Source organism: Lolium rigidum, chromosome 1, assembly GCF_022539505.1.
Source record: "Lolium rigidum isolate FL_2022 chromosome 1, APGP_CSIRO_Lrig_0.1, whole genome shotgun sequence".
NCBI lineage: Eukaryota > Viridiplantae > Streptophyta > Magnoliopsida > Poales > Poaceae > Lolium > Lolium rigidum.
This window is the reverse complement of record NC_061508.1, coordinates 48316296-48378674: the sequence shown is the minus strand read 5'-3', so window position 1 is coordinate 48378674 and position 62379 is coordinate 48316296. Positions and strand designations below refer to the sequence as shown.

The 62379-nt window shown below is 45.4% G+C and overlaps 2 protein-coding genes across 2 annotated transcripts; one reads left to right on the top strand and one right to left on the bottom strand.

Moving 5' to 3' along the window:
- Window positions 1-5611: 5611 nt before the first annotated feature.
- Window positions 5612-7032, bottom strand: LOC124707586 (peroxidase 5-like). The gene is made up of 2 exons (XM_047239252.1): window positions 6799-7032; window positions 5612-6724 (listed from the first exon to the last, which is right to left on the bottom strand). Exons 1-2 carry the CDS (start codon window positions 7030-7032, stop codon window positions 5837-5839), a joined length of 1122 nt encoding a protein of 373 aa, XP_047095208.1. The 3' UTR covers window positions 5612-5836.
- Window positions 7033-22280: 15248 nt separating this feature from the next.
- LOC124672618 (cytosolic sulfotransferase 5-like) lies at window positions 22281-23496 on the top strand. Its single transcript, XM_047208822.1, has one exon. It carries the CDS (start codon window positions 22300-22302, stop codon window positions 23377-23379), a length of 1080 nt encoding a protein of 359 aa, XP_047064778.1. The 5' UTR covers window positions 22281-22299; the 3' UTR covers window positions 23380-23496.
- Window positions 23497-62379: the final 38883 nt, after the last annotated feature.

The following is a 62379-nucleotide window of genomic DNA, read 5'->3' as shown; positions in this document are numbered from 1 at the left end:
TTGGTGCCAACCGGGCAGCTTTCCCGTCCACACTTCTTTTGGTGTGAGGCCCGGTATAAGGTCTTAGCCAAGTTATACTCCTCCGCTACCTCGCACACCCACCATTTGTTGCAATCCCCGATCCTGGGTCCTCGCCGGTGCATTTATACCAATTGTGGATAGCCCCCGACCACGACGACAATTCAGGGCTAACTACCATAAATTCCTTCGCTGGTAGATGCAACCCATCATAGACCGCATTACCGTGGGGACTTTAACGAGTTCCCCACGGTTCCAAACTCATAGTGGCAACTAAACACGAGGGTTGCGCTCGCTTGTCCTTAACTGGATCAAGTGTCTACGGTATGCGCATCCATTGATGTACGAGAGGTGGAAGTACAACTGACTATTCCGTCCCACTCCAGATCTTATGGTTAACACGAGTTTTACGGCACAAGAATCACTGGACGATATTTGTTGATTAATCCTAGATGGATATAAACCCTTGCAATGGAACCTCCACCATGTCAACACATTCCATGGTCCCATTGCCAACCACATAGTCATATTCATAGTTATGAAAATAGTGATTTTTCTTTTCATGCAAGGGTGGTAAGTATAGTACTTTGCAAGTAATTTGGTAAAAATACTCAAGTGAAATGAGCAAGCGATGAACTTGCCTGAAGACTGCAAAGTGTTGCAGTTCGATGGTGTGGACTGAACCTTGTCCTCTGTTGCTGAAACATAGCATCATTGTCCGATAAAGGCAATGGTTAAAGAAGCAATTATGTATGATTCAACTTTTAGGGTTTGTTCCCCCCTTCCCGATGCTTTATTATTTCATGTAAGAGGTGTTTACTAAGAATAATTTAGGGATACTCTGTTTAAGGTAAGATACTACCTTGGAATGTTGCCAAGGTGTTTTTAAAGTCCAAATGCATTTATGGACTTATTTTTATCATTAAAAATATAAGGTTTGATTTTTAATGATTAAAATATTAATTTCTTGCATTTAAATATGACTCATCTTTAATTGTCTCAAAAAATCCTGTTCATATTTTATTATGATAGAGAATTTTATTCTGAGTGGTTTGCATATTTTTATTTATTTTTTAGAGTTCTCATCCATTTTCTATTCTTATTCAAAGTTTCTGGTTTTTGCAAAATTTTGAAATGACCATCTTGCCCTTGGGCCCACCTGGGAGTGGAGCCCAACGGGTTGGGTTAGACCCACTTGCGGTCGCTCACTCCTCTACCTCTTCCCCGCATCGCCTCGAACCCTAACCCTACGCGCTCTGGCGACATTCTGTCGCTGCCGCCGTCGCCGAATTGTTCCGGCCGACTCCGGCCATCCCCGGTGATAAGATCAGTCGCAAACTGACCGTCTCTCGACGGTGCATCTAATGATCCGCGTCGATCTGGGGTTCGCCATCGCCACCGTTCGCCCCCAACTCTTCTGCAACACACGGTCGCAAGGATCTGCGGTGATGCGCCGCTCGCCGGCGCTCCTGATGCTGTGGCGTCGTCGTGCCCTGCCGTGGTGGTGCTGGGTGCTGCGGCGTTGTCGTGGCCTGGCCTGGCCTGGCGTTGCCGTGCCCCCGGCGTGTGCCGCCGTGGCCGCCATGGCCGCGTTCGTCGGCCCGCTTCACCTGTAAGTGCTCCACCACCTTCCCTTTCTCTCCCAGCGCTTCTCCTTCTTCTTCTAGCTCAAGCCATGGCTGCTCCTCCTCTTGGAGATGCCGTCATGCTGGATTGTTGCTGCTGTGCTTTGTTGGCTGCTGTTGCTGCTGTTCTATGCTGTGTGTATGCTGCTGGCTCTCTGCTACTGCCATGGTTGCTAGCTACTGTTGGTGCTCTATTTGCTCTATCCTATACTATGTTGTTGTTCTCCTCCCTCTGGATTATGGATGTGTGCTTGCTCTCTGTGCTGTTATGACTCATGAGCACTTGCTCATGAGCATTCTATGATGCTCCTGCCATGCTAGGTTGGTCCTGAGCTTGCTACTGGTGCTATACCTTTGTTGTGTATCTAATTAACTGACCCTGGCTTGATTTCTGTGATGAATCCTTGCATATTTGCAAGTGTCAGTGCATCTGTGATGTTCATTGAGTTATAATTCATGGAAATGCTCAGTTGAGCATGATTTGTTAACTAGACAGCTTTATCTCTTGTTGGTGTGCTTCTGCATACAATTATAATGTATCTATTTAATTGTTTGTGATACATTGGTTGGTTATTTGTGGCTTTGGATGATCCTGCTCCAGGACCTCCTGTTGGTTCATGTATGTGCATGAGTTTAATTCTTATGTTGCTGTTATTGCTAGGCTTGGCTCTAGCATGCTCCTGCATGCACTGTCAACTCCCGGTGATCATGTGATCACCAGTTGCTTGGTGTTTGACTGCTGTCCTATGACTTGTGGCTCATTGATACTTTTTCCTTGAGTCTATGTGGTACTCAAGCTTGGGCTGGTGCATGTTTGTGCTTGCTCAAGCTCCTGCTGTGGCTTGCAGTGATCCTTTGGATCATATACAAGACTTGGTGCTTGGTTTGCTTATCTGTTTCATTTATCTGTGTAGTTCTGATGTATTAAATAGATAAATGATGTGAACTGCTTAGTAGTGGTGATCTCATTGATGGATTTGATGCAGCTAGAGGGATGCCAACCACTGGTTGGGTACCCTAGCTCATACTGAACCCTATTGGGTGATGATGTGATGCTTCAGTAAACTTTTCTGTGTGGCTAGGTAGCTGTTGTGACCCTAGCAGACTTTATTTGCTAGAAATGGTTGCTCCTACCTCTATTGGATGCTTCTGTGCACTATTCCTGGTAGTCTTCCATGGGCTGCTAGGATATTTGATGTTGAAATAACATTGGACAATTATTTGTCCAATAATCTGATGGTTTAGCAAGCTATATGAGTGCTTTGTGAATCTGGCTGACTAGATAGGATAAATCCATGATGGATTTCTTTGGTTATGTCACTGTGTTGACAAAACCAATGTTCCCTTGGTGATTTCCTTCTAGCTAGGTCATTTCTTTGCTGGCACCAAATGGCTTTGCAGCCACATGATGATACAAATAGGGTTTCTACCCTTCTTTGCTTCTGTGATGCATGTGTATGCTTGCTTGCTCATGATCATATGGTATACCTCACTCCAGCTCCTAGATTAGTTGCTGATGTAGAGGTTTTGCTTCTGGGAATCGGTCAAGGCTTGCCCTGCTCCTCCTGCTGGCTTGGCTTGATTGATTTCTGGTGGTTTTTGGAAAGGTTGAACAGCTCTGGCTGTTCTTCCTGTTCTTGTTGTTCTTTCTGTTCTTACCCTTGGAGACTCTGTCGATGAGCTGCTAGGATTCTTGGCTGTGAAAAGTTTTTATACTCTGCCTCTCTTCACTCCCTTGGTCGACAGCACTGCATGGTCACTTGGTGACTCTCCTCTGGTCTAGGTGTGTTGTTGGGCATGCAATAGTCCTTGTGAGCTGCCTGTGTGCTCTGGTTGGGACTTGTGTTGCTGCTGTTGGATCAGCTCGGCTGATCCCTGATCATATCCTCTCCATTTACCTTTATTTGCTAACCTGCCAAGTGGTTTTACCACTTGGCCTAACTTTGCTTATTGTTTTCTGTCTTTGATTGCAGGAATACATTTGATGATCAAGAGGAGCTGGATCAAGTGTTGATCAAGCTATTTATGAAGATTTATTTGTCTAGTTTAGCCATTTACATTAACTTGTAATTTTTCCTTTTCCATTTTCCATTATTCAATCTCTGTAATGTGTTGTAATATTCATAATCCAATTGGAATATTGTAAATGACAATGTAAATTGTGTGGTAATCAATAAAGCTCAAGTTTCTCTAATAAGCTTTACTTATAATTTCTATTGTTTCAAATTTTTATGTATTCAATTGTTTATTGAATTATCCAAATTTGGATTATAATATTCTTGTTTAATGTTTGAATTTTGAAATTCAAACACAACATGTTACAATTCAATCATACAACTTAAGTTGAGATGATATATGTTCCCCTCTCTTCTCGAAAACCCTAATTGAGTTAATTGAGGTCCAAGTTTATCGCACTCTCGAAACCCTAACCCTATATGGTGTCGAGAGAGAAACTTGTCCCCCTTCGATGCAGTTTTTCTTTAAAAGCGCGAAATTTCCCTAGATTTTACAATGCAATGCACATCCCTTTCTAAATTCTACCCCTCGATCGTCTCTAAACCTGGGATATTACAGCTAGGAATCTTGAATCTCAGGGTACAAAATCAAGCTCTCCTTATGAAGAATTTGCATAAATTATATAACCATGCATATATTCCTTGGGTTAAGTTGATCTGGCATGCATATTATGACATAGAGGCACTCCCAATTGATCAACACAAAAGCCTCTTTTTGGTGGAGAGATTGTTTGACATTTCAGGACAAATATAAGGAAATGACAATTGTGGATATTCAAAATGGAAAATCGGTCATCCTATGGAAGGATAATTGGAACAGTGGTATAAGACAAGATATCTATCCACATTTGCATTCTTTTGCCAAGAACCAGAAAAATTACCATTGACAAGGCTGTAGAGGCAAGAAATGACAATATTTATGATATGTTTCACCTTCCTCTCAGTACCGTTGCTCATGAGGAGCTACATAACTTGAAACATGAATTCTTGGAGTTAAATATTGGAGATGAACATGATATTTGGTCATTTAACTAGGGAAGCAATTTTTTCACAAAAAAGTTTACAGGGAGCTTATTGGCAGTCATGAAACACCAAACAATATTTCTTCAATATGGAAAGCATGTAATATTCCAAGACACAAATCTTTGCCTGGCTACTACTTAATGGTAGATTAAATACTAAAGAGATGATGAAGCACACAAATTTCTATGTTGAGTTCTCAGAATGCATCCTCTGTGATACTTGCCCAGAAGAAACAAATATGCACCTCTTCTTTGAGTGCACTTTAGTCAGAGCTTCTGGTGGGCCTTTGGACTGGAATGGAATGTAGATATGAACTTATATCATATGATTGATGAAGCAAGACAGAGATTATCATTGGACTTCTTCATGGAAATTATGATTGCTGGATGCTGGAGCATATGGGACCAACGCAATAATACTATATTTAATGGGAATATTCCCAATATTCAGAGATGTATTAGTAAATTTAAAACCACCTTTACTCTCACAATGCATAGAGCTAAGCCTGGTCTTAAAGAAGGGATGCAATCCTGGATTGATACTCTATAAGTGTGTAATAAGTGATACTCTATTGTAAATATCCCATCAATTATTAATAGAAAATGATACAGTACGGAGCCTTTCCCTACTGTATTTGTGTCAAAAAAAAATCTTTCAACAACTCAAAATTTTCAGTAATAAAACTGTATAAATATTTTTTTTTTGAAATGGGGAACATAGCTTCTGCATCAACCAATGCACACAACCTGCTTTATTTGAGATCTTTATTGCACAGTTTTAAGGTTTAAAGTTTACATCCCACGAATCACCAAAGTGTACATCAAAATCAACCAACAGAATAAAAGTAGAAATACATGTAAACCTAGCCGCCCAATTGCAGGAGCCATCTTGCTAGTTACTATTAGATGAAGGGAACAACATACATATTATTTGAAGTTGATAAACAAACAAAAAAACGGCTCAAATGTATATTACATGATTGGCTTAGGAATATGAACAGCCATCATTAGACCGAGGACAAGAAAGGAACTTAACGCGACGGCCAAATGGAAGACAGTGAAAATTAAACTCCACAACCGTACCGCTTTAGTATCTACTAGGATGAAATGATGTTGGTCAGACTCCCAGTGAGGCCAGGCCTCGTGCCTGGGGCACTCAGTCTTGCTGGAAGCCGCGGATGAACCAGTTGATCATCTGGAGCATGGGGTGCTTGGGGGCCCTGGGCCATTTGATCACCGGGAACTGCTGCCCCCTGGCCTTGTTGACGAGGTGGCAGTTCCGCCTGATCTGGCCCTGGTCCGGGTTGATGAGCACGTCGAGCGCGCTCACCTTCTGCATCGCCTCGCCGAACTTCTTCTGGAAGAGGGCCATGTCCTTGGCGTACTTCTCCACGAGGGGCCTCGTCTTCGGGTCCTGGGCGAGCGTGTTGTCGGAGGTGAGCAGGCTGCGTCTCGCCAGCAGCTCCTGGTAGTAGACGTTGTCGAGCTTCTCGCTGGTGCGCTCGTCGAACGGCACCTTGCGCGACGCCTCCGGGTTGTCGTCGGGTTGGGGCCGCGGGCACATCTTCCGGAGCCTCTCCGCGAACGCCGGGTCCAGCGACGGGTCGATCTCCGAGGTCTTGGAGAAGCCGTAGATGCGGTTGGAGAACATGAAGCAGTGCGCGCCGCCGATGGAGTGCGCGCCGGACAGTGTCACTAGGTCCTCCTGGGAGAGGCCGCGGCTGTTGAAGAGCTCCGTCAGGCGCGGCACCGTGTGGCCGGGCACCGGGAAGTTGCCCGGCAGGTCGTCCATCCGGGAGTGCGTGCCGTCGCGGCGGCCGCCCCCGACCTCGTAGCTGGGGAGGCCGGCGGCCACGGCGGCATCGCGCGCAGCGTAGGCCAGGATGTCGGCGCAGGAGACGGTGCGCGGGCACATGGCCTCGATGGTCGTCTTGGCCACGTCGATGGTTTTGAGGCCGACCAGGGTGAACCCGTTGGCCGACGACTCCTTCTCCGGGACGTCGCCCGCCGGCGTCTCGTCTAGCAGGATGGAAGCGTCGCACCCCTACACAATGACGACCATTATTGTTATAGAAACATGCTGTGCTCCGCATTGGCATGACACGGAAAAGACCATACCGTGATGAAGCAGTCGTGGAAGAAGATGCGGATGAGGCCCGGGGCGATGTTGTGATCCATGCTGACCTCGGCCTCGACGACGTCGCGGATCACCTGCTCCGCCTCCGGGCACGAATGGTTGTAGTACCCCACCTGCAGGCCTTGGACGACAACAGCCTCGACGACGGCGGTGCGCGGGGCCGCTGCCAGCACAAGGGAGAGTAAGAACAGCATCGCCATCGAGAGCCGCGACATGCCGGTTATTGGTTCAATTCGCATCAGCGGCGTGCCTCGGTAGGGCGAGCTAGAGAAGAGAGGGGTTCCACACGGAACGAGCTGTTTGCATTTGGAAGACGGGTGTGTGGAAGCTTAAGAGCATGTTTGTTTCAAGAGGCCGAGGAACTTAAGCCTCATATTCTTTAGCCATTTCCTTTGTGGAGACAGTTCTAAAAATAGGCCCGCACGTCCACGGACGGTCAAATTAGCTTCGACATATTTCACTACTGAAAACAACAGAATGCTGTTTTGACAACGTGACGACCACAAGAAAAATAAGTCGTACAATGGTAGAGAAGGCATGCCTTCCCTTAACCCGCCACATCATCTAGAGAATGCATTAGATATAGGGTATGCCTATGTCTCAGTTGACTGAGATTTTCTTAAGTCTCAGTCAACTTAGAAAAGTGCAACTGCAGTTCAAAAAAATGTGCAACTCAAATCAGTTGCACTTTTCTAGTAGAAAAGTGCAATTGCACTTTTTTGATAGAAAAGTGCAACTCAAGTGCATTTTTGTAGGTGACTGAGACTTAAGTAATTCTCAGTTGACTGAGACTTAGCAAAACCGTTAGATATAAGTCATACAATGCATTATCTCTTACCGCCATCTCTAGCAATTAATATGAATAATTAAATTTTGGTACGAAATTTGTTGCTAAGGAAAGACATACGTGATACAATGGAGAAAATAGTCTTCCTTATTTCCTAAGAGATGATCCCTTAGCAAATCTTCTTTCTCTTCATTATCATTCCTCCAACTAAGTAAAAATCTGACGTGGCATCTCTAAGCGAAGGCTGACATCACCCCATTTTACGTGCCCTAACACAAAATCGTCTCACTAAGTGTAGGGTTAGGCATTCGGTTAGACCAAACCATTCCGTTAGGTTTCTCCATCCAAAAGTAATTTTGGTTTGATGAAAATGAGAACCGATCAGTGTTTGGAAATAATGCTAACCAAGGATGGGTTCCATCCTCGGTTTCTGACCAAATAAACCGATAAGAAGGAAATCTCGTACCTACTCGAGGAACGTAGGCGCCACCGTGTCAATGGAAGTCGATCAATAAAAAAGCAAAAACAAATGTCTGACTGGAAGGTAATAGAATAGAAGTTGTAAGAGAAGCTCGGGGAACGGGTTGATTTAACTTATTCGGCCGCTGCTAGCAGTAAAGGGGTCGCACAACCATGCAACTCGTAGGGCATGATGTCGGCAAGCCGGGATAAAGAACTAGTCAAAATTTCAAACGGAGGTGGCCAAAATAGGAAGAAGGGATAGAGAGAGGAGATGCCATGACATCGGCATTGGTTGCCGGAATTGAGCAGGAGCGGTGGAGCATCTCTGCATCGTGACACGATTATATTTGTTTATTTTTTAGGGAAAGGTTCACCGCTACATAAGGTACGGCCGTGCATGCAACTTGATTTTTCTCAAAATGAACTTTCCCCTTTCCATTACATAAACACAAATACCAATTCAAGATTTTAAATCGGGGGAAGAAAGGGAGGAGATAAAGGAAGCAGGTTGGTGCAGTAGCAAGAACCTGCTATGGATGAAAACCATACTACCACCAGACAACAAATTTAATTCTTACAAACCAAGAATGTAGTAGTAAAAGCATGGTACCCATGATACCAAACTGAACTCCAAAAGAAGCTACTACCAGTGTCATCAACATCACACTCCCAACAACTCTTTTTTGCAATAGTATGCAATACTTCAAAACCCAAACACCATTGTCCCAGCTTGAGAGAAAAAAAGCATCCGCCACGGGTAGTATCTTGATATCGCAGCAGGCTCGTCCCGACTTCCGGCCAGCATCTTTGTAGCTCCTAGATTCAACATCTCTATGACCCTGATCTTTTTATAAACCTGCCCAGTGAGTCAAACGATGTTAAATAAAGAAAATAATCTCACAGGGATCCTCATTCTATGCTCATGAAATTTGACTTCGTTCTTGGCATTCCAAATAGCCTAGCAAATAGATGAAATGGCAAGCATGAAGTAATCATCCCCACGTGTTAAATAGCCCCACGTACAGATTGTTAGTAAATTGAGCGATTTTGTTCAGAGACCAAGAAATACTACCCACACCCCAGCAGTCACATTAGAGTTCAGACATTATATAATATCATTCAAATGCAGAGTTTTCCGTGCCCTGTGGGAGTCATCAAGCAATGCAGAGTTTTCCGTGCCCGATGGTGTTGACAGGGTAGCTCTCTCTCTAGTCCGAAGCCGGGTTAACAAGTTCTCAATTCCCTCTCTGGTTGTCTTCGTTCTCTCGCAGCGGGTCTCCCTCCTCCGGGCTTCCTCCCCCAGAGGGCGAGCGGAGGGTTCTTCCTAGGGCAGCAACCATGGTCTTGCATCCCCTTGTTCTCTTTCTGCAGTCCTCCCTCCTTTAGGGCTTGTAGGATAACGTTGCATAGAAAACAAAAAATTTCCTACCGCGAACACGCAATCCAAGCCAAGATGCAATCTAGAAGACGGTAGCAACGAGGGGGTATCGAGTCTCACCCTTGAAGAGATTCCAAAGCCTACAAGATGAGGCTCTTGTTGCTGCGGTAGACGTTCACTTGCCGCTTGCAAAAGCGCGTAGAAGATCTTGATCACGATCGGTTCCGGCGCCACGAACGGGCAGCACCTCCGTACTCGGTCACACGTTCGGTTGTTGATGAAGACGACGTCCACCTCCCGTTCCAGCGGGCAGCGGAAGTAGTAGCTCCTCTTGAATCCGACAGCACGACGGCGTGGTGTCGGTGGCGGTGGAGAACTCCGGCGGAGCTTCGCTAAAGCACGCGGGAGCTATGGAGGAGAGGGGGCGGCTAGGGTTTGGGAGGGGGTGGCCGGCCACTCAAGGGGGCGGCCGGGTTGTGGTCTTGGGGTGGCCGGCCCTCTCCCTTGGCCCCTCATTATATAGGTGGATCCCCAAGAGTTGGTGTCCAAGTCTTCGAATAAGACCCGAACCAAAAACCTTCCATAAGAGAGGGAAACCTAGCCAAGCTAGGACTCCCACCAAAGGTGGGAGTTCCACCTCCCATATGGGGGAGTGGCCGGCCCCCTAAGGGGGAGTCCACTTGGGACTCCTCCCCCACTGGGGTTGGCCGGCCATGGAGGTGGAGTCCCTTGTGGACTCCACCTTCCTTGGTGGTTTCTTCCGGACTTTTCTAGAACCTTCTAGAACCTTCCATAGAACCTTCCGCGACATTTTAATTCACATAAAATGACATCCTATATATGAATCTTATTCTCCGGACCATTCCGGAACTCCTCGTGATGTCCGGGATCTCATCCGGGACTCCGAATCAAATATTCGAACTCCATTCCATATTCAAGTACTACCATTTCAACATCCAACTTTAAGTGTGTCACCCTACGGTTCGTGAACTATGCGGACATGGTTGAGTACTCACTCCGACCAATAACCAATAGCGGGATCCGGAGATCCATAATGGCTCCCACATATTCAACGATGACTTTAGTGATCGAATGAACCATTCACATACAATACCAATTCCCTTTGTCTCGCGATATTTTACTTGTCCGAGGTTTGATCTTCGGTATCACTCTATACCTTGTTCAACCTCGTCTCCGACAAGTACTCTTTACTCGTACCGTGGTATGTGGTCTCTTATGAACTTATTCATATGCTTGCAAGACATTAGACGACATTCCACCGAGAGGGCCCAAAGTATATCTATCCGTCATCGGGATGGACAAATCCCATTGTTGATCCATATGCCTCAACTCATACTTTCCGGATACTTAATCCCACCTTTATAGCCACCCATTTACGCGAGTGGTGTTTGATGTAATCAAAGTACCTTTCCGGTATAAGTGATTTATATGATCTCATGGTCATAAGGACTAGGTAACTATGTATCGAAAGCTTATAGCAAATAACTTAATGACGAGATCTTATGCTACGCTTAATTGGGTGTGTCCATTACATCATTCATACAATGATATAACCTTGTTATTAATAACATCCAATGTTCATGATTATGAAACTAATCATCCATTAATCAACAAGCTAGTTAAGAGGCATACTAGGGACTCTTTGTTGTTTACATATCACACATGTATCAATGTTTCGGTTAATACAATTATAGCATGGTATATAAACATTTATCATAAACATAAAGATATATAATAACCACTTTTATTATTGCCTCTTGGGCATATCTCCAACAGATCTCCCACTTGCACTAGAGTCAATAATCTAGATTACATTGTAAGGAACCTAACACCCATGGCATTCGGTGTTGGTCATGCTTTGCCCTAGGGAGAGCTTTAGTCAACGGATCTGCTACATTCGGATCGGTGTGTACTTTGCAAATCTTTACTTCTCCATCTTCGATGTACTCGCGAATCGAGTGGTAACACAGCTTGATATGCTTCAGCCTCTTGTGTGACCTTGGTTCTTGTGCATTGGCGATGGCACCCATGTTGTCACGAGTATATGACTAGTGGGTCCAATGCACTAGGAACCACACCGAGCTCTACAATGAACCTCTTCATCCATACCGCTTCGATGAAGCCTCCGAAGCCGCTATGTACTCCGATTCCGTTGAAGACTTCGCCACCGTGCACCGCTTCGAGCTTGCCCAGCTTACTTGCAGCACCATTCAATATAAACACGTACCCGGATGCGTGACTTAGAGTCATCGGGATCGGTGTTCCAACTTGCATCGGTGTAACTTGTTACAACGAGCTCTTGGTCACCTCCATAACAAAGAAACATATCCTTAGTTCTTTTCAAGTATTTCAGGATATTCTTGACCGCTGTCCAGTGCTCCATTCCTGGATCACTTTGATATCTGCTAGTCAAACTAACAACATGTGCTATATCCGGTCTTGTACATAGCATGGCATACATAATAGAGCCTACTCGTTGAAGCATAGGGGATCCGACTCATCCTTTCTCTTTCTTCTGCCGTAGCCGGTCCTTGAGTCTTACTCAAGACCTTGCCTGGTAACATAGGTAAAAACCCTTTCTTACTTTCGTCCATTCTAAACTTCTTTAGAATCTTGTCCAGGTATGTACTCTGTGATAGCCCTATTAGGCGTCTTGATCTATCTCTATAAATCTTGATGCCTAATATATACGATGCTTCACCAAGGTCTTTCATTGAAAAACTCGTTATTCAAATAACCTTTTACACTCGCTTAATAGTTCTATATCATTCCCAATCAATAATATGTCATCTACATATAATATCAGGAATGCTACAGAGCTCCCACTCACTTTCTTGTAAATACGAGGCCTCTCCATGACACTCGTATAAACCCGAAGTCTTTGATCACCTTATCAAAGCGTCGGTTCCAACTTCTTGATGCTTGCTTCGATCCATAGATTGAACGCTGAAGTTTGCATACTTTGTCAGAATTTTTAGGATCAACAAAACCTTTGGGTTGTACCATATACAACTCTTCCTCAATGTCTCCATTAAGGAACGCCGTTTTGACATCCATCCGCCAAATCTCATAATCGAAAAATGCAGCTATTGCTAACAAAATCCTCACAGATTTTAGCTTCGCTACGGGTGAGAAAGTCTCATCGTAGTCAACTCCTTGAATTTGTCGGAAACCCTTTGCGACAAGTCGAGCTTTATAGACGAGTAATATTACCATCGAGCATCTGTTTTTCTCTTGAAGATCCATTTATTCTCGACAGCCTTTCGGCTATCGGGTAAGTCTACCAAAGTCCATACTTTGTTATCATACATGGATCCCATTTCGGATTTCATGGCTTCTTGCCATTTGTTGGAATCTGGGCTCATCATCGCTTCTTCATACGTCGCGGGGTCCTCATCATTGTTATCCACAATCATGACATTTAGACAAGGATCATACCAATCAGGAGTGGCACGTTCCCTTGTCGATCTGCGAGGTTCGAGTAGTTTCCTCGTTCGAAGTTTCATGATCATTATCATTAGCTTCCTCTGTTGCCGGTGTAGGCGGTACAGGTACAACTTCCGGTACTCGCGCTACTCGATCAACGAGTATAGATTCATCAATCTCATCGAGTTCTACTTTTCTTCCGAGTCACTTCTTTAGTGAGAAATTCTTTCTCAAGAAAGGTTCCGTTCTTAGCAACAAAGATTTTGCCTTCGGATCTCGTGATAGAAAGTGTACCCTATAGTTTCCTTAGGGTATCCTATGAAGACGCATTTCTCCGCTTTGGGTTCTAGCTTGTCCGGTTGTAACTTTTTACATAGGCTTCGCAACCCCAAACTTTAAGGAACGACAGACTTAGGTTTCTTATTAAACCATAATTCATACGGTGTCGTTTCTACGGATTTTGATGGTGCTCTATTTAAAGTGAATGCGGCTGTCTCTAATGCATAACTCCAAAATGATAACGGCAAATCAGTAAGAGACATCATAGAACGAACCATATCTAAGAGAGTTCGATCACGACGTTCGGACACACCGTTTCGTTGTGGTGTTCCCGGCGGTGTCAATTGTGAAAGTATTCCGCATTTCTTTAAATGCATGTCAAACTCATAACTCAGATATTCACCTCCGCGATCAGATCGTAGAAATTTAATCTTCTTGTTACGTTGATTTTCTACTTCACTTTGGAATTCCTTAAACTTCTCAAAAGTTTCGGATTTATGTTTCATGAAATAGATATACCCATATCTACTCAGATCATCTGTGAAGGTTAGAACATAACGATAACCACCGCACGATGCTACACTCATTGGTCCGCATACATCGGTATGTATGATTTCCAATAAGTCAGTAGCTCGCTCCATCATACCAGAAAATGGAGTCTTAGTCATTTTTCCCATTAGACATGCTTCGCATCTATCAAGTGACTCAAAATCAAGTGATTCAAGTAATCCATCGGTATGGAGTTTCTTCATGCGTTTCACTCCAATATGACCAAGACGACGGTGCCACATATAAGTAGAATTATCATTCAATTTAATTCGTTTAGCATCAATGTTATGTATATGCGTATCACTACTATCGAGATCTAACATAAATAAGCCATTCTTTTCAGGTGCTCGACCATAAAAGATATTATTCATAAAAATAGAACAACCATTATTCTCAGACTTGAATGAATAACCGTCTTGCATTAAACAAGATCCAGATATAATGTTCATGCTCAACGCGGGTACAAAATAACAATTATTTAGGCTTAAAACTAATCCCGAAGGTAGATGTAGAGGAAGTGTGCCGACAGCGATCACATCGACTTTGGATCCATTTCCAACGCGCATCGTCACTTCATCTTTCAGTAGTCTTCGTTTATTCTTTAGTTCCTGTTTCGAGTTACAAATATGAGCAACCGAACCAGTATCAAATACCCGGGTACTAGAACGAGAACCGATGAGATAAACATCTATAACATGTATATCGGATATACCTTCTTTCTTCTTCTTGACAAGGCCGCTCTTCGGATCCGCCAAATACTTGGAGCAATTACGCTTCCAGGTGTCCCTTCTCCTTGCGGTAATAGCACTCAAGCATCGGGCTTAGGGCCGTTCTTAGGTTTCATAGGAGGCGTGGCAGCTTTCTTGCCACCCTTCTTGAATTTTCCCTTAGACTTGCCCTGTTTCTTGAAACTGGTGGTCTTGTTGACCATCAACACTTGGTGCTCTTTCTTGATCTCAATCTCGGCAGCTTTTAGCATGCCAAAGAGTTCGGGTAACTTCTTGTTCATGTTACGCATATTGTAGTTCATCACAAAGTTCTTGTAACTTGGTGGCGGTGATTGAAGGACACGATTAATCCCCGATCCGTTAGGAATCACTATTCCCAAGTCACTGAGTTTCTTCGCATGCCCGGTCATGGCGAGCACGTGCTCAATAATGGAGCTGCCTTCTTCCATCATACAGATTCGAAGAAATGTTTCGATGCTTCATAGCATTCCACGGCCGCATGAGTCTCAAAAATAGCTTTCGGCTCATTCATCAACTCATGAGGATCGTGGTGCTCAAAACGTTTTTGAAGATCGGATTCCAGACTGCACAGGATGGCACACTGAACTTGAGAGTACCGAGTTTTCCGAGTCTCGTAAACAGCTTTTACTTCATCGATTTCAGTTTCTGCAGGAGGGTCACCTAGCGGTGCATAAAGCACATATTGCAGATTTCCGCCGCGAGAGGAAGATCCTCACATGACGGAACCGGTCGGTGAAGTTGCTACCGTTGCTCTTAAGCTTTTCTTTCTCTAGGAACTCGGTTAAAATTGATTGGGGACGCCATCTCTACAACATATATTTGCAATAGTTTAGACTAAGCTTATGACAAATTGAGTTCAAATTTTAATTCAACATAATTAAAAATCTAGGTGAACTCCCACTCAAAACAATATCCCTCGCATTGTCTTAGTGATCACACGAACCAAATCCACCACACCATAGTCCGATCATCACGAGACAAGGTGTAATTTCAATGGCGAACACTCAAAGTGTTCATCATATCAATTATATGATTCATGCTCTACCTTTCGGTATCACGTGTTCCGAGACCATGTCCGTACATGCTAGGCTCGTCAAGGCCACCTTAGTATCCGCATGTGCAAAGCTGGCTTGCACCCGTTGTATGCACTTGTTGATTCTATCACACCCGATCATCACGAGATGCTTCGAAACGACAAGTCTTGGCAACGGTGCTACTAAGGATGAACACTTTATTATCTTGAGATTTTAGTGAGGGATCATCTTATAATGCTACCGTCGCGATCTAAGCAAAATAAGATGCATAAAAGGATTAACATCACATGCGGTTCATATGTGATATGATATGGCCCTTTTGTCTTTGCGCCTTTGATCTTCATCTCCAAAGCACGGACATGATCTCCATCATCTTCGGGCATGATCTCCATCATCGTCGGCGTAGCGTCAAGGTCAATGGCGCCGTCTTCATGATTGTCCTCCATGTAGCAACTATTACAACTACCTTGAAATACTACTCAACATGAAATTTAAAGACAACCATAAGGCTCCCGCCGGTTGCCACAATACAATAATGATCATCTCATACATATTCATCATCACATTATGGCCATATCACATCACCAAACCCCGCAAAAACAAGTTAGACGCTCTCTAATTTGGTTTGCATATTTTACGTGGTTTAGGGTTTTCGATATAGATCTAATCTACCTACGAACATGAACCACAACGTTGATACTAATGTTGTCAATAGAAGAGTAAATTGAATCTTTACTATAGTAGGAGAGACAGACACCCGCAAAGCCTCTTATGCAATACAAGTTGCATGTCGAACGAGGAACAAGTCTCATGAACGCGGTCATGTAAAGTTAGTCCGAGCCGCTTCATCCCACTATGCCATAAAGATGCAAAGTACTCAACTAAAGATAACAAGAGCATCAACACCCACAAAACCATTGTGTTCTACTCGTGCAACCATCTATGCATAGACACGGCTGCGATACCACTTTGTAGGATAACGTTGCATAGAAAACAAAAATTTTCCTACCGCGAACACGCAATCCAAGCCAAGATGCAATCTAGAAGACGGTAGCAACGAGGGGGTATCGAGTCTCACCCTTGAAGAGATTCCAAAGCCTACAAGACGAGGCTCTTGTTGCTGCGGTAGACGTTCACTTGCCGCTTGCAAAAGCGCGTAGAAGATCTTGATCACGATCGGTTCCGGCGCCACGAACGGGCAGCACCTCCGTACTCGGTCACACGTTCGGTTGTTGATGAAGATGACGTCCACCTCCCGTTCCGGCGGGCAGCGGAAGTAGTAGCTCCTCTTGAATCCGACAGCACGACGGCGTGGTGTCGGTGGCGGTGGAGAACTCCGGCGGAGCTTCGCTAAAGAACGCGGGAGCTATGGAGGAGAGGGGGGCGGCTAGGGTTTGGGAGGGGGTGGCCGGCCACTCAAGGGGGGCGGCCAGGTTGTGGTCTTGGGGTGGCCGGCCCTCTCCCTTGGCCCCTCATTATATAGGTGGATCCCCAAGAGTTGGTGTCCAAGTCTTCGAATAAGACCCGAACCAAAAACCTTCCATAAGAGAGGGAAACCTAGCCAAGCTAGGACTCCCACCAAAGGTGGGAGTTCCACCTCCCATATGGGGGAGTGGCCGGCCCCCTAAGGGGAGTCCACTTGGGACTCCTCCCCCACTAGGGTTGGCCGGCCATGGAGGTGGAGTCCCATGTGGACTCCACCTTCCTTGGTGGTTTCTTCCGGACTTTTCTAGAACCTTCTAGAACCTTCCATAGAACCTTCCGCGACATTTTAATTCACATAAAATGACATCCTATATATGAATCTTATTCTCCGGACCATTCCGGAACTCCTCGTGATGTCCGGGATCTCATCCGGGACTCCGAATCAAATATTCGAACTCCATTCCATATTCAAGTACTACCATTTCAACATCCAACTTTAAGTGTGTCACCCTACGGTTCGTGAACTATGCGGACATGGTTGAGTACTCACTCCGACCAATAACCAATAGCGGGATCTGGAGATCCATAATGGATCCCACATATTCAACGATGACTTTAGTGATCGAATGAACCATTCACATACAATACCAATTCCCTTTGTCTCGCGATATTTTACTTGTCCGAGGTTTGATCTTCGGTATCACTCTATACCTTGTTCAACCTCGTCTCTCGACAAGTACTCTTTACTCGTACCGTGGTATGTGGTCTCTTATGAACTTATTCATATGCTTGCAAGACATTAGACGACATTCCACCGAGAGGGCCCGGAGTATATCTATCCGTCATCGGGATGGACAAATCCCATCGTTGATCCATATGCCTCAACTCATACTTTCCGGATACTTAATCCCACCTTTATAGCCACCCATTTACGCGGTGGTGTTTGATGTAATCAAAGTACCTTTCTGGTATAAGTGATTTATATGATCTCATGGTCATAAGGACTAGGTAACTATGTATCGAAAGCTTATAGCAAATAACTTAATGACGAGATCTTATGCTACGCTTAATTGGGTGTGTCCATTACATCATTCATACAATGATATAACCTTGTTATTAATAACATCCAATGTTCATGATTATGAAACTAATCATCCATTAATCAACAAGCTAGTTAAGAGGCATACTAGGGACTCTTTGTTTTTTACATATCACACATGTATCAATGTTTCGGTTAATACAATTATAGCATGGTATATAAACATTTATCATAAACATAAAGATATATAATAACCACTTTTATTATTGCCTCTTGGGCATATCTCCAACAGGGCTTCCTTCCCCTGAAGGGCGAGTGGTGTTCTTCGGCAAGAGCGGCAACCATATAGCCACATTCGGATGGCGTGATGAAGACGGGAGTTAGCAATCTACCCTCATGTCAACATATGTCCGGCAAGCTTTGTACTATGGGCACACCTCTTTTTGTGGTCACTTTGTAACACCTTGTGCTAGGTTTTTGTGATCCTTTGTGTTCTCTCTCCCTATGTAAACCCATGTGTATTTCTCTTATTTGTTGTAACAGAATGTGGCCCTTCTCGGGCACTTTCGAGTAATATATCACAAGCGGTGGGGAGTAATCCCCCCATTACCCTCGAAATAAATATCATTCAAATGTCTAGAGTGGATTTTGTACTTACACGTATGGGTGTGTTATGGACCGTCGGTTTATTCCTCGAGATTCTCGCCTCCTTTAGCTGATACAACATAGCTAGTTCATCAAGTTCAGCAGACTTTTCAGTATTTAAAGGACCATATTTGGAAGAAGATACAAGGTTGGAAGGAGAAGTTTCTCTCAAAAATGTGGAAGGATATACTTATAAAAGCTTGTGCACAAGCTATTCCAACTTTTGCCATGTCGTGTTTTTATTTAACCAAGACACTTTGTGAAGAAATGAGCACAATGATTTGTAGGTTTTGGTGGGCGAATAAAGTGCATTGGTTAAGCTGGGAGAAACATACAAGCTCCAAACGATATGGTGGTATGGGTTTCAGGGACCTATACGGGTTCAATCTATCCTTGTTAGCAAAGCAAGCATGTCGCCTCCTAATTGCCCCAGATTTCCTGTGCGCACAGGTTTTGAAGGCCAAGTATTATCCTCAAACCTCCATTCTGGATGCACAGACTATGGGAGGAATGTCATACTTCTTTTAGAAGTATCCTCGAGGGTGTTGATCTGTTAAAGAAAGGTATAATTTGGAGGGTAGGGGATGGCTCCACGGTAAACATATGGACTGATAATTGGCTAGCACATGATGATGCCCTTAAACCAATCACACCAAGGAACCAAAGCTTACTTACAAAAGTTGTTGAGCTAATCAACCCAATTACGGGCAAGTGGGATGAAGCTTTGGTGAGAGACACCTTCATGAGAATTGATGCAGAGGTAATTCTTGCAACTCCCATCAGAGATGATTTTGAAGACTTTGCAGCATGGCACCATGATAGCAAGGGATTGTTCACAGTCAAGTCAGCTTACAAGTTATATGTGCAAATGAGAGATGGTCCAAAACAATCATCTTCAGCTCAAGGTGAGAATACGCTACAATGGGAACGAATTTGGAAATTGCCATGCCCACCTAAAATTCAACAGTTTGTTTGGAGATTTGCCCACAACAGCCTACCACTCAAGATGAATATTAAAAAGGAGGGGCATGGACTGTGATACCCGGTGTGTGTGCTATCAAAGATTGGATGAGGACGGAGGTGATTTGTTTCTCAGGTGCAAGGATGTAAAATCAGTATGGAGGGATCTAAAGCTAGAAAAAGAAAGAGAGGATCTTTGCCTATGCCCTGATGCGAATTCAGTTGTACACCTAATATTAAATTTGGGAGTTGAGAAGAGTACCCTAATCGTATGCTTGTTGTGGCAGTGGTGGACCAGAAGGAACAAAATCAATGCAAAGGAAAATACGGGAAATGCAGACCAATTGGTAGCCAGGTGAACTGGGCGGAAGAATGTGCAGAGTACTACAAAAAAAAGCAAGCAGGAAATAGGCGTATCTCAGATGTGCAGTGGCAGGCTCCTAGCGGAGAATTGCTCAAAATTAACGTTGATGGATCCAACCCCTAGTTGATAGGTTTTGAGCTAAACAAGTAAATACTAAGTAGTTTTATTTCGCCTTGTTTAGCTCTCAAGTAGAAGTTTTTATAACCCGCCTATTCACCCCCCCCCCCCCCCCTCTAGGCGACGTCCGTGTACATTCAGACATTATCGATGCCGCAAAGTTCATGGTGACGCGAAGCTTGGGGCAGAGGAGGAGCGGGCGGCCCACGCGGCTTTTGACGCGGAGCAGCAACACTGCAGGGAGGCTGCGGGCGCATAGGAGGATTCGGACGACGGCGATGACTTTGACCGGAGTGGGCTTGACCGAAGGACAAGGCGGCAAAGCAGAGGCCTTAGTCGCGTTTTTTGACACGCTGCAGAAGGCTGAGGATAACGGCAACGAGGCGCTGCGGCAGCGGCTATTGGAGGACGTGGTTGCCCACCAAGCTCTAGCAACCGCGCGGCGGATGGAGCGGTGAGCGGCAGCGAAGCGGAGGAGGGAGGGGGGCAACGCTGGGGCCGGGCCCTCAACCGCCCCGAGGGGCGGCAAGTAGTCTAAGGGCCTAACCGTTTTCATTTTAACCTTTGTTTCTTCTTATTTTTTCTTTATTTCATATATAAATTATGTTTTTTAGTTGAATGAAAAAATTGTTGAAAAAATAATATGCGTCCAGCGGCCACCCAAAAGAATGGTCGGTTTAAAATGAATATTTTTATATCACCGATCGACGCAAACGGGTCGAAAGCCATCTGCCCGTCCATTATTACTTGTCACGGTCCGCTAGTGCGCACGTACACTGTATTTTTTTTTTAAAGTAGTGCGCACGTACACTGTGGAATGAGATGAAGTCGAAAAAAATCATCAGAGGAATCTAGCCCGCCCATTCATACAAGGCGCATTGCAAGAATAAGGGATAAGATTTGTGTGGATGGCTAGTGACAAGAAGAGCACCGACCACATTTAAAACTCCGTAGTGCCATCAAATTGACAAGACAAAGGAGCACATGCTGCCCTCTCAATAACGTTTTTTTTTTTTTGCGGAAAGAAATTTATTAATCACTCCATAGGAGTTCCATCATGATTACAACCCTGCCTAACGTTAAACTCAAGCATACATGACCGAATAATAGAACGAGCGGACCTTGTGGCGCCCGTACCTTATCGCGTTCCCCGGTGCGGCTGGAGATTCGTGCGCGCCTATCTTGCAAAACAACTCCTCCACCTTTCTCTAATTCAGTTGTAGTCCAGCCCTATATAAACAGCCAAAAACGGCCAGCAGCCCTAGAACCCGACCTAGCCTACCACATCCTACCTCCACCCGCCCCCGCCGCCGCCCGCCACCCGCCTCCGCCTCCGCCTCCGCCCGTCGCCCGCCTCCGCCCGCCGCCGCCCTGCTCAGGACGCCAGGACGCGCGCGAGCTCCCCCTCGTGGCCGCTACTGGTCGTCGCTCGCGCGCGCGAGCCGTTCCTCGTCGCCGCCCTCCACCGCTCGCGCGCGCGAGCCGCTCCTCGTCGCCACCCTCCACCGCTCGCGCGCTGACGTGGTCGGACGGGTCGCACGCCGGTGTGGTCGGATGGCCCGCTCCATCCGCGACGCGCATGCCGGCGTGGTCGGACGGCGCCGCCACCCCGAGCCTTTCTCCGGCCAGATCCCGGCGGCGGATCCACTTTTTTTTTCCTTTTTTTTCTTTGTTAGGATCTTGTTACGGTTTAGGATATTGTATTTCAACAAATTGATCCAATGCTTTTTTCGAATGGATCTTCTGAAGTTTTGCAATGGATACCTTTTCCACTATGTTAGATGTTCATCACAAATCTAATTTCTTATGAAGATCTGTGAAGAAATATATAAAGATATGTGAGTTGGAAACAAATGTATAAATTTGTGAAGAACCCTGGATACCTTGGATGGATTTTTTTTGTGTGCAAACATGTTACTTATACAGGGATATGTGGTTACACACTACAATTTGTGAAGATCCATTTAACTGTTAGATATTCATGTATAAATTTTGAAGAACTTTAGATGGCAACAGTGGATCCACATTGGATTCTGTAAAGAACTTTATAAATAAAAAGGACTTCCAGATATAAATTTGATAAAAGCTAGGGTCTTTTTTGCAAAAAAAGTCACCAATCTTGATGCAGTGCAATGAAATAGACGGTGCGGGATAAGGGCCGGGCCATAAGGTCCTTTATAAATCCGCGTCCATACATGACAAGCTAGTTGCAACTCTGTTCTACTGCTCCTAAAGGCAATAGCTAGCATGGGTGGTGGTACTACTGCTCCTGCAGGCGTCGCCGCCGCAGAAGAAGAAGGGGTTGCAAAGGCTGTCACCACCGCCACCCCGCACGCCGACATACCGAATATCATGTCGTCTCTCCCCACTGGGCCGGGGTTCCCGCCCTACCAGTTGAGCTACTACGGGGGTTTCTGGCTGTCGGGCCTGTTCCTCAAGGGCATCGCCGCGTCGCACGCGCGCTTCAAGCCGAGACCCACCGACGTGCTCCTCACGAGCTTCCCCAAGTCCGGCACCACCTGGCTTAAGGCCCTCGCCTTCTCTGCGCTCAACCGCGCGGCCCACCCACCATCCTCCGCCGGCCACCACCCGCTGTACCGCAGCAGCCCCCACGACCTCGTCAGCTTCCTCGAGGTGAGCCCCGAGCTCATCGCCACCGACTATGCTGGGGAAGACGAGCTGTACGGGGAGCTCCCTTCTCCCCGGCTGCTCGCCTCCCACCTCCCCTACTCCCTGCTCCCCAACGGCATCAAGATCGTGTATGTGTGCCGGGACCCCAAGGACACGCTGGTCTCCTTGTGGCACTTCCACGAGAAGACCACCGCCGTGCTGCTCGGGGTGCCGGGCGTCGCCGGCGCGTCGCCTCCAACCATGCCAACTTTTGAGGAGGCGTTCGAGCTCTTCTGTGAGGGCCGGTGCATATCGGGGCCGCACTGGCGCCACGCGCTCGAGTTCTGGGAGGCGAGCCGCCGGCGTCCCGACCAGGTGCTGTTCCTCAGGTACGAGGACATGCTGCTCGATCCAGCAGGGAACCTCCGAACGCTAGCGGCGTTCATGGGATGCCCGTTCTCGCCGGAGGAGGAGGCCGCCGGGGTGGTGCACCACGTCGTGGAGCTCTGCAGTCTGGCAAAGCTCAAGGGGCTGGAGGTGAACAGGAGCGGGAGCACGCTGCTTGGGCTCAAGAACGAGGTGTTCTTCAGGAAAGGGACGGTGGGAGACTGGAGCAGCTGCATGACGCCGGCCATGGCGGCGCGGCTGGACGGGGTCGTCAAGGAGGCGCTCAAGGGATCCACGCTAACCTTTGGCCCAGCTCCAGTAATTAATTAAGTGTATCTCTAGTTCTCACCTTTTATTTTTTTCTGTTTAATTATCGGTTTCAAATTCGCCCTTATCGGTCCATCACGAATAAGAAATACGCACGCTGTAGTCTGAAACCTACACGTCTGGGAGTTGTCTGCTTTCTCACTGAGATGAGTGTTGGGAAATAATCCTATGAGACCGGGTCTATCACCCAGCAGAATAGACCCGTCCCAGAAGATGACACCTGGCCGTCCGAATCTAAAAGCACGCAAGTCATCATCACCGAACCCCTTTCTCTAAGAGCATCTTCAACAGGCGCTGTAAAAGCCACGCGCGGCAAACTGGCGATATAATTTTTGCCGCCCGCGCGCTTTCGCACTATCCCGCGCGGGAAACTTGCGCGTGCGCTGCCGCACGCGCTATAAACTAGACACGTGTGCACGCGGCCAACCGCCAAATCTTCCACGCGTCCGTCTCTCTCCCCGCCTCTCTCTCTCCCGCCGCTGTTCCACCTCCGACCGCTCCGCTTCCGCGCGACTCCGCCGTCGACCGCTCCGCCTCCGCGCGAAGATGCCTCCGCGCCGCCGCCCCATCTCCGGCTAACACGGTGTTCGTGCGCGGCCGAGCGGCCGCTTCGACGCGGAAATCCGTTCCGGCGAGGAGCGGATTCACCTCGGCACGTTCGACACGGCGCGGGCGTACGACGCCGTCGCCTGGCGCCTGATACGTCTCCGACGATAATTTCTTATGTTCCATGCCACATTATTGATGATATCTACATGTTTTATACATACTTTATGTCATATTTATGCATTTTCCGGCACTAACCTATTAACGAGATGCCGAAGAGCCGATTCTTGTTTTTTTGCTGTTTTTGGTTTCAGAAATCCTAGTAAGGAAATATTCTCGGAATTGGACGAAATCAACGCCCAGGGGCCTATTTTGCCACGAAGCTTCCAGAAGACCGAAGAGAAGACGAAGTGGGGCCACGAGGTGGCGACACAACAGGGCGGCGCGGCCTGGGCCCTGGCCGCGCGGCCCTGGTGTGTGGGGCCCCCGTGACCCCTCCGAGGCTGCCCTTCCGCCTACTTAAAGCCTCCGTCGCGAAACCCCCGAGTACGAGAGCCACGATACGGAAAACCTTCCGGAGACGCCGCCGCCGCCAATCCCATCTCGGGGGATTCGGGAGATCGCCTCCGGCACCCTGCCGGAGAGGGGAATCATCTCCCCGGAGGACTCTTCACCGCCATGGTCGCCTCCGGAGTGATGAGTGAGTAGTTCACCACTGGACTATGGGTCCATAGCAGTAGCTAGATGGTCGTCTTCTCCTTATGTGCTTCATTGTCGGATCTTGTGAGCTGTCTAACATGATCAAGATCATCTATCTGTAATGCTATATGTTGTCTTTGTCGGGATCCGATGGATAGAGAATACTATGTTATGTTGATTATCAATCTATTACCTATGTGTTGTTTATGATCTTGCATGCTCTCCGTTATTAGTAGAGGCTCGGCCAAGTTTTTACTCTTAACTCCAAGAGGGAGTATTTATGCTCGATAGTGGGTTCATGCCTCCATTAAATGCAGGACGAGTGACGGAAAGTTCTAAGGTTGTGGATGTGCTTGTTGCCACTAGGGATAAAACATTGATGCTATGTCCGAGGATGTAGTTATTGATTACATTACGCACCATACTTAATGCAATTGTCTGTTGTTTGCAACTTAATACTGGAAGGGGTTCGGATGATAACCTGAAAGTGGACTTTTTAGGCATAGATGCATGCTGGATAGCGGTCTATGTACTTGTCGTAATGCCCAATTAAATCTCACTATACTTATCATATCATGTATGTGCATTGTCATGCCCTCTCTATTTGTCAATTGCCCGACTGTAATTTGTTCACCCAACATGCTATTTATCTTATGGGAGAGACACCTCTAGTGAACTGTGGATCCCGGTCCTATTCTTTACATCGAATACAATCTACTGCAATACTTGTTTTACTGTTTTCTGCAAACAATCATCATCCACACTATACATCTAATCCTTTGTTACAGCAAGCCGGTGAGATTGACAACCTCACTGTTACGTTGGGGCAAAGTACTTTGGTTGTGTTGTGCAGGTTCCACGTTGGCGCCGGAATCCCTGGTGTTGCACCGCACTACATCCCGCTGCCATCAACCTTCAACGTGCTTCTTGGCTCCTCCTGGTTCGATAAACCTTGGTTTCTTTCTGAGGGAAAACTTGCTACTGTACGCATCACACCTTCCTCTTGGGGTTCCCAACGGACGTGTCGATTGCACGCATCAAGCACATTTTCACGGCGCCGTTGTCGGGGAGATCAAGACACGCTGCAAGGGAGTCTCCACAATCCAATCTCTTTACTTTGTTTTTGTCTTGCTTTATTTTATTTACTTCCTTGTTTGCTGCATTATATCAAAACACAAAAAAATTAGTTGCTAGCTTTACTTTATTTACTGTCTTGCACTCTATATTAAAAACACAAAAAAAATTAGTTACTTGCATTCGCTTTACTTATTTCAACATGTTTCCTTTTAATTTTACTATAAAAGATATACCTGTAGGACAAGGGTCTATAATTGGAAGAGATAATATAGAAGAATTTTTCACCCATGTTAGTATGCATGAAGATCTTAAAGATATACCCCTTGCAAAAGCTGTCCCTACTTATGAAGATGCCTCTGTTTGTTTGGTACGCATGATGGAAGCTAGATTTATTAGTCTCAACCCCATGATACAACACATGTTTCTTACACTTTCTGATATGGAGCGAGGAGAGAAGAGAGATTTTGTTCTAAAAGTCTTAGTGCGAGAATTTGCGGATATAGCTAAAGAAGCTAGAAAAAGTTTTTAGTAAGCATGAGAGACTTGGTACGATCACCGATTTTAAAAGAACACTTGAAAAAATGGATATGGATAGAATTAAGTACACTAATAGTGTTAATAATGGTGGGGAGATTAAAGCACCAATACCATGTAAGCTCCTAGCGATGCATGAAGCTCTAGATGATAATTACGCTTGGCTTGTTCCTGAAAATTTGTTTGATGAGAGTAGCGAGCCCAAGACTAATGAAAAGGGAGCCGCTGAAACTTATGTATCCAAAATACTATGCATGGTTGATAAAACTCCAAACCCCGCTGTCGATGCATCATCTCTTGATAACACTTGATAAACACTTTCTGCGCCTAGCTGAAAGGCGTTAAAGAAAAGCGCTTATGGGAGACAACCCATGTTTTTACTACAGTACTTTTATTTTATATTTGAGTCTTGGAAGTTTTTACTACTGTAGCAACCTCTCCTTATCTTAGTTTTGTGCATTGTTGTGCCAAGTAAAGTAGTTGATAGTAAGGTTCATACTAGATTTGGATTACTCGCGCAGAAACGATTTCTTTGCTGTCACGAATTTCGACCTGCCTCTCTGTAGGTAGCTCAGAAAAATATGCCAATTTACGTGCGTGATTCTCAGATATGTACGCAACTTTCATTCAATTTGGGCATTTTCATTTGAGCAAGTTTGGTGCCTCAATAAAATCCGTCTTTACGGACCGTTCGTTTTGACAGATTCTGCCTTTTATTTCGCATTGCCTCTTTTGCTATGATGGATGAATTTCTTTGTTTCATTAATGTCCAGTAGCTTTGTGCAATGTCAGAAGTGTTAAGAATGATTATGTCACCTCTGAACATGTGAATTTTTATTATGCACTAACCCTCTAATGAGTTGTTTTGAGTTTGGTGTGGAGGAAGTTTTCAAGGATCAAGAGAGGGAGATGATACAATATGATCAAGGAAAGTGAAAGCTCTAAGCTTGGGGATGCTCCGGTGGTTCACCCCTGCATATTTTAAGAAGACTCAAACGTCTAAGCTTGGGGATGCCCAAGGCATCCCCTTCTTCATCGACAACATTATCAGGTTCCTCCCCTGAAATTATATTTTTATTCCATCACATCTTATGTGCTTTGCTTGGAGCGTCGGTTTGTTTTTGTTTTTGTTTTTGTTTGAATAAAATGGATCCTAGCATTCATTGTGTGGGAGAGATACACGCTCCGCTGTTGCATATGGACAAATATTTCCTTAGGCTTTACTCATAGTATTCATGGCGAAGGTTGAATCTTCTTCGTTAAATTATTATATGGTTGGAATCGGGAAATGCTACATGTAGTAATTCTAAAATGTCTTGAATAATTTGATACTTGGCAATTGTTGTGCTCATGTTTAAGCTCTTGCATCATATACTTTGCACCCATTAATGAAGAAATACATAGAGCTTGCTAAAATTTGGTTTGCATATTTGGTCTCTCTAAAGTCTAGATAATTTCTAGTATTGAGTTTTGAACAACAAGGAAGACGGTGTAGAGTCTTATAATGTTTACAATATGTCTTTTATGTGAGTTTTGCTGCACCGGTTCATCCTTGTGTTTGTTTCAAATAACCTTGCTAGCCTAAACCTTGTATCGAGAGGGAATACTTCTCATGCATCCAAAATCCTTGAGCCAACCACTATGCCATTTGTGTCCACCATACCTACCTACTACATGGTATTTCTCCGCCATTCCAAAGTAAATTTCTTGAGTGCTACCTTTAAATTTCCATCATTCGCCTTTGCAATATATAGCTCATGGGACAAATAGCCTTAAAAACTATTGTGGTATTGAATATGTACTTATGCACTTTATCTCTTATTAAGTTGCTTGTTGTGCGATAACCATGTTCCTGGGGACGCCATCAACTACTATTTGTTGAATATCATGTGAGTTGCTATGCATGTCCGTCTTGTCTGAAGTAAGGGAGTTTACCACTCATTTAATGGTTAGAGCATGCATAATGTTAGAGAAGAACATTGGGCCGCTAACTAAAGCCATGAATCATGGTGGAAGTTTCAGTTTTGGACATATATCCTCAACCTCATATGAGAACATTAATTGTTGCTAAATGCTTATGCATTAAAGAGGAGTCCATTATCTGTTGTCTATGTTTTCCCGGTATGGATGTCTAAGTTGAGAATAATCAAAGGCGAGAAATCCAAATGCGAGCTTTCTCCTTAGACCTTTGTACAGGCGGCATAGAGGTACCCCTTTGTGACACTTGGTTAAAACATGTGTATTGCAATGATAATCCTGGTAATCCGAGCTAATTAGGACAAGGTGCGGGCACTATTAGTACACTATGCATGAGGCTTGCAACTTGTAAGATATAATTTACATGATACATATGCTTTATTACTACCGGTGACAAAATTGTTTCATGTTTTCAAAATAAAAGCTCTAGCACAAATATAGCAATCGATGCTTTCCTCTTTGAAGGACCTTTCTTTTACTTTTATGTTGAGTCAGTTCACCTATTTCCCTCCACCTCAAGAAGCAACCACTTGTGTGAACTGTGCATTGATTCCTACATACTTGCATATTGCACTTGTTATATTACTTTACATTGACAATATCCATGAGATATACATGTTATAAGTTGAAAGCAACCGCTGAAACTTAATCTTCATTTGTGTTGCTTCAATACCTTTACTTTGATTTATTGCTTTATGAGTTAACTCTTATGCAAGACTTATTGATGCTTGTCTTGAAGTACTATTCATGAAAAGTCTTTGCTTTATGATTCATTTGTTTACTCATGTCATTACCATTGTTTTGATCGCTGCATTCATTACATATGCTTACAATATTATGATCAAGGTTATGATGGCATGTCACTCAAGAAATTATCTTTGTTATCGTTTACTCGCTCGGGACGAGCGAGAACTAAGCTTGGGGATGCTGATACGTCTCCGACGTATCGATAATTTCTTATGTTCCATGCCATATTATTGATGATATCTACATGTTTTATACATACTTTATGTCATATTTATGCATTTTCCAGGCACTAACCTATTAACGAGATGCCGAAGAGCCGATTCTTTGTTTTACTGCTGTTTTTGGTTTCAGAAATCCTAGTAAGGAAATATTCTCGGAATTGGACGAAATCAACGCCCAGGGGCCTATTTTGCCATGAAGCTTCCAGAAGACCGAAGAGAAGATGAAGTGGGGCCACGAGGTGAAGACACAACAGGGCGGCGCGGCCTGGGCCCTGGTCGCGCGGCCCTGTTGTGTGGGGCCCCCGTGACCCCTCCGAGGCTGCCCTTCCGCCTACTTAAAGCTTCCGTCGCGAAACCCCCAGTACCGAGAGCCACGATACGGAAAACCTTCCAGAGACGCCGCCGCCGCCAATCCTATCTCGGGGGATTCAGGAGATCGCCTCCGGCACCCTGCCGGAGAGGGGAATCATCTCCCGGAGGACTCTTCACCGCCATGGTCGCCTCCGGAGTGATGAGTGAGTAGTTCACCCCTGGACTATGGGTCCATAGCAGTAGCTAGATGGTCGTCTTCTCCTTATGTGCTTCATTGTCGGATCTTGTGAGCTGCCTAACATGATCAAGATCATCTATCTGTAATGCTATATGTTGTCTTTGTCGGGATCCGATGGATAGAGAATACTATGTTATGTTGATTATCAATCTATTACCTATGTGTTGTTTATGATCTTGCATGCTCTCCGTTATTAGTAGAGGCTCTGGCCAAGTTTTTACTCTTAACTCCAAGAGGGAGTATTTATGCTCGATAGTGGGTTCATGCCTCCATTAAATGCGGGACGGTGACGGAAAGTTCTAAGGTTGTGGATGTGCTTGTTGCCACTAGGGATAAAACATTGATGCTATGTCCGAGGATGTAGTTATTGATTATATTACGCACCATACTTAATGCAATTGTCTGTTGTTTGCAACTTAATACTGGAAGGGGTTCGGATGATAACCTGAAAGTGGACTTTTTAGGCATAGATGCATGCTGGGATAGCGGTCTATGTACTTTGTCGTAATGCCCAATTAAATCTCACTATACTTATCATATCATGTATGTGCATTGTCATGCCCTCTCTATTTGTCAATTGCCCGACTGTAATTTGTTCACCCAACATGCTATTTATCTTATGGGAGAGACACCTCTAGTGAGCTGTGGATCCCGGTCCTATTCTTTACATCGAATACAATCTACTGCAATACTTGTTTTACTTGTTTTCACGCAAACAATCATCATCCACACTATACATCTAATCCTTTGTTACAGCAAGCCGGTGAGATTGACAACCTCACTCGTTACGTTGGGGCAAAGTACTTTGGTTGTGTTGTGCAGGTTCCACGTTGGCGCCGGAATCCCCGGTGTTGCACCGCACTACATCCCGCTGCCATCAACCTTCAACGTGCTTCTTGGCTCCTCCTGGTTCGATAAACCTTGGTTTCTTTCTGAGGGAAAACTTGCTACTGTACGCATCACACCTTCCTCTTGGGGTTCCCAACGGACGTGTCGATTGCACGCATCAGCGCCTCGGCCGCTCCCGCCGGACCATGAACTTTCATGACGTCTGAACGCGGGAGCAAGCAGAGCAGCTGGCGCCGCCGCCGCCGGTTATCACGCGCGAGCAGCAGCGCCGCCGCCGGGAGCTGGAACAGCGGCTACTCATCGCCGAGCGCGACGAGGCCTTCCGCCTCGAGTGGGCGCGGCAATTTCCGGAAGATGTCGCCGCCACCGAAGCTACGCGCAGGAGGAGGAGGAGAAGGCGGCGGCGAAGGCGAAGAAGAAGGCAAGCCGCGACAAGCGCCGTGCGGAGTCCGCGGCGAGGAAGGCGGCGAGGAAGGATGAGGAGAAGAAAAATGGCGCAGGGCCGTCCACCATCATCCTCTCCTCCTCCTCGTCCTTCGAGTGGACTTCGACGCCGGTGTCGGAGACGACTCCGAGCTCGCACTCCTCGGATTTCGACTGGGACTCGGAGTCGGAGTAGACTGTAGAAGTGTAGTTTCAAATGTCGCTCCGAGTGTAATTTCAAATGTCGAACTTTTAATATATTTCGTAATTTTTCGTGTTTTATCATTGTGAAAGTGACTTGACTTTCAACTGGTCTGTACATGATCTACGTACACCGACTACACGGGAGCGGCATGTGCTGGTTGACTCATCGCATGCGGTAGGTAGCATGGGAATCGGGTGGCTGGCCTCTGCGCTAATAGGAATCTTTATTACGATTAATCAGACGGTTTGTAAGCTCTATATTCTCTATATTCTCTAATTCTCAGGTGACCAGATGTTATTTATTTTAGCTTCAAAATATGACATCTATATCATATTTTGAAGCTAAAATGATTTTTACAAAATTTGCCGCGATTATATCCATAACATTGGTCGTTTGACCTAAATGTCATGAAACCTCGAACCTGATAGTTCATTTCGGGAAGGATTTTCTGTGATGTTTGCAATTTTCAAACTTTAATATTTTTCCTTGCAACTATGACACATAATATGAAACCACGTGTTCACATTATTTGGATCGTTTTTGAATTTGTTATGCCTGTTTCAAACTATATTCAAAACGGCGGACATGAAAATCCTTTGCCCGAGGCAGAGGCTCACTAAACTTGCACTAGATCTATGATGAAATAGCATGTTGTGAACCTAAAAATGATTTTTACAAAACATCTTGAGCATTATATCATGTACATGTAAATCTGGTTGGTCTCCTACCGATTCGGCAGGAATTTGTCTTTTTCATGAGGGGTGGACGGAAAGGTTCCAAATACACCGGTTGAGAAATTATTCGTATTAGGTGATCTAGTATTTTTTAAAAATGTGTTGGTAGCAATGTGAAACTTTAATTTGGTGGTTGCTTCATAAAACACCTCATTTTCGGCACCTCAATAATGGAAAATGGCCTTTTCGTGCGATGAAAAGGAAGATTTTCTCCTGCAACATCGTAAGAAATCTCAAGATGCACATGTGTGCATAATATGGGCATATTATCACAAACTACGCCACGATTCTATCTGTACCATTGGTCGTTTGATCTAAATGTCATGAAAACTCGAACGTGATAGCTCATTTTGTGAAGGATTTTTTGTGATGTTTGCAATTATCCAACTTTAATATTTTTCTTTCCAACTATGACACATAATATGACACCACGCGAAGGTTTCACATTGTTTGGATTGTTTTTGAATTTGTTATGCCCGTTTCAAACTATATTCAAAACGGCGGGCATGAATATCCTTTGCCCGGGGCTGAGTCTCGCAAAACTTGCACTGGATCTCTGATGAAATAGCATGTTGTGAACCTAAAAATGATTTTTCCAAAAAATCTTGAGCATTATATCATGTACATGTACTTCAAATCTGGCCGGCCTCCTACCGATTCGGCTAAAATTTCTCTTTTTCATCAGGTGTGGACGGAAAGGTTCTAGATACACCGGTTGAGAAATTGTCTATCTTAGGTGGTCTAGTATTTTTAAAAAAATATGTTGGTACCAATGTGAACCTTTAATTTAGTGGTTGCTTCATAAAACACCTCGTTTACGACACCTCAAAAATGCAAAATGATCTTTTTGTGCGATGAAAAGGAAAACTTTCTCCTGCAACATCGTAAGATATTTCAAAATGCACATGTGTGCATAATATGGGCACATTATCACAAACTATGCCACGATTCAATCCATAACATTGGTCGTTTGACCTAAATGTCATGAAACCTCGAACGTGATAGCTCATTTTATGAAGGATTTTTGTGATATTTGCAATTTTCCAACTTTAATATTTTTCCTTGCAACTATGACACGTAATATGACACCACGCAAAAGTTTCACATTGTTTAGATCGTTTTTGAATTTGTTATGCCCGTTTCAAACTATATTCAAAATGGCGGGCATGAACATCCTTTGCCCGGGGCTGAGTCTCGCTAAACTTGCACTGGATCTCTGATGAAATAGCATGTTCTGAACCTCAAAATGATTTTTACAAAAAATATTGAGCATTATATCATGTACATGTAGTTCAAATCTGGTCGGCCTCCTACCGATCCGGCAGGATTTTGTCTTTTTTCATGAGGGGTGGACGGAAAGGTTCCAGATACACCGGTTGAGAAATTGTCCATCTTAGGTGGTCTAGTATTTTTTAAAAAAAATATTGGTACCAATGTGAAACTTTAATTTGCTGGTTGCTTCACAAAACATCCCGTTTTCTGCACCTCAAAAATGGAAATTGGTTTTTTCGTGCGATAAAATGGAAACCTACCTCCTGCAACATCGTAAGACATCCCAAGAGGCACATGTGTGCACAATATAGGCACATTATCACAAAACTATGCCGCGATTCTATCTGTAACATTGGTTGTTCGGCGTGAATGCCATGAAACATCGGACATGGTGGCTCATTTTTTAGAAGGTTTTTTGAGATATTTGCAATATTTCAAGTTTGATATTTTTCGCCGTCACCGGCGGAAAGGCTGTGCCGACGGCCCAAACTATACCGTCGGCACAGACCTTCTGTGCCGACAGTTTTCCTGTGCCGATAGCTTGCCTGTAGGCCTGGCCGGAACGGGCTGCCGACGGCCAGTCTGTGCCGACGGCAACTGTCGTTGCCTAATCGACGGTACCTCGGAGGAGGGATCCTCACGAGGGGGAGAAGAAGTAAGGGCCATAGGGCGGAGTGCACACGGGACGGTGGTACGCGATTTACCCAGCTTCGGAACACCTGCACGATGACAGGGCCTACTGCTGCTTGTCTGGGATTATCTGGGCGCTTTCGCGTTGTTACAATGAATTGTGGTTGTGCCTCTAGGGCTCCCGGGATCCGGCTTATAAAGGCGCACGGATCTAGGGTTTACACGGAGAGTTCTAGCCGGATTACAGGTTGCCTAACTACGGTACAATGTCTTGCCGTGTACGTCAAGGATCCGCCTTCCCTTATACGTCGTACTAGATCCGGGTTCCTTATGGGCCTCCATGGATCCGACTTCCTCCGAAGGTCGGTTGGGATCCGGCTTCCCTCTCCTGGGCTGGACTTCATCCTTCAGGATCAACAGCAACTGGGCCGCCCGATGGGCCACATGCCACATCACCATCTATGGGCCACCCGGGCTTGCCGGATCTAGGCACTGTCGATGGTACACCCATGAAGTATACGCACAACAGTAGCTCCCAGAGTTCTCCGAGTTTCACCTTCTGTTTCCGCCTTGCTAACACCTTATGATTTCCGGCAGTATCGGTAACGCGGAGAAACTTGAAGAACTCCAACTTCACATTTTCTTCTTTCCCAACTCTTGGTCGGAAAATTCCCCCATCCTGCAGGACTTCATCCATTGACAGCATACGGCATGTCTCCGGGTTACTCCCCTGCCGCAGACAAGAGCTTGCTTATCTTCACGCTGCTACCCGGAACCTTAAAAGGTTCAAACGGTTCCGCCAATCTTGGCGCCATTTTCGCGCGATTCGAGCGGTAAACTAGCCTTAGCCGTTTTTACTGCTTAGGGTTTGACACGTGTCGCTCATCCAACGGTGCGACGCTTGCGTTCCGACCACAGGATGCGGAGCACGAATCTCTTCCCTCGGCCTATAAATATCCACCGTCTACCCTAATTACCCCATTCGCACCCCATTCACCTCTCAGCGCAGCGCCGCCTCCGAGCTCCTCCTCCGCCGCACCGGAGTCTGCCGGAATCCCGCCAGAGTTTCGTCGGAGTCACTTTGCCGCCGTGGAGTGTTCTTCCTGTTCTTAACTTCAGCGAGCCACCGCACCAAAACCTTGTCGCCAGCGACTCCGACCACCGCGGAAACCATTCCGGTAAGCTCTCGAGCTTCGTCTTTGCGCCGTAGTTGGTAGGGATGAGTTTAGGATTCTCATGTTGGATCCGACTAAGCCAGCTTTTCCGCCATGTTTTCTTCAGAGGTCTTCTACAACTCCGCCCCCTTCAACCGAGCCGATCATAGCAACACCTCTCTCTTCCGCCCCCCCCCCCTTCGTCCCCGTCCAGCTGGATCCTTCCAAGGACTCCGGCAAGAATGCTGAAGGAACATCTGCTAACCCGGAGAAAGCCTCCGGAGCAGATCAGGCGGAGCAGAAGGCGGAAGAAGTGGCTGTCGAAAAATCTAAGGCTCGCCAGCGGGATAGCGAAGCCAAGGGGAAATTGTGGCCCTGCACCACCACCATAACAGAGCTCAACAACCTCGAGGCGGAGGGCTTCCTAAGGCTCAGATCCTGGCGGACAGTTCCGGGTTCTCTGGCTCCAGCTCCCGAGGCCGGAGAGATGGTGGTGACCAAGGCGCTTGTGGAGCGCGGCTTCTCATTTCCTCCGAGTGATTTCTTCTCGGAAATCTTGAAGGAGTATGGGCTCCAGCCCCACAACATATCCCCAAACAACGTCCTGGCCATCAGCAATCATGTCACTCTTTGTGAGGGCCATCTCCGATACTTCCTGAACTTTCTCTCTTTCAGTACTATTTCTCCGTCAAAAAGGAGAAGATCCCCCAGACCTCCGAGTTGGCCACTTGCGGGTCCATCACTTTCATGCTCTGAGCCGGTCGCGTCTATCCTCCCACCGACCGCCACGATTCCGCGCGGTACTGGTCCGGAGGCTTCTTCTACCTGAAGGACGTCTCCGACCCGGCGAGCGAAAGGACGCTGCCACCCTTCAAGAATAGCCCCGCCAGCGAGACTCCGGCCTGGACTCAATGTCCTCACCTTTCCGAGTCGCCTCTGCTGACTCGCGCAGTTAGGCGGATCTGCAAGCTGACGGAGGAAGGCCTGACGGGGAAGGACCTCACCATGTCCTGGTTCACCAAGCGGATCCAACCGCTTCAACATCGGGACCGCCTGATGTTCCATTACACGGGGCGCGACGATCCTATGCGCGCCTCCAAGGACAACCTTTCTGCTGACGCCATCGACAAACGGATCTGACTCCTCATCAAGATTCCGCGTGATCTTCATATTCACGTGTGTAACAAGGACATCCACACCAGCAGCTCCGGGACCACAGTATGTTGTCTTGTCTCAACTGATGATTCCTTTGTAATATGAATTTTGTCTAAGTATTGGCTCGGTAACTGTAATATCCCAGGTTTAGAGGCTAAAAAAAAGAGAACACCGGAGTGTGCATTGCATTCATGCATAGAAAATCTGGAGAATTTTCGCGCGTTTGTTTAAAACTGTCAAAGGGATCGAGGTTTCTCTTGCATCGGTGGAATTGAGTTAGTCATCGATGCGAGTGCGACAAATTTTGACATGACCTCTACGAATGCATGTGTTTTGGGGAGAACAAATTTGAATTCAAATCAAATATAGATGATATGAATTCAAATAGTAAATGAATTGAATTTGAATTCCAAACTAAAATTTGAAATACAATATGTAAAAGTTAACACATTGATAATTCAAAATAGATAGATAACTTAAAACATTATTACAATAGAGCTCAATAAGGAAACTTGAGCTTTATTAATAAAAACACACATTTACATTATCCTTACAATATTCAACATGTATTACAATACTAACTAAGTAAATAATAGAAAATACAATTACATGAATAAGAAAAGTAAAACAGATCCTAAACTAAATGTTGGAGATCTTCATTTCTTGTTTAGCTTGAGCACCTGCAAAACAAACAAAGAAAACACAAGATAGAAGTAATGCCAAGTGGCTATATAAAAAAATAAAGAGAAATGGAAAAGGAAGATCTTTTCTCAACCATGCATATCCACAAGAGGGGATGCACCTGGTTGGGACTTGTACCATACAAGCAAGCAGCACACACACATGTTTGCATGTATGTGCTGTCGATCACAAGTAGCAAGGGGAGCAGAGTATAAAAGCATGCTTGTGGTAGCTGCCGTAAGCACCACACTTCTATCCAACCCATCAACCAACCCAAGAACTACCAAGAACATCCTCTGTTCTTCATCCATCCAAAATATCAGATAATCAACAAGAAACAAACTAGGAAGAAGTAGGTCATCACCAAGATCAAGCCAAAGCTGCAAGATCTCATGAACCAGAATATGAGGAAGCACATGGAGAAGCTAGGAGGAGCAGGAATTCCACAAGAAGAAGATCAATCAACAGTCCAGAAGGCCAAGATCTCTACAAACAGCAGGTTGATCCATCAACTTAATAAAAGCATGTGTTCTTAGCCTTTGCATCTCAGGGAAAATAAAAGGGTAACATGCAAAGTAAATAAATCCAACCACCCTGCAACTAGATCTGGTCTAGGAGGATCAGGAGGAATTATTTCTCTCAGATGGCATAGAAGTGCTATGCTGAATCGTCATAGAGAATTTGGAAGCCATCTCTTAGTATCTGTTCTTATCCAATATTTTTGCCTCAGCCTTTGCATCACAGGCTAAGCCAAGATATCAAGCATAAGATTTGTTCTTATCAAGTAATAGACATTAAGAGAGAGACCATCTGTGAGGGCAACAAGATCCCTGAGTAAAAGCCACCAAGTAATAAAGTCGATGAATCTGGTAGCACACTTACTTTGCACAACCACATGCAACTAATTGATATTCCCAAACTTATAAATGATTAGTGGATCCTTAGATCCTTTGGATCCAGCAGCAAGGCCCCAAGACTCATGTTACAACCAGAGGAACATAGTATAATTTAAGCATGTGAAGCATCCAATTAAGCCATCAAGTAAATTGCCAAGTCAAGCATCAAGTAAATAATGCATCCTTTTAGTAAAAGCGACACCATCAGTGCATATGCCTGGATGAATCACTCATCCAAACAGGGGCATCACAGATAGATATCAACCGGTAGAGCATCCAGTTACTAATCAATTTAATTTATGAAGTTACTTAGGGTCTAGGAGTTACTGTCCAGTACACTTACTCTCCAGTTCTATAAGCAACTAGTAATACATAACCACTCCAGAAAATTACTTGGGGTCCAGAAAATAGATTCCAGACCAACCAAGTAGAAACAAAGTAGTAGTAGCAGTATTTAACGCATCAAGTAAACCATGTAACTGCAAAAAAGGGTAGTTACATCTTGCAGGTCTAAGTCCATTAAGATAAGTATAGATAACTGACTAGAGTATTTCAGTGACTGAACTTTCCAGGTTCAGTCAGTCAACAAACCATCATGTCATGGATAAGCAAATTATCCAAATGGAGGCATCAACCATAGCACAAGGCAGTGTATATATGGATCAAAGAATTGCCAGATCAAGCCACACCTCACAGGAAATAATAATCCTTGCCTCCACTACATGGACATAATTTATTTAGCCCCACTAAATACGCATATATACCACCAGTAGCACAAATGGAGCAGTAGTAAGGATGCAGCCAAACACTATAACCATGAACAGAGATGGGAGGTTTAGCTCACAGTGCCGTAGCGGAAAAGTGGTAGTCGATGCCGAGGTTGCGTTTGCAGCGCCGTCCATCGGTGTCGAGCACCACAGCTCACAGCCACATTACAGCATCACCATGAGCACCTCATCCCCAACACACACCACCAGGACACCACCACTTGAGGAAGCAGAGCAGCCGGGCATAGCAGAGTCGAGCCGGAGCTCGTGGCGCTCAGAGAGGAGGTCCAGTTCATCAAGGAGAGATAGCCAGAGGCGCCGGAGACGGTAGCGGCCGGAGGCGACCATGCCAACTGCAGCTAGGTCTTGCCCCAGGGGTGCAAGCGGAGGTGTGGAGAGGATGGCGCCTATGAGGGGTTCTGTGGAGGAGGTAAAGTGGAGCGAGCGTAGGAAGGCGTCGAGGTGGCGGGTGAAGGTGAAGCCTCACCGGATAGCAACGGCGATCAGCGGTGGCGCTGGGGTTAGCCGGCGACGGCAAAACCGATCAGCGACCGCTAGGGTTCCAGGTTAGGGGCGGACAAGAGAGGCCACGATAATCAAATCGAGCAGGGGGATACCGTAGATCATGTCAAGGCGGAGCCAATCCATACCTCGCAGGCGCCGGAGACGGCCGGGCGCGGCCGGGAGAGAGAGGCGACACGGCGGAGCCTTGGGGGCGAGCATGGTGACTGGGGCGTTGCGGTGAAGGGGAATTAGTGCAGGAGAAAGAGGAGAGGACGGCGAGGCCCCGTTGCTGAGCGCTGGCACCGTAATCGGCCGGCGGCTGGCCGGAGCGACACCGGAGGAGCATCGAGCGAGCCAAGAGAGGGTCGCGTGCAGGCGTGAGATGGGGATCGATAGGGAGAGGTCCGTGAGCGTGAAGGGCTGGGTCGCGTGTGTGGTGTCGTCTTCGTGAATACACTCTTGGTCTGGGCCAAACCGATCAGTTTGTTGAAAATACGTGTGTGCTTTTGACCCATTAGCTATACTCAAATTAACTAGCCCATTAATATCTTGACGTGTGTATAAAAGTAGTGCATACACATATCTAGTTTTATTGGAGTACACTTGTGTAGAGTTAATGTTCACACTTTATATAAAATTATCCACTAATCTAATTTTGCATATATAAAGTGTACAATAATTTGATTATGATCTCGAAAAAAAAAATATTTCTATTATGGTTCAAACATGGGTTAATAAATAAAACTTACTATTTGATTTTAAATTAAAAAAAACATAAAAAAATAGAGTTAGCATAAATGTATTATAATTTATTTATAATACCTGGTTATATATTTTTGAATATTTTAGAGTAGTTAGAACATTAAAAATAAATTCCTTAAACCTAAATATGATATAAAGTGATGTACCCTTATTTTCTAAAATCAATAATGTTAGGAGATTAAAATCATATCTAAAGTCATGAAAACCCTAATTAATCATTACTTCAACATATAATTCCAAAACCTAGAAAAGAATTAAAAGATATACCCTTATTGCAATTATTATTTAAAAACCCTAAACTCTAACAGGACATTGATAGTAATTGTCTTATCCTAAACAACTAATTTTAGAATCTTTAAGAAAAACCAATAAAAATCATGCTTGTATGCTACTCATAAACTCTACAATATAAATGAAATACATGTCCATGCCTTATTAGAATTATACAAGTTCCTTTTGCCAATAAGGTCATCATTTCATGTCTTCATTTTTGAATAAACTTTATATGACCAACTAGTATCACCTCATGGTGCTAATGCTTAACCAAATCTTGCAAGCCTTAGATGTTTATGAACTCAACTATGTAAGATTCCACTAATACTACTTAGAAGACTCAATTGAACCTGTTAGTGAACTCTAATTAACTTGTTAGTTGCATATCCTCAACCTTAACCCCGTCACTTAGTAGAACCATAGTGATCAACCACCAAACTAACATTGTATAGTAATTCACTTTACATGCTCCTACTCAACTAAACTCTACTTGGGGTAATGAACCACCTAGCTTAGAAACCCATTATTGTTTATCTAGTGAAACAAATGGAAAGGTATAGTAAACCCTAATGGTTAACTCATGGAACCACTTTGATAACCATCCTTTAATATGATCACCTATAATCAACCATAGTAATAAACATGTCAATACTTGCTGCATATAGACCCATTCAACTTAAAGAACCAACTAGTCCCTATTAGTGAATGATGCGTGTAATTGACACGTCCGTTGGGAACCCCAAGAGGAAGGTGTGATGCGCACAGCGGCAAGTTTCCCTCAGTTAGAAACCAAGGTTTAATCGAACCAGTAGGAGTCAAGAAGCACGTTGAAGGTTGATGGCGGCGGGATGTAGTGCGGCGCAACACCGGAGATTCCGGCGCCAACGTGGAACCTGCACAACACAACCAAAGTACTTTGCCCCAACGAAACAGTGAGGTTGTCAATCTCACCGGCTTGCTGTAACAAAGGATTAACCGTATTGTGTGGAAGATGATTGTTTGCAAGAAAACGAGTAAAGAACAAGTATTGCGAGCAGATTTGTATTTCGAGTATAAGAGAATGGACCGGGGTCCACAGTTCACTAGAGGTGTCTCTCCCATAAGATAAAAGCATGTTGGGTGAACAAATTACAGTCGGGCAATTGACAAATAGAGAGGGCATAACAATGCACATACATGTCATGATAAGTACAGTGAGATTTAATTGGGCATTACGACAAAGTACATAGACCGCCATCCAACTGCATCTATGCCTAAAAAGTCCACCTTCAGGTTATCATCCGAACCCCCTCCGGTATTAAGTTGCTAACAACAGACAATTGCATTAAGTATGGTGCGTAATGTAATCAACAACTGCATCCTCGGACATAGCATCAATGTTTTATCCCTAGTGGCAACAGCACATCCATAACCTTAGGGGTTTCTGTCACTCCCGCATTCACGGAGACATGAACCCACTATCGAGCATAAATACTCCCTCTTGGAGTTACTAGCATTAACTTGGCCAGAGCCTCTACTAATAACAGAGAGCATGCAAGATCATAAACAACACATAGGTAATAACTTGATAATTTACATAACATGGTATTCTCTATCCATCGGATCTCGACAAACACAACATATAGCATTACAGATAGATGATCTTGATCATGTTAGGCAGCTCACAAGATCCAACAATGAAGCACAATGAGGAGAAGACAACCATCTAGCTACTGCTATGGACCCATAGTCCAGGGGTGAACTACTCACTCATCACTCCGGAGGCGACCATGGCGGTGAAGAGTCCTCCGGGAGATGAATCCCCTCTCCGGCAGGGTGCCGGAGGAGATCTCCAGAATCCCCCGAGATGGGATTGGCAGCGGCGGCGTCTCTGGAAGGTTTTCCGTATCGTGGTTCTCTCTTCTGGGGTTTTCGCGACGGAGGCTTTAAGTAGGCGGAAGGGCAACGTGGGGAGCCACACGAGGGCCCCACACCATAGGTCGGCGCGGCCAGGGCCTGGGCCGCGCCGCCCTATGGTGGCGGCGCCTCGTGGCCCCACTTCGACTCCTCTTCGGTCTTCCGGAAGCTTCGTGGCAAAATAGGACCCCGGGCGTTGATTTCGTCCAATTCCGAGAATATTTCGTTACTAGGATTTCTGAAACCAAAAACAGCGAGAAAACGAGCAAGCGGCTCTTCGGCATCTTGTTAATAGGTTAGTTCCGGAAAATGCACGAATATGACATAAAGTGTGCATAAAACATGTAGATGTCATCAATAATGTGGCATGGAACATAAGAAATTATCGATACGTCGGAGACGTATCGGCATCCCCAAGCTTAGTTACTGCTCGTCCCGAGCGAGGTAAAACGATAACAAAGATAATTTCTGAAGTGACATGCCATCATAACCTTGATCATACTATTTGTAAACATATGTAATGAATGCAGCGATCAAAACAATGGTAATGACATGAGTAAACAAGTGAATCATAAAGCAAAGACTTTTCATGAATAGTACTTCAAGACAAGCATCAATAAGTCTTGCATAAGAGTTAACTCATAAAGCAATAAATCAAAGTAAAGGTATTGAAGCAACACAAAGGAAGATTAAGTTTCAGCGGTTGCTTTCAACTTATAACATGTATATCTCATGGATAATTGTCAACATAGAGTAATATAACAAGTGCAATATGCAAGTATGTAGGAATCAATGCACAGTTCACACAAGTGTTTGCTTCTTGAGGTGGAGAGAGATAGGTGAGCTGACTCAACATAAAGGTAAAAAGAATGGTCCTTCAAAGAGGAAAGCATCGATTGCTATATTTGTGCTAGAGCTTTTATTTTGAAAACATGAAACAATTTTGTCAACGGTAGTAATAAAGCATATGAGTTATGAAAATTATATCTTACAAGTTGCAAGCCTCATGCATAGTATACTAATAGTGCCCGCACCTTGTCCTAACTAGCTTGGACTACTGGATCATTGCAATACACATGTTTTAACCAAGTGTCACAATGGGGTACCTCCATGCCGCATGTACAAAGGTCTAAGGAAAAAGCTCGCATTTTGGATTTCTCGCTTTTGATTATTCTCAACTTAGACATCCATACCGGGACAACATGGACAACGAGATAATGGACTCCTCTTTAATGCATAAGCATGTGGCAACAATTATTATTCTCATATGAGATTGAGGATATATGTCCAAAACTGAAACTTCCACCATGAATCATGGCTTTAGTTAGCGGCCCAATGTTCTTCTCTAACAATATGTATGCTCCAACCATTAAGGTGGTAGATCTCTCTTACTTCGGACAAGACGGACATGCATAGCAACTCACATGATATTCAACAAAGAATAGTTGATGGCGTCCCCAGAAGCATGGTTATCGCACAACAAGCAACTTAATAAGAGATAAAGTGCATAAGTATATATTCAATACCACAATAGTTTTAAAGCTATTTGTTCCATGAGCTATATATTGTAAAGGTGAATGATGGAATTTTAAAGGTAGCACTCAAGCAATTTACTTTGGAATGGCGGATAAATACCATGTAGTAGGTAGGTATGGTGGACACAAATGGCATAGTGGTTGGCTCAAGGATTTTGGATGCATGAGAAGTATTCCCTCTCGATACAAGGTTTAGGCTAGCAAGGTTATTTGAAACAAACACAAGGATGAACGGTGCAGCAAAACTCACATAAAATACATATTGTAAACATTATAAGACTCTACACCGTCTTCCTTGTTGTTCAAAACTCAATACTAGATATTATCTAGACTCTAGAGAAACCAAATATGCAAACCAAATTAGCAAGCTCTAAGTGTTTCTTCATTAATGGGTGCAAAGTATATGATGCAAGAGCTTAAACATGAGCACAACAATTGCCAAGTATCAAATTATCCAAGACATTTTAGAATTACTACATGTAGCATTTTCCAATTCCAACCATATAACAATTTAACGAAGAAGAAACTTCGCCATGAATACTATGAGTAGAGCCTAAGGACATACTTGTCCATATGCTACAGCGGAGCGTGTCTCTCTCCCATAAAGTGAATGCTAGGATCCATTTTATTCAACAAAACAAAAACAAAAACTAACCAACGCTCCAAGCAAAGTGCATAAGATGTGACGGAATAAAAATATAGTTTCAGGGGAGGAACCTGATAATGTTGTCGATGAAGAAGGGGATGCCTTGGGCATCCCCAAGCTTAGACGCTTGAGTCTTCTTAGAATATGCAGGGGTGAACCACCGGGGCATCCCCAAGCTTAGAGCTTTCACTCTCCTTGATCATATTGTATCATACTCCTCTCTTGATCCTTGAAAACTTCCTCCACACCAAACTCGAAACAACTCATTAGAGGGTTAGTGCACAATAAAAATTAACATGTTTAGAGGTGACACAATCATTCTTAACACTTCTGGACATTGCATAAAGCTACTGGACATTAATGGATCAAAGAAATTCATCCAACATAGCAAAAGAGGCAATGCGAAATAAAAGGCAGAATCTGTCAAAACAGAACAGTCCGTAAAGATGGATTTTATAGGGCACCGGACTTGCTCAAATGAAAATGCCCAAATTGAATGAAAGTTGCGTACATATCTGTGGATCACTCACGTAAATTGGCTTAATTTTCTGAGTTACCTACAGAGAATTAGACACAGATTCGTGACAGAAAGAAATGCATTTCGCGCGATAATCCAAATCTAGTATTCACTTTACTATCAAAGACTTTACTTGGCACAACAAAACATAAAACTAAGATATGGAGAGGTTGCTACAGTAGTAAACAACTTCCAAGACTCAAATATAAAACAAAAATACTGTAGTAAAAACATGGGTTGTCTCCCATAAGCGCTTTTCTTTAACGCCTTTCAGCTAGGCGCAGAAAGTGTAACTCAAGTAACATCAAGAGATGAAGCATCAACATCATAATTTGTTTTAATAATAGAATCATAAGGTAACTTCATTCTCTTTCTAGGGAAGTGTTCCATACCTTTCTTGAGAGGAAATTGATATTTAATATTACCTTCCTTCATATCAATAGTAGCACCAACGGTTCGAAGAAAAGGTCTTCCCAATACAATGGGGCAAGATGCATTGCATTCAATATCCAAGACAACAAAATCAACGGGGACAAGGTTATTGTTAACCATAATATGAACATTATCAACTCTCCCCAAAGGTTTCTTTTTAGCATTATCGACGAGATTAACATCCAGATAACAGTTTTTCAATGGTGACAAGTCAAGCATATCATAGACTTTCTTAGGCATAACAGAAATACTTGCACCAAGATCACATAAAGCATTACAATCAAAAAATTTGACCCTCATTTTAATGATGGGCTCCCAACCATCCTCTAACTTTCTAGGAATAGAAGTTTCAAGTTTTAGTTTCTCTTCTCTAGCTTTTATGAGAGCATTTGTAATATGTTTTGTGAAAGCCAAATTTACGAGTGCTAGCATTGGGACTCTTAGCAAGTTTTTGTAAGAACTTTATAACTTCAGAGATGTGGCAATCATCAAAATCTAAATCATTACAATCTAAAGCAATGGGATTATCATCCCCAAGGTTGGAAAAAATTTCAGCGAGTTTTATCACAAGCGAGTTTCGGCGGTTTAGCGGTTTCAGGTAATTTTGCGCGCTTTGCACTAGGAGTAGAAACATTGCCAACACCAATTATTTTATTATTGATAGTAGGAGGTGCAGCAACATGTGAATCATTAGCATTGCTAGTGGTGGTAATAGTCCAAACTTTAGCTACATTTTTCTCTTTAGCTAGTTTTTCATTTTCTTCTCTATCCCACCTAGCACGCAGTTCAGCCATTAATCTTATATTCTCATTAATTCTAACTTGGATGGCATTTGCTGTAGTAACAATTTTATTTTCAATATCCCTATTAGGCATAACTTTCGATTTCAAAAGATCAACATCGGAGGCAAGACTATCAACCTTAGAAGCAAGAATATCAATTTTATTGAGCTTTTCCTCCATGATTTGTTAAAGGCGGTTTGTGTACTAATAAATTCTTTAAGCATAGCTTCAAGTCCAGGGGGTGTATTCCTATTATTGTTGTAAGAATTCCCATAAGAATTAGCATAACCGTTACCATTATTGTAAGGATATGGCCTATAGTTATTACTAGAATTGTTACGATAAGCATTGTTGTTGAAATTATTATTTTTAATAAAGTTTACATCAACATGTTCTTCTTGGGCAACCAATGAAGCTAACGGAACATTATTAGGATCAACATTAGTCCTATCATTCACAAGCATAGACATAATAGCATCAACCTTATCATTCAAGGAAGAGGATTCTTCAACGGAATTTACCTTCTTACCTTGTGGAGCTCTTTCCGTGTGCCATTCGGAGTAATTAACCATCATATTATCAAGGAGCTTTGTTGCTTCACCAAGAGTGATGGACATAAAGGTACCTCCAGCAACTGAATCCAATAAATTCCGCGAAGAAAAATTTAGTCCTGCATAGAAGGTTTGGATGATCATCCAAGTAGTCGAGTCCATGGGTTGGGCAATTTTTAACCAAAGATTTCATTCTTTCCCAAGCTTGAGCAACATGTTCATTATCCAATTTTTTAAAATTCATTATGCTACTCCTCAAAGATATAATTTTAGCGGGGGGATAATATCTACCAATAAAAGCATCCTTGCATTTAGTCCAGGAATCAATACTATTCTTAGGCGAGAGATAGCAACCAATCTTTAGCTCTTCCTCTTAATGAGAAAGGAAACAATTTTAATTTTATAATGTCACCATCTACATCTTTATACTTTTGCATTTCACATAGTTCAACAAAATTATTAAGATGGGCAGCGAGCATCATCGGAACTAACACCGAGAAAATTGCTCTCGCATAACAAGATTCGATAAAGCGAGGTTTAATTTCAAAGAATTCATTTGTAGTAGCAGGTGGAGCAATAGGTGTGCATAAGAAATCATTATTATTTGTGCTAGTGAAGTCACACAACTTAGTATTTTCAGGGGTGACCATTTTAGCAGTAGTAAATAAAACAAACTAGATAAAGTAAATGCAAGTAACTAATAATTTTTTTTGGGTTTTTGATATAGCAAACAAGACAGTAAATAAAGTAAAGCTAGCAACTAATTTTTTTGTGTTTTGATATAATGCAGGAAACAAAGTAGTAAATAAAATAAAGCAAGACAAAAACAAAGTAAAGAGATTGGGAAGTGGAGACTCCCCTTGCAGCGTGTCTTGATCTCCCCGGCAACGGCGCCGGAAATTTGCTTGATGCGTGTAATTGACACGTCCGTTGGGAACCCCAAGAGGAAGGTGTGATGCGCACAGCGGCAAGTTTCCCTCGATTAGAAACCAAGGTTTAATCGAACCGGTAGGAGTCAAGAAGCACGTTGAAGGTTGATGGCGGCGGGATGTAGTGCGGCGCAACACCGGAGGTTCCGGCGCCAACGTGGAACCTGCACAACACAACCAACGTACTTTGCCCCAACGAAACGAGTGAGGTTGTCAATCTCACCGGCTTGCTTGTAACAAAGGATTAACCGTATTGTGTGGAAGATGATTGTTTGCAAGAAAACAGGTAAAGAACAAGTATTGCGAGCAGATTTGTATTTCGGTATAAGAGAATGGACCGGGGTCCACAGTTCACTAGAGGTGTCTCTCCCATAAGATAAAAGCATGTTGGGTGAACAAATTACGGTCGGGCAATTGACAAATAGAGAGGGCATAACAATGCACATACATGTCATGATAAGTACAGTGAGATTTAATTGGGCATTACGACAAAGTACATAGACCGCCATCCAACTGCATCTATGCCTAAAAAGTCCACCTTCGGGTTATCATCCGAACCCCCTCCAGTATTAAGTTGCTAACAACGAGACAATTGCATTAAGTATGGTGCGTAATGTAATCAATAACTACATCCTCGGACATAGCATCAATGTTTTATCCCTAGTGGCAACGAGCACATCCATAACCTTAGGGGTTTCGTCACTCCCCTAGATTCACTGGAGACATGAACCCACTATCGAGCATAAATACTCCCTCTTGGAGTTACTAGCATTAACTTGGCCGAGCCTCTACTAATAACGGAGAGCATGCAAGATCATAAACAACACATAGGTAATAACTTGATAATTAACATAACATGGTATTCTCTATCCATCGGATCCCGACAAACACAACATATAGCATTACGGATAGATGATCTTGATCATGTTAGGCAGCTCACAAGATCCAACAATGAAGCACAATGAGGAGAAGACAACCATCTAGCTACTGCTATGGACCCATAGTCCGGGGGTGAACTACTCACTCATCACTCCGGAGCGACCATGGCGGTGAAGAGTCCTCCGGGAGATGAATCCCCTCTCCCGGCGGGGTGCCGGAGGAGATCTCCGAGAATCCCCCGAGATGGGATTGGCGGCGGCGGCGTCTCGGGAAGGTTTTCCGTATCGTGGTTCTCTCTTCGGGGTTTTCGCGACGGAGGCTTTAAGTAGGCGGAAGGGCAACGTGGGGGCCACACGAGGGCCCCACACCATAGGTCGGCGCGGCCAGGGCCCGGGCCGCGCCGCCCTATGGTGGCGGCGCCTCGTGGCCCCACTTCGACTCCTCTTCGGTCTTCCGGAAGCTTCGTGGCAAAATAGGACCCTGGGCGTTGATTTCGTCCAATTCCGAGAATATTTCGTTACTAGGATTTCTGAAACCAAAAACAGCGAGAAAACAGCAAGCGGCTCTTCGGCATCTTGTTAATAGGTTAGTTCCAGAAAATGCACGAATATGACATAAAGTGTGCATAAAACATGTAGATATCATCAATAATGTGGCAGGGAACATAAGAAATTATCGATACGTCGGAGACGTATCAGTGAACAAAATGAATCCAATAATATAACCCAACCCTAATAATCACCTTGTTTGAGAACCATTCTAAAAGTGCAACACACCCTAAAGAAATCTTTACAACTCATCAATCCTAAATCATCGGGATTAGGTTACGCTCGGGACGATTGCATCTCATACTATGCATTATAGCATCTTTGCCAGTTCTTTTAAACATCGTCCTTACCGGACGATGATGCTATTTCAGAATTTGGAGTTACTGCGTATCGAAGACCTTGCCTTCATAATCTTGCAGTCAAGAAAGGCAAGTTCATCGCTTTCTCATGCCATTTGAGTATCTTTATCAAATTACTTGCAAAGTACTATGATTATCACTATTGCATAAAAACCAAAACCACTATTTTCATAACTATGAATATGACTATGTGGTGGGCAATGGAACCATGGATTGTGTTGATATGGTGGAGGTTCCATTGCAAGGGTTTATATCCATCTAGGATTAAACAACAAATGTTGTCCAGTGATTCTTGTGCCGTAATACCCGTGTTAACCATAAGATCCGGAGTGGGACGGAGTAGTCAAAAGTGTTTCCACCTCTCGTTCATCAACGGATGCGCTTTACCGTAGTACACTTGTAATCCAAGGGGGCCAGCGGTGAGGCTGGGGATCCCTAAGTCCCCACGGTAGAGACCGTAGTACACTTGTCGCCCGAGGAGCAAGCGGTGAGGCTGGGGAGTCCTAAGTCCCCACGGTATTGCGGTCTATGATGGGTTGCAGCTGCCGGCGTAGGAATGTATGGTAGAGCCCTGCATTGACGTCGTGGTCGGGGTCCACCCTGAAATCTATGGGAATAATGGGACCGGCGTGGACCCAGGGTCGGAGTTTGCAACAAAGGGTGGGTGTTCGAGGTAGCGGAGGAACATGATTGGCTAGACCTTATACCGGGCCTCACACCATAGGAAGTGTGGACGGGAATGTACACTCGGTTGGCACCAAGGATAAGATCTCTTATGGGTAAAGCAACACACCTCTGCAGAGTGTAATGAATCGTGACCTGTCACTCCCTGTCCCGGGTTTGGAACTGCGAACGCTGCTGGAAAGGAGCTCCATGAAGTTCTAGTAAACCGGTGAAGGCTGACGGACATAGTTCTTCTGAATAAAAGCAACCTTTTGAAGAAATGGTTATGAAAACCTGCATTGGTATTAGACTTTCTGGTCTAATGCTGTAGCTAGTGCATTAAACACCTCTTTCCTATAATGAACTTGTTGAGTACGCTCGTACTCATCCCACTCTTAAATCCCCTGCTTAGATACGGAGGCATCGAAGGAGGATCTATAATACAACTCGAAGGCCGAGGAGTCAACAACTACTTCAAGGGATAGGACCCTGTCAGAAGAGTCAAATACCACATCCAACAAGGAGAAAACCTAGATTAGCCATAGAAGGGAACTAGCTTCCTAAACCTAGCGCCTATTTAGCTAGAATGTATTCTTAGCCTTTATAGCTAGTTAAATACTCTACAAATAGAGTTCGTGATAGGATTAGACTACGAGTCGTTCTTCTGGAGTTTAGTTGCAGTTTTACCTCATTGTAAAGTAGGAGGCTGTGTGGATCTTTTGTAAAGAGTCAGTGTTGTAATTCTATAGACATGCCTTGGACCCGCATATGTTTCTGTTGTACCACTCTGAGCGATATAATACTAGTGGAACGGTGTTTCATTGGTGTTATATCAGACTTGCATACTACACCATGCAGTGGTATACCGGGTCACCACAGTAACATAGCTCGAAGCCCTCGAGGAAGGCGATCTCGGAACTCTCCTCCGAGTCTCTCAAGCGGGCAACACTGATCCGGAAGCCGCATCGGAGGCGGAAGCTCCCGAGGTTCCGCGCCCCTCCAAGAGAAAGAGGGCTGCTCCCTCCAGCCCTGCAGCCAAACGTGCCCGAGAGGTGCCTAGCACCGCGGCTACCCGCAAGGCGGAGGCGGAGAAGAAGCGCCTCAAGCTTATCGACACCAGCAACAGAGCCCAACCCGACATTCACCATTTTTTTCAAGCCTTCCGGGTAAGTGCTCGATTTCCGAATAAAAATCCCTCTGTCATCATGAATCAGCACATACTTAGTCATTATGCTTTTCCCTTTGCGCAACAGAAGTTCCGGAAGCCAGCCCCCCAAGGCCCCTAAGGCCCCCAAGAAGAGAACCAAGCCATCTCCGGCTTCCATACCAGTCACACCGGAAGTCGAGGTTCCGCCCAAGGCCTCCTCAACCGCCAAGCCGGATCCTAAGGACGTCATCAACATCAATGACCTCCCCGAAGACCCAACTGCCGGTACCGGCCACGGCGATTATGGCAAGGGCGCATCCTCGTCTGCACCTCCGCCTGAGCAGCCCACCGCCACCTCAGCTGAGCCTACGGCTGAGCAATACGAGCAGAAAGTGCAGCTAATTCGTGCCACTGGCACGCCCCAAACTCACCCTCACCTTTCTCCGTCTCTGCAAAAGCTCCCCCTCTCACAACGCCACGCGGAAGTTTCCGCCATGATGGACAAGGTGTGGGGGCCTGCGAATACGGAAATGCAGGAGCTCTCCGACCTCGAGAGTGATCTCAAGGTCTTCTTTGCTAAGCACAAGGACGTGCGCCAGGTAACACTAGCCCCCAAGCATTGGGTTAGACATTTTTTCCGTGTAACATGTGTTAGCCGATGCTTTTTTCGATATGCACCTTAGGCGGAAATTTAAAATTTTCTCAATCCAAGACTTTGAACTCCTCGCCAGCCCCCAGAATTTTGAATTTCCGGCTAACTCCTGTCTGCTTCTCAGAAGACGCGGAAGCTGCACGAAGACCTGCGCGTCCATGTGCTGGAGCAAATGACGGAGATAGAGGGGCTGCGCCAGAATGCTGAAAATAGCCAAAAGGCTATAAAGCACCTGGAGACCCGCCTAAACGGTGAGAACTCCGGGTTAGATTTGAATCTTTCTATGAACCTTCATGATGCATAACATGTGTGATTTTCCGCCTACAGAAGAAACTGCCAAGCGCCCCGCATCGACGAACTGTCCGCCAAAGTCCAAGTGCTCGAAGCGGAGAACGAATCCCTCAAGACCTTCATTAAAGAATCCTCTGAGAAGGAGACTTTGGCGAGGAAGGAGCTCTCGGAAAAGCACGCCCGCGACATGGCGGATCTTGCGGAAAAACTCAAGAAGAGCCAGCAAAGAGTATCAACCTTAGCGGCTAAAAACAAGAGTCAAGAAGCGGAGGCGGAGGCTATCGACAAGATGATCTTCCGTAAGAAACTTCCATGTTTAATTCCGGCTTCCTCACATTTTTGCTATGTTCGCGGAAGAACTGATCGTCATTTTCGCAGCGAGTCTTGGCTTTGAATGGACCAAGGATTCAACCCTCAAGAGGACGGAAGCATATGATGAAGCGCGGAGTTCCATTGACGAGCTAGTCGAGGCGTGTCGCGGAATCGCCAAGTCCCTATCCTTAAAGAGAGCCAAGACCACAGTGATTGACACTATGTCCAGGCTTATGAAGCAGGTGCCGGAGCTTATCAAAGATTGGCAAGAATCTTCAGCTCGCGGAGTCGCCTCACTCATCTTAGCCACATGCAAAGCGCACTTCCCCACCATGAAGTTTGCGGATGTTGCGCGCGACACTCCTAAGGGTGCGAACATGCGTTCCATCCTCGCGGAAACCCAAGGATTCGATCGGCTCTTTGTTGGGCGAGTTAACCACTCGTTCTGGTACAATAAGTACGATCTCCCCAAGGGCTTCTCGGACGCGGAAGACAAAGAGGAAGATGCTGAGGAGGGCGACGCAGAGGGCTCCGGATCGAGCGCTGATCAATCCAAAGAATACTCCGATGGCAACTCCGGCATTGGCTCCGGCGATGACTCTGGCGACGGCTCCGCTTATGTAGCGTCTGATGAGGAGCAATCCTCCGAGTAGAAATCCTGTGAAACAATCCAACTGCTGTATCATTTTGGCCCCGGAGTGGGTTTGTAAGATAACTTAAATTCGTAAGTAGCTAGGGACGAAAACATGTGTGAATGGGCAGAAACAACTTATCCTGCTATCCGTTAATGTTATTTGCATGTTTCGTTTTGTCGGAAAGCAAGTGCTGATTCCGATGTTTTCCGGCTTGCTCATTTGACCTTCCGCGAGCCGGAAGACCTTTAGCCGGAAACGCTCACCAGCGGCGACGAAGCCCAATGGCAATCCGTCAATAACCGCGGAAACAAGCCCCCAGCTAAGGTGCCGGAAATCGCTACTAGGAATCCATGAGTTCGCAACAGAAAACATTTTCACCAGAAAACTTTAAGCTTACGTCCTAAAGGACGATTTTTGAAAATCACAACTTTCATACACGCCTAGGCGGAAATATCCAGCTCTGCGGTTTTAGTCGGAAAACATACACGATCTAAAAATGAACAAGTAAAGGAGGTAAAAGACTCGAAGAGTGAACCAAAAGCTTTATTTCATTGATCATGTATAACTATTACAGAGTATATAACTTGGAAAATTGTGCTAAGTGTGGAAAGGACGTAGTTGTGCAATGTTCCAAGGGCGATCTGTTTCATCGTAGATGTCATCCAGATCCTCTCTCTTGCGTTTCCGGTACCAGTTAGCAGGTCTGTCTTTTAACTCCCGGAAATCAACAAGGTAGTATGATCCATTGTGAAGTACTTTGCTAACGACAAAGGGTCCTTCCCATGGAGATTGCAGCTTATGGTCTTTCACCTGACGAAGGCGGAGGACCAAGTCTCCGGCCATGAATGAGCGGTTCCGAACTCGACGGCTATGATAGCGTCGGAGTTTCTCCTGGTATATGGTGGAGCGTTGGTCAGCTAAATTCCGAGCTTCTTCTATCAGGTCCACAGATAGCTGTCTGGCCTCGTCAGCAGTTTCTTCATTATAGGCGGAGACTCCCGGTGAATCGTGGATGATGTCGGAGGGGAGCACGGCTTCGGATCCGTATATCAGGAAGAATGGGGTAAATCCGGTTGATCTGTTAGGGGTAGTTCGCAAACTCCACAGAACAGAATCTAATTCCTCCGCCCAAGCTCCAGCTGCGCGTCGCAGCGGTTCTTCAAGGCGTGGTTTAATTCCGGATAGTATGAGGCCGTTGGCTCTTTCGACCTGACCATTGGATTGTGGGTGAGCCACCGAAGCTAGGTCAAGCCGGATCCCTACGTCATGGCAATAATCCTTTAATTCTCCTTGTGCGAAGTTTGTGCCATTATCTGTGATTATGCTGTGTGGGATGCCGAATCTCGTCACGAGGCTGCAGACAAATTTTAGTGCCGTAGCACCATCGGCTTTTCTCACAGGCTTGGCCTCGATCCACTTGCTGAATTTATCAACAGCGACCAGGAGGTACTCAAAACCCCCAGGAGATGATTTCTTTAGTTACCTACCATATCGACCCCCAGACCGCAAATGTCCAGGTGATAGGTATGGTCTTCAGCTCTTGAGCTGGAGCGTTTGGTTGAGTAGCGTAGTACTGGCAACCTCGGCAGGTCTTTACCAGCTTGTCAGCATCTTCTTTAGCTGTGAGCCAGTAAAACCCAAGCCGAAAAGCTTTTGCAACGAGTGACACGGGGCGGCATGATGCCCGCAGTCCCCTGCATGGATCTCTCTGAGTATCTCAATACCATCTTGGTTAGAGACGCATTTGAGGAATACTCCTGTTGCGCTTCGTTTGTAGAGCTGTCCGTCAATGATTGTGTAGGATCTTGCTCGTCTGATGATCTGTCGTGCGAGGGCCTCGTCCTCAGGCAACTTCTGATCGATGAGGTAGTCCAGGAAAGGCTGCGTCCAGGCTGGAATGATAGCCATCACTTCTCTAGCCGGAGATACTGCCACATCTGGGTTTTCCGGGTTAGCGCCCTTCACCGAGGGTATCCGTAGATGCTCCAGGAAAATACCAGGCGGAATTGGTTTCCTGCCGGATCCGAGCTTGGATAGCATGTCTGCCGCTGCGTTGTCGTCTCTCCTGACGTACTTGACTTCGTATCCGAGGAAGCACTTGGCGATCTCGTCAACTTCATCTCACGTAAGCCGCCATGACGGAGTTTACGGCGTTCCGAGTTCCGGCTACTTGCTGTGCCACCAGGTCGGAATCTCCGCAGCAAATAATGTGCTTGATCCCTATCTCCTTAGCGATGCGCAGACCGTGTAGTAGAGCCTCGTATTCCGCCATGTTGTTTGTAGCTTCGAAGTGGATCTGCAGAACGTACTGCAGTTCTTCTCCGGTAGGGGACTTTAGGGTGACTCCGGCTCCTGAGCCTTGATGCTGCTTGGATCCATCGAAGTGCATAACCCATGTCTCTGGTTCCGGCTGCAGATTTGTATCCGGAGCTTCTGTCCAATCTGCAACAAAATCCGCCAAGATCTGGGATTTAACCGCAGTCCTGGCTTTGTAGTTGATGTCGAAGGCGGATAATTCAATGCCCCATTTTGCTGTGCATCCTGTTGCGTCAGCGTTGTTGAGAATCGTTGACAGCGGATCATTGCTCACGACTGTTACTGGATGCTCCTGGAAGTAGTGTCTCAGCTTCCTGCTACCCAGGAATACTCCATAGGCTAGCTTTTGAAAGTGAGGATATCTTTGTTTGGATTCCGTAAGCACTTCGCTAATGTAGTAGACTGGCCTTTGGACTCCACCACGATGACGAGGCTGATGACTCTGTTGGTAGCCGCCAGGTAAAGGAGCATAGGCTCTGACTCTCCGGGCGCTGCTAGAATAGGTGGGGAGGTGAGTATTTCCTTCAACCCTTGAAGTGATGCATCTGCTGCCTCGTCTCAGACAAATTTGTCTGTCTTCTTCAACAGCTTGTACAGGGGTAGCGCCTTCTCGCCAAGACGGCTAACAAACCTGCTGATTGCTGCAACACAACCAGTTAGTCATTGCACATCTTTGAGACAAGTTGGCCTTTTGATGCACAAGATTGCCTTGATTTTCTCCGGGTTAACTTCAATGCCCCTATTAGAGACGATGAAGCCAAGGAGTTTTCCGGCTGGAACGCCAAAGACGCACTTCAGCGGATTCAACATCATCTTGTACCGTCGGAGATTATCGAAGGTTTCTGTGAGGTCACTGATCAAGTCGGATCCTTTTCGGGTCATGACCGCGATGTCGTCGACGTAGGCGTGTACGTTCCGGCCAATTTGGTCCTTCAGGCACCGCTGCATCGTACGTTGGTAGGTGGCACCTGCGTTTTTCAAGCCAAAGGGCATGGTAACATAGCGATGTAAGTGCCAAATGGGGTGATGAATGAGGTCGCCTTTTGGTCGGACTTCTTCATCCGGATCCGGTGATACCCGGAATATGCGTCAAGAAAACACGAAGTTCCGCCCCTGCGATCGAATCAATGACTTGGTCAATGCGCGGCGGGGAAACGGATCCTTCGGGCAATGCTTGTTCAAGCCGGAGTAATCGATGCACATTCTTAGTATTTCAGAATTCTTTTTGGGTACAAGGACGGGATTTGCGACCCAATCAGTATGGATAACTTCTATTACAAAACCTGCCTCTAGTAACTTTGCTAATTCCATTCCTATGGCGCGGCGCTTCTTATCTCCAAAGCATCGCATAGCTTGCTTCATCGGTTTAGCCCCCGGGTTTAGGTTGAGGTAGTGCTCGGCGAGTTCCCTTGGTACTCCGGACATGTCAGAAGGCTGCCATGCAAAGATATCCATATTAGCGCGGAGGAACTTGACGAGCGCGTCTTCCTATTTGGGGTCCATGTTGGCTCCGACCGAGACCTGCTTGGTAGCGTCCCCTTCCTTGAAGTTGACTTTCTTGGTCTCTATCGCGGCCTTGAAGGAGTTTTTCTGTTCGGAGATCTGTTTCTCGGTGGTCTGCATCTCAGTCGGATCCACCGCGGCTCTGTAGCCTTTCAGCTCCTCTCCAGATATCACAGACTCTGCGAAGGTGGCTTCGCCCAACTCGCATTCATGAGCCTTTTTGTAGTCTCCGGATACGGTAATCATACCATTGGGACCCGGAATCTTGAGCTTGTTGTAGATGTAGCACGCTCTTGCGTGGTGGGCCTGCCGAAGATGACGTGGTAGGAGCTCTTGAAAGGCACGACCTCAAACGTGATCATCTCTTCGCGGAAATTATTAATGTCGCCGAAGGCCACGGGAAGTCTGATGCTGCCGAGGGAATTTGCCTTTTTACCGGAACCACACCATGAAATTCGGTGGTGCTATGTTTAAGCTGCTCCTTGGTAAGGTTCATCCGCTCCAGAGTCTCCAGGTACATGATGTTCAAGCTGGCTCCGCCATCCATGAGGCACTTGGAGAAGTCGTAGCCGTCGATGCGGGGACTTACAACCAAGGCGTAGCACTCTTTTGGCACAATGGTAGGATGATCCTGCCTATCAAATGTGCACGGGACTTCCGACCACCTGACATACTGCGGCACAGCTGGAACTGTGGCGTTCAGGATCCGGAAAGCTGACTTGCTTGCGTGGACTGTTGGGCTTCCAAGGAAGGTGTGGTATGCGCCTACACTCTTTTTGCCAAAGGGGTTGGATTTAGCTGCGGAACCATCTTTGAGGTCCAGCGAAGCGTCATCCTCATCCATTGCCTCGGAACTGTCTTCCTCTTTGTCCTTGTTCTTGCCCTTGCCTCCTTTGTCGCGTGGGCGGTGCTTCCGGGCTCGCTTGTATCCTGCTTCCGGGTCAGCTTTGAGATCGTTGACCCACTTGCAGTTGCGGTTAGTGTGAGTGGACTTCCCCGTAGCCGGATCCAGGTGGGCCAGGCAGGGCATGTCTCTGTACTCCTCGTATGTTTGGGGGGCGCAGGTTCCGGGAGCGGTGACCTCGTCACCACGCTGTTGGCCCCTGCCGGCTCCGCCTCCGCGGCCGCGGCCTCTTCCGCCTCCTTGACCTCCGCGCTGGAAAGCCATGGCGACCATCTCGTATCCGCCACTCTTCTGGTCATCAGGTGGATTCTTCCTCTTAGTGCCGCTGGTGTTACCGTTATCACGGTTCTTCTTTTGCTGGTGCATGGGAATTGTTGTGGCTGCGAGGTCTCCGCCTGCGTCGTCATCGGCGGCAGTGTGATCGCTGGCAATGGAGATCATGTCATCCAAAGTCAGTTTGTTCGCGTTCGCCAAGCAAGTGAGCTTGTGCCGCAGCAATCCTCCCCTCTGCAGTCCACCTATAAAGGTGTGCATAGCTGTGGTGTGATCGACATTTTCACACTCGTTCCTTGTTGCTAGCCATCGGGTGAGGAAATTCCTTGATGTTTCACCTTTCTTCTGGATACACGCCTGTAAGTCGCTCGTCGTGGCAGGCCTCTTGTAGGTGCCCCTGAAGTGCTTTTCGAAGGCGGTCTTCAGGTCAAACCAACAAAAGATGGAATTCTTCTCGAGGTCGCTGAGCCAGATCCGAGCTGGACCCACAAGGTACAGCTGAAGCATGCGGCAGGCGATGTTAGGGGTTCCTCCGGCAAAGGTCACTGCATTATAGTAATCCTCAATCCAGGTATCCGGCCTTTCCGTGCCATCATAGGTCTTCAGGTTTCCGGGTAGCTTGAGGTTCATCCTTGGCGTTGGTTCCTCTCGAATTATCCTGCCGAAGCACTTTGGGCCTATGTAGTCAGTTCTGTATTCATTGAGACGTTCCCGCGCGTCACGCGAGCCGTGGCGGGGGAATTTTGAGCAAGAGCGAGATCTCTGGCCGCCGCCTCCGCCTCCACCTCCGCCTCCACCGCTAGGTGGTGGTGAGGGAGACCTGCGAGGGGGCCGATGTGACCTCTTGCTTCCGCCATCCGACTCTCCTCGCCCTTCGCGATAATGACTCCGGCTTCGGTGGCTGCCTTCACCATGGTGTTGGCTGCCTTCATCGTTCCGGCTTCGGCGTGGCTCTGGCTCGCGGTCCTCGTTCCGACTCCTCCTAGGCTCGGGTTCTCGATCGTTGTTCCGGCTTCGACGGGGTTCCAGCGTACGCTCTCTGTTCCTCGGAGGCGGCACATTGTCGCGGATGTTGAATCCACCTGGTCCATGAGGCCTGGTGTTTCCGACTGGACTACGGCGGTGAGGAAGTGGAGGACGCGGGTATCCGTTGGGTGGAGGTGAGGGATTCCGGTACTTGTTCCTACCAGTGTACATCGCATCCTTTCCCTTCTTTGGATCTGACAGAGGTGTCTTTGATGGTACAGGGATTGGATTTGGGTGTTCTCTGGTTTTCCTTCTGCGTTCCGAGGATCCGGTTCGCGATTCGTCATCGCGATGGCGATTGTCGTAGGCGTCCTTCTGCGCGGTAGAGATGCAATGATCCGGGTTGGATTCCAACTTGCGCGAAGTGTCTGCCTTGCTCTGCTGCTTCATTGCTGAGGCAACGAGCGTACGGACGTAGTCGATGTTAATTGATATGTCTCCGACGTATCGATAATTTCTTATGTTCCATGCCACATTATTGATGATATCTACATGTTTTATACACATTATATGTCGTATTTATGCATTTTCCGGCACTAACCTATTAACGAGATGCCGAAGAGCCGATTCGTTGTTTTCTGCTTGTTTTTGGTTTCGAAATCTTACAAAGGAAATATTCTCGGAATTGGACGAAATCAACGCCTAGGGTCCTATTTTTGCACGAAGCTTCCGGAAAACCGAGGGGAAAGGAAGTGGGGCCACGAGGCGCCGACACAACAGGGCGGCGCGGCCCGGCCCTTGGCCGCGCCGGCCTGGTGTGTGGGGCCCTCGTGTGGCCCCCCGCGTTGCCCTTCCGCCTACTTAAAGCCTTCGTCGCGAAACCCCCAGTACCGAGAGCCACGATACGGAAAACCTTACTGAATCTTCTTCGTTAAATTGTTATATGGTTGGAATCGGGAAATGCTACATATAGTAATTCTAAAATGTCTTGAATAATTTGATACTTGGCAATTGTTGTGCTCATGTGTAAGCTCTTGCATCATATACTTTGCACCTATTAATGAAGAAACACCTAGAGCTTGCTAAATTTGGTTTGCATATTTGGTCTCTCTAAAGTCTAGATAATTTCTAGTATTGAGTTTTGAACAACAAGGAAGACGGTGTAGAGTCTTATAATGTTTACAATATGTCTTTTATGTGAGTTTTGCTGCACCGGTTCATCCTTGTGTTTGTTTCAAATAACCTTGCTAGCCTAAACCTTGTATCGAGAGGGAATACTTCTCATGCATCCAAAATCCTTGAGCCAACCACTATGCCATTCGTGTCCACCATACCTACCTACTACATGGTATTTCTCCGCCATTCCAAAGTAAATTGCTTGAGTGCTACCTTTAAAATTTCCATTCTTTACCTTTGCAATATATAGCTCATGGGACAAATAGCTTAAAAACTATTGTGGTATTGAATATGTACTTATGCACTTTATCTCTTATTAAGTTGCTTGTTGTGCGATAACCATGTTACGGGACGCCATCAACTACTCTTTGTTGAATATTATGTGAGTTGCTATGCATGTCCGTCTTGTCCGAAGTAAGGGAGATCTACCACTTTAATGGTTAGAGCATGCATATTGTTAGAGAAGAACATTGGGCCGCTAACTAAAGCCATGAATCATGGTGGAAGTTTCAGTTTTGGACATATATCCTCAATCTCATATGAGAACACTAATTGTTGCTACATGCTTATGCATTAAAGAGGAGTCCATTATCTGTTGTCTATGTTGTCCCGGTATGGATGTCTAAGTTGAGAATAATCAAAAGCGAGAAATCCAAAATGCGAGCTTTCTCCTTAGACCTTTGTACGAGGCGGCATAGAGGTACCCCTTTGTGACACTTGGTTAAAACATGTGTATTGCGATGATCCCGGTAGTCCAAGCTAATTAGGACAAGGTGCGGGCACTATAAGTATACTATGCATGAGGCTTGCAACTTGTAAGATATAATTTACATGATACATATGCTTTATTACTACCGTTGACAAAATTGTTTCTTGTTTTCAAAATCAAAGCTCTAGCACAAATATAGCAATCAATGCTTTCCTCTGTGAAGGACCTTTCTTTTACATTTATGTTGAGTCAGTTCACCTATTTCTCTCCACCTCAAGAAGCAAACACTTGTGTGAACTGTGCATTGATTCCTACATACTTGCATATTGCACTTGTTATACTACTCTATGTTGACAATATCCATGAGATATACATGTTACAAGTTGAAAGCAACCGCTGAAACTTAATCTTCCTTTGTGTTGCTTCAATACCTTTACTTTGATTTATTGCTTTATGAGTTAACTCTTATGCAAGACTTATTGATGCTTGTCTTGAAGTACTATTCATGAAAAGTCTTTTCTTTATGATTCATTTGTTTACTCATGTCATTACCATTGTTTTGATCGCTGCATTCATTACATATGCTTACAATAGTATGATCAAGGTTATGATGGCATGTCACTCCAGAAATTATCTTTGTTATCGTTTACCTGCTCGGGACGAGCAGGAACTAAGCTTGGGGATGCTGATACGTCTCCGACGTATCGATAATTTCTTATGTTCCATGCCACATTATTGATGATATCTACATGTTTTATACACATTATATGTCGTATTTATGCATTTTCCGGCACTAACCTATTAACGAGATGCCGAAGAGCCGATTGCTTGTTTTACTGCTGTTTTTGGTTTCAGAAATCCTACAAAGGAAATATTCTCGGAATTGGACGAAATCAACGCCCAGGGTCCTATTTTTGCACGAAGCTTCCAGAAGACCGAGGGGGAAAGGAAGTGGGGTCACGAGGCGCCGACACAACAGGGCGGCGCGACCCAACCCTTGGCCGCGCCGGCCTGGTGTGTGGGGCCCTCGTGTGGCCCCCCGCGTTGCCCTTCCGCCTACTTAAAGCCTTCGTCGCGAAACCCCCAGTACCGAGAGCCACGATACGGAAAACCTTACTGAGACGCCGCCGCCGCGCCAATCCCATCTCGGGGGATTCGGGAGATCGCCTCCGGCACCCTGCCGGAGAGGGGAATCATCTCCCCGGAGGACTCTTCACCGCCATGGTCGCCTCTGGAGTGATGAGTGAGTAGTTCACCCCTGGACTATAGGTCCATAGCAGTAGCTAGATGGTCGTCTTCTCCTTATGTGCTTCATTGTCGGATCTTGTGAGCTGCCTTACATGATCAAGATCATCTATCTGTAATGCTATATGTTGTGTTTGTTGGGATCCGATGGATAGAGAATACTATGTTATGTTGATTATCAATCTATTACCTATGTGTTGTTTATGATGTTGCATGCTCTCCGTTATTAGTAGAGGCTCTGGCCAAGTTTTTACTCTTAACTCCAAGAGGGAGTACTTATGCTCGATAGTGGGTTCATGCCTCCATTAAATGCGGGACGGTGACGAGAAAGTTCTAAGGTTGTGGATGTGCTTGTTGCCACTAGGGATAAAACATTCATGCTATGTCCGAGGATGTAGTTATTGATTACATTACGCACCATACTTAATGCAATTGTCTCGTTGTTTGCAACTTAATACTTGGAAGGGGTTCGGATGATAAC

Excerpts from the sequence above, each read along its gene's own strand:
- LOC124707586 (XM_047239252.1), bottom strand. The coding sequence starts at position 7,032 with ATGTCGCGGCTCTCGATGGCGATGCTGTTCTTACTCTCCCTTGTGCTG. Across the intron at positions 6,725-6,798 it reads TCCACGACTGCTTCATCACG|GGGTGCGACGCTTCCATCCT; the intron begins GTATGGTCTTTT and ends GTCATTGTGTAG.
- LOC124672618 (XM_047208822.1), top strand. The coding sequence starts at position 22,300 with ATGGGTGGTGGTACTACTGCTCCTGCAGGCGTCGCCGCCGCAGAAGAA.